Genomic DNA, 72,089 nt, shown 5'->3' with positions numbered 1-72,089 from the left:
GGTACTGTCGTTTATTACATAATGTACAGCAGTAAGGCCCTGGCAATACCATATGACTACCATAACAAGTTCTCAACATGGTTAAATTCTCTAAGTATTACAGCAATGTAACTGCTCAAATAAAGAAATAATAATACAAATTCAATGTATCCTCCGTGTCTAACTTTGGAACATTTTGTTAAAAAAATTGTTTGCACAGAAATTGTTTTGTATTGCATTTACATAATGCAACCATGCCATTTAAACGACGTAATCTCGTCTGTTTTCAAAAGCTAAGCAGGTTTCATTTGGTGTATACTTGGATGTGAGACCTCCACAGAAAATTCAACGTGTTGCCAGAATTAGTTTTTCTTTTTGAATGAGTACTGAACCAGAGCCCAGTGGTATTAAGGAAGCCTTTGACATAGGAAGACAAGACTTAAACTGAAGTCCTAGCTATTTGTAATAATCAAAAAAAAAAAAAAAACCCATGGAGCATTTTGCAAAGGTAGGGGGAGTCAACTCTTATGTCTTTGTCAAATTTCACCATGCGCTATTATTACACTCCTCATCTAAATTCCCCCTGAAATTCCAAGTATATATAGTATTCTTTTTTACATCTAAACTGTTGTGCCGTGTTGCTGTGTATTCTTAAGCAGCTGCAGTGTTTCACTCCACAGATGGTTGCATTTCAGTGATAAGAGAATTTACCACTATTACAGTATAATCTTTGTATATGTTTATAAAGTACTTTGGGATGAAAAAGTCCTACATAAGTGCAATTTACTGTACAAAGAACAAATAATAGTATCTTGAGTTAGACTCTTGAATTAACAATATTTTGTGATCTGTTTGTTCAGTTGCTGGTGCCTTTGGTCTTGCCATTGGGACGATGTCATACATACGAGTATGCCAGAGAAAGTTCCAGAGTATAGGAGTTCAGCCATTTGGTCCAGAATATAAAAGGTTTGTCTTGAATATAGATCACTTAATCTTAGATCAAAACATAGTTATTGAAAATAGAATGAAAGAGAGAGGCAGCTACAGCATACATTCAAACCTTTTGCTTCAGCTCATAGGACACTCTTGAATGCTATACCTAAGGATATATATTGCAGTTATGTAGTTCCAGATTATGTGGTAATTATTAGAAAGATACAAATTAAATTCAATGTAATCTGCATTGTTTGGAAGACATAAATAATCCTGTAATTTAAAGGATTAAATCCTCAGCCTCTCTATATACTAATTAATTATAAAAGATCAACAGTTAGCAATTTACCTTCTGTCTGGTGCCATTAAATATCACACCATCTATCCCATCCGTCTGGCCTGTAACTCACCTTTGAATTCTCCTTTGTTCCATACGTCCAAGATGTATGTATCCAAATCCTGCAGCTTTTTCCTGCACCACATCTTCATATCCCTACAGTTCATCGTTCTCTGCCATAATCAATGCAGCCTCCTCTTCTCTAGCTTCCTGAACACCCATCCTGTCTCCAGTCCATACAAAATGCAGCTGCTAAGATCATTTTCCTTACCTCAGACCATGTCATCCCCTCTTTTGAATCTCTCTACTTGCTCCCCCGTCCAACACATCAAGTTCAAGTTTGTTGTCACTGCCTTCAAAACCAAATGCTGCTCCCACCCACATCTCATTTTGTATTAACTCCCACCTCCTCCCCCGAGCCAGTGATATCTCCCTCAATTTGTCCATGTGTACTACACTGCTCCCCGCATAGGAAATGCATTTCCAAAAGCTCATCCACAAGGCCACCTCTCTGTATTAAAATCCCTTCTGAAAGCTCATTTGTGCTGTGATGCCTATGTAAATTAGCTGACTGATAATGGGAAATTGGAAGGGTATTTTGAAATAATTTAAAAATCCTAAACCAATATTTTTTTAATAAAATCTTCCCTCCCCCACTTAAACCCCCGCTTCCCCCCCAAAAAAAACCTGTTGTGTTAATACAACACTGTATTACAAAGATGTGGCCAATTGGCCATCTATAGTTTGGTAACCCTTGCCTTTACCCACTGGTCTTGTCTAGATTGTGAGTTCCTTTTTTCAGGGATCATGCTTCCTTTTCCTGCTTGGAAAGCTCTACTATATTTTGGGCACTACTGAAAACAAACAATACATAAGAATAATAAGGTTGTTTTGCTGGGGCATTCAGACATCATCCCATAGCATAAGACATCTGGAAGGACCGAAGAACGTAAATCGGATGAATGGAAAACAACAAGAGATTCCTTCTATAAAGCCTGTTCAACAAATTCCTTCTAAAAGAATACTTACCAATATACGACACAAAGATGACAGCTGTGTTAGAGAAATATGAGCAAAAATCTTGAATGCTCTATTTTCCTCCTGATTTTAGGCACTGTCATCATACCTGCAAGGAATGCGAAGCAAATTTTGGATCTAATGGACAGGAAAACTCAAAGCCTTCAGCTTCATAATCCCAGGTACACACATTTGAATCTTAAGGAAGCTTTTGATTTTATTCTTTATTTTGAACAGTATTCTAGTTTAAAACACTTGCCACAATACAATATAAACATAAACTTCATGAGATGAAAGACTGATAATTAGGAATTCTATTTATGGTTCTGAAGTTAACCTTGATTCTACATTTTCTCTTTACATACATTTAACATTAATTTTAAATTCCCACTTCTGAGGAACTCCTAATTTAGCTCCAAAATTCTCATACAAACAGCACTGTTTTTTTTTATCCAGCTAGAATTCAGTGGGATTCTCTGGCTAGTTGTAAGTTAGAAGAAAATAAATAAATATTTCTCTTCTAGTTTGAATGCTGTTTTCTGTTCCTAATATCTTTTTTAACTTGAACATGTATGGTCTGATCATTTTTGGTATGTCAAAAATACAGCTGAAATATTGATGTTTTAAGAACATGAACAGTAAATAATGTCCTTACTATTTGCATGTAATACTATACTCTAGCTCAAACAGAAAGTATGGGTTTGATGCAGAAATTATTGGGTGAGGCTCTTTGGCCTGTGTTATACAGGAAGTCAGGCTAGATGATCATAAAGGGTTCCCTCTCTCTTTAAAATCTCTGTGAATGACATTGAGAGGGATATCTTAGCAGATCCTGTTCATTGACCCAAAACTGTGTGATTTTGATGGATTTTGTCAGTGCATGGTAATCACAATGAAACATGTTGATGTAATGTATTATCATTGAAGAAGACATTAGCCTGAAGTGTGGCATCATTAGAGCGTCCCATCTGGACTTTAATAGTCTGGAGGAATTTTGTTACACCTATGGCCTTTTTTAGTGGCTACAGTAGTTAGCCAGTGGAGTAAGTAAACAGTGAGGCCTCATTTGAACCTAGCCTACATGATTATTCCACTCCAAATCTGCAGTAATATAGGGACAAGGTAAGATTCTCAAAAGCACCAAACTGACTTGAAAAACAATGGGACTTAGGTGCCTAAGTCATTAAGTGTTTTTGAGAATTTTGCCCCAAATCTTGCTTGCCTCATTCACATATGATTATTTCCATTGACTTAAAATAAAGAGTCCATAGTATGTTTAATTAAAGATAGCCATTTATTCACTGACAAGTTGTTTGAGTCAAGTTGAGAGCAGGAGTTGGTGCATATTTTAGTTTGCTTACTCTACTGGTCTGGCAAAGACTGAGTTTGTTAACCCCCAGATCCAAACGCAAAGGCCATCTCCTTTCTCAAGCTTTTGACAATGGAATTATTGTGAGCTGTGTTGTTTAATATACATGTACTGGCTAGCTTTGAAAACTATGTTTTACACGTACCCAGAGTCAGTTCTGATGGAAGAACTTTGAAATTTAGGAAAAACGTTAAGTGGGTTTTTTTATACAATTAAACATAAAAAAAAAATTGAGATTAGAGACTCACTGAACATTTCAATTAGAATACACAAAGTATTGTGTTGTTTGATGATCACTTCTTTCCTTTTTAAAATATGTACAGTCAATGAGCTACAAGTGTGATAGATGGTGGATATTGCATTTCCATCTCTTCTCATGCTAAAAATGTGTATCATGCACAAACTTTCCCCTCAGATTACATCTAATTAAAATTATTGTACTGCACACAAATTCAGGGCCAAATTCTTACCTCAGAGACTTGTGCAGAACTCCCTCTGAAGTCACCAGATGCACATGTACGTCTCAGGAGAACTTAGCTCTCAGAGCTCAGTATTTTTTATAAAAATTTTGTTTGTTTGTTTCAGATCACGTTTCTTCTTTTTAAGAAGTTACTTCATATCTTGGTATCTGAATTGTAGAACTGACAAAGATGACAAAATCCTGCAGAAAAAGTCTCTTCCTTCAATAGCTTATTCTGGACAGAAGAAATTAAGCCTACAGTCAAGTGTAAACCAGTACACTGTGAGGATTGGGTTGATTTTAAAAAAGTTTGCCTATATAATAAATGCTAATTTCTAGTAATGCAGTTTCTATTTTTTTCTGTTGATATCACACCCCAGTATGTTTCTTTTTTCCTTAGATGCATTTTAGCTCTTGGCACTGAAAACTTAGATATTGCAATTCTTGTAATTGGCAATGACCTGATCTCAGTGCAACCTGCAAAAGGCCATAATTGGAAGCATTTGTCTCCTGCATGAAAGAAAAAGAATGCAAGAGTATTTAAATGACGTTGCACTGCTAAGCAGCCCATCAAGCCCCCTATACTGTGATCAGTTTTGCATAACTCTTTGTACTGGGCAAGGACTGCATGTATCACCATACTTGACAATAGGTATCCTCTGGGTACTATTAGAAAGAATCCCATTGACTTCAGTGGGCTTTGAATCTGGACTTAAGAGAGGAAAGTGACATTTTATTTATGCCTGTCTATTCAAATCTCTTTGGAAGACGTTCTGAACATTATTCCTAAATAGACAACTTAATAAAAAGAAGTTTTCTTTCTCAAAACATGAACATTGGGGAAAGAAGTGAAAGCAAGCTCAGAAACCTATGTTATTTAGGTTTGCTCTAATCTGACATTAGAAAAGAAAAAAAATAATGAATTACAGGAAAAACCCAGTTAATTACTGTTTGCATATTAATAAAAATGCTTTAATAATACTTTGTTCTTTTAGAATTTTTAAGTTCAAAAGTGTTGTGCTTCTGGCTAATATCCCCTTCTCCATGAGCACTCTCACTCAGAGGACCCTCTGTGTGTACAGATCCCCACAGGACAATCCAGGCTTTAATCAGGAACAAAGGGAAGTCAGGATTTAGTTTCTTTAATAAGAAAAAAATATATCTAGAAAGCAGCCTAAGATAAAACTTCCTTGGCATTGACTCTCTGTTACCTTTTCACAGAAATGGGACCTCATGGTCCAGCTGCCTTATACCCCCAGTCCAGTGCTGACCCCCCATAGACACCCCAGTTGCATATGCACACCTTTCCCAGCATTCCACCTTGTGAGTACTCTGGCTTTACAGTTCATCTCTTCAGGGGCATGCAGTAGTGAAAGTAAGCAGATACACAGGCTCTGCAGAATATTCTAAAGCCAGATCTAGACAAACAATAAATCACCTGGACACATTTTCCTCCCTCAGGTTCCTCTTCACACTTGAACATTCTTCAGGTTTAGGTCAGAGCCACAAAGGAGTCCAGATCCCCACATGCACATAGCTTCTCCTCCAAATCATGGAGCCTCTCTCTTCTGCAGGCCACCACTTTCTTCCTCGGTTTCATAGTTAAAAATTGCCCTGTTGCTACAAAACAGGCCCCTCTATTCCTCTCTCCTGCCCAAACTTCCTTTGTGTCTGAGTCCCCCATGTGGCCTCAAGAGATCAAAACTCATGAATTGGATCCCAAAAAACACCATGAGATTTAAAAAAAAAACCCACTGTATTGTGCTTTTTGGTCTCTCTTGATTTTTTTTGAGAGAGAAAGAGTGTGTGTGTGAGTGAGAGAGAGCGCTACTCACTCCTACATTTATTGGATAAAGTGATTTTGGCCCCTGCGGAAGAAGCACTCTCTCATGTCTCTCATATCTGCCCATCCTCTGCCCCCACCAGTTCTCTCCACAAAGCCCCCACAGCCATCAGTTCAGCCCCTCCCCCCTCTGCCCCTCCTGGAGTTCTTCACACCCCCTCCCAGGCCCGGGGAAGCTGCATTTTGCGGATTTTCCATCCTCCCTTTCCGTCAGACCACCTGGGTAGAACTGTTCTCCCAGCTCAGGCATCCTCCTTAGCACTGTTCAGATGGAGCCCTTAAGGTCAACATCTTTTTTTGTTCTATAGCTTCTTCCAAACATGCAGGGATAATACACATCAGGGATGCTGTCAGCTCCTGGTTGACTCACTGCACATTGATGATTGAGTGATACAACAATTTCATAAAACTAACCGGAATTCATAAGTTGTACACAGATTCCCCAGATCATCACACGCTACTATTATGAACTCTAATTTGAACTCTAACACCTACATTTGAAGAGTTTTTGTTGACCAACTCCCACTAAAATAGTCAGATGTTATGCTACAGCTTGGAAAACGTAAGGTTAAAAGTCTTGCAAAATGAAATATAACAAATTTAATTAATGAACTTAGTGAAAGTAGTGAAAAATTCTCATATGCAAACGGCAGATGATTCAGAATTACTTAGTAAATAGATCTAACATCTTTTTCAGACTAAAATACAGTATCACCATTACTGTATCCATTAAATGTGAAAGGGGGGAAAAAACCCAAGATGGAGCAGGGAAATGTTTTCAGTTCCCTTCAACATCAGAAAGATTTTCTGAAAGATTAATGTATTTGCAGATCAGATACTGGAACCTCTGATAGTTTTCTAATTAAGGAAAGAGGATTGTCTATTTTATTCTATACACAATCTTATACTGTGCTCATTACTGTAGCATTTGAGCACCTTCCCATAGTGCATTAAGAGACATTACTAACATCTGTCATGTTTGTTGTTCTCAATTTCTCTCCAGCAAGCATGTGCAATGGAGTGTCTTGTTTTGGTAGGATTTTTTTTGTTTTTTTGGTTTTTTTTAAATAAACATGTTGTTATGTGCTTCTGTTAGAGAAGACATGATCAAAGAAATGCGCTTTACACTTGGAGCAGGAAGTGGTGAAGTTTGTGATGGTCCTTAGTTCTGGGGGAAGTTCATTCCACAGTCTCAGACTATCCCTGAAAAAGCTTGTCTTCCACTCCTGGCAATTAACTTTATTCTGCTTGTAGAGAGTTTGATATTACTATTCATCAGATGTGTCCACTGAGGTACCAGTAGGCAGCTATGCAGGTTAGCACATGGGCAACTTCAGGTATCTCATAGTAAGTAACAAATGGTTTTTCTACCTTTTTCTATATGCACATTTCAGTAATAATACTTCATTTACCACAGCTGGATGTTTGGTCTCAGCATAGTCTGCTATGACTAAATTGATACAAGCCCTAACTTGTTGAATGTTAAATGCTGGATTATCATACATGCATGTGCATTATAAACCTTATCCTGAGGCAAATGCTTGTAAAATCAAGTCAACTGTAATATCTTCTGTAATTGCCTTATGCCTATACTATGCACAAAGCTGCACACGGCCCTGTCCAGCAAGAGTCTTCATACAACCCCTGCTAAACAGTTGCCAGCTCTAGAAAGACACCTGTCAATTGACAGCTTGCTCTCTCAGCAATCTATTTTTCCTTGCTTAGCATCTATTCCTTCCCTATCCATAGCCTGGGCTTGCATAGCATGATTGCTGCCTAAGGCATCCTTTGAGGTGTTCCTTCTGCTTCACTTGCTGCACTCCTGGCATGGCAATGGCTTTGTCTATACAACAACAGTTAGCAGCCAGCTGAGTGTCTGGTATGCAGAGGTGCAAGGGACCTATGAAGAGGAATGAACCCAAGGTTCCATAAAGTATAGGACAAGCCCTAAATACCATCTGTGGTACACAACAGCAGGCCCACTGCTATATAAACTGAATCAAAGCATGACCTGTATTGTACCAAAAGGATTGTCTTGTACTTCTTCTAGCCTAGTTAGAAAATAGGAATGTCTCTTGCTGTCAGTGAAGTATTAATAACTGGAGTGCATTGATTTCAATCTAATATGAACAGTAGGGACACCAAGTTCACCACTTGTGTAAGTTTTAGTGTAAATTACATTTTTTTAATTAAAAAAGACTTGTAATCCAATGAGATTGAGATTAGTGTGAGCATTCTATTTCAAATGCAGAAAATAATTAAACAATACACCACACTATATTTCCAAGTTTGGGTCATTATTGCATTATATTTTTGCAGAGCTGATTTTTTTAGCTCCATCTACAGGTTTTTTTTTTAAAAATGCACTGCAAGTACACAAATCCACTGAAAAAAGCATGAGTGAGGATATGTACACTGTACAATGCAGGGAATATATTTAAAAATATCTTTCATTTACTGCAGTGCAGGATTAGAGAAATCACCCAAGCAAGGGCTTTGTTGTTTTTATGTTTTAGAAAACTGTCTATCATTCAACAGGAGGTAACGATTTGTGTGTGGATTTTAACATACTTTCTAGAGTATGGTGCGCATGTAAAAATGGTACAAATTTAGAAATTTTGTTTCATTTTGAAAATGTGTTAGAACAAATTTATAGAAACAGGAAAAGCAAGTAGTGGACATCAAAAACAAGATAGATATTTGTAAGTAATGGATAAACTGAGAATGGATTTATGAGCATTAGTATCCAATAATAATTTAAATGTCCACATTAACTATTTCATTCATGGCTGATCAAATCACACAAGAAAGGAAATGGACACTCATAATATGAAAGTCTGTCTAATCTGTTGAGCATGAAATCTTACCTTGGTGCCAAGAGTGGGTGAAGCCTGGGTACTAAGCAAAGCTTGAGTACACCAGCAGTCCCCACATTGGATTCCTGGAGCCAAACAAGCCATGGGGCCATCTGAGCCTCACAGAGGGGAAGCCAAGCTTGCAAAGCCCAGGAGGCAGGTGAACTCTAAGAAGAGAGTGCCAACTGTGAGAAATCCAGCATCCAGAAGGGTATCTGAGCCCCACGAAGGGGAAGCTAAGGGCTTGTCTATATTACCCGCTGTATCAATGGGCAGCGATCAATCCAGCAGGGGTTGATTGATCGCGTCTAGTGAAGATGTGATAAATCGACCGCCGAGCGCTCTCCCGTCGACTCCGGTACTCCACCGGAGCGAGAGGCACAGACGGAGTCGACGGGGGAGCATCAGCCGTTGACTTACCCCAGTGAAGACACCGCGGTGAGTAGATCTAAGTACGTCGACTTAGAGAAATCGATCCCCCATCCCCCAGTGTAGACCAGGCCTAAGACAATGATCACACTTTGATTACACAGGATCGTACTTTGAACATCTGCACAATATACTGTGACATCTTATTTTTGCATCTCAAATGGGCAGTGTGATTTATGGGTGCAACTTGGAATAGTACCCATGGCTCTCCAGTCCCGCACAATTCAGCCCCCACCTGGGCTTTCTTTGAATGAGCAGCAGGAGTTATTTTCTTTTGGGATGATCTGTTGTTTAACTGGGTACCAAACAGATCCATGTAATATGAATGAACATTTGCTGAAAGCAGTTACTGAAAAATTAGACTGTTTGCTTATTTTGGATTATGAATCTTGCTGTAGATTTTGGAAGACAGCATTGTAAACTCAATTCTCCAAATATCTGCAATACAGAAGCAACTGACATTGTAACTTTTAATGAGGCTGTAACAAATGTGAAGGAGCTAAGCCAAATGCTCACAATGCATGTCAACAGCCCCCAGTTTCAGGCCACTACCTTTATTTTTTAATAATTTGGCCTTGCAGCTTAAACATTGTAAAGATTTTAAGAATTAGGAAAATCAATTATTTTAAACATTTCCAAGAAGGTTAATCTATAATTAATAATAGGGCTGTCAAGCAATTAAAATATTAATTGTGATTAATTGCACGATTAAAAAGATTAATCACAATTAATTGCGCTGTTAAACAATAATAAAATACCATTTATTTAAATATTTTGGCTGTTTTCTACATTTTCAAATATATTTATTTTGATTACAACACAGAATACAAAGTGTACAGTGCTCACTTTATATTTATTTTTGATTACAAGTATTTGCACTGTAAAAAACAAGAAATAGTATTTTTCGATTCACTTAATACAAGTACTGTAGTGCAATCTCTTTATCATGAAAGATGAACTTACAAATGTAGAATTATGTAAAAAAACTGCATTCAAAAATAAAACAATGTAAAATTTTAGACTCTGCGAGTCCACTCAGTCCTACTTCTTGTTCAGCCAATCGCTCAGACAAACAAGTTTGTTTACATTTGCAGGAGATAATGCTGCCCGCTTCTTGTTTACAATGTCACCTGAAAGCGAGAACAGGCATTCTCATGGTACTGTTGTAGCCAGTGTTGTTAGATATTTACATGCCAGATGTGCTAAAGATTCATATGTCCCTTCATGCTTCAACCACCATTCCGGGGGACATGCGTCCATGCTGACGATGGGTTCTGCTCAATAACAATCCAAAGCAGTGTGGACCAACACATGTTCATTTTCATTATAAGAGTCAGATGCCACCAGCAGAAGGTTGATTTTCTTCTTTGGTGGTTCAAGTTCTGTAGTTTCCACATCGGAGTGTTGCTATTTTAAGACTTCTGAAAGTATGCTCCACACCTCATCCCTCTCAGATTTTGGAAGGCACTTCAGATTCTTAAACCTTGGATCGAGTGCTGTAGCTATCCTTAGAAATCTCACATTGGTAACTTCTTTGCGTTTTGTCAAAGCTGCAGCGAAAGTCTTCTTAAAATGAACATGTGTTGGATCATCATCCGAAACTGCTATAAGAGGAAATATATGGCAGAATGTGGGTAAAACAGAGCACTGGACATACAAAGCTCCCCCAAGGAGTTCAGTCACAAATTTAATTAATGCTTTTTTTTTTAACGAGCATCATCAGCATGGAAGTATGTCCTCTGGAATGGTGGCTGAAGCATGAAGGGGCATACGAATGTTTAGCATATCTGGCACGTAAATACCTTGCAATGCCGGCTACAAAAGTGCCATGAAAATGCCTGTTCTCACTTTCAGGTGACATTGTAAATAAGAAGAGGACAGCATTATCTCCTGTAAATGTAAACAAACTTGTTTGTCTTAGCAATTGGCTGAACAAGAAGTAGGACTTGTAGGCTCTGAAGTTTTACATTGTTTTGTTTTTGAGTGCAGTTATGTAACAAAAATAAATCTACATTTGTAAATTGCACTTACACAATAAAGCGATTGCACTACAGCACTTGTATGCGGTGAATTGAAAAATACTATCTCTTTTGTTTATCATTTTAACAGTGCAAGTATTTGTAATAAAAATATACACTCTGATTTCAACTACAACACAGAATACAATATATATGAAAATGTAGAAAAACATGCAACATATCTAATAAATTTCAATTGGCATTCTATTGTTTAACAGTGCGATTAAAACTGTGATTAATCACGATTAATTTTTTTAAATTGTGAGTTAACTGCAATTAATCAACAGTCCTAATTAATACATAATCCTTTTGTGTTCATTCCTTTTGGTGCTCACACAGAATACAGCAGTGAACACTTTCTGACCTAAAGAGTAAAACTGAAGAGATGCATTTTTAGGATGATTAGTTCTATGCTACGTGAGAAAAGGACTTCCAAGTTGTATAAAATGCTGGATTCTTTGTTAACAGACATACAGGTAAGATTACTTAAAAGAAAAGCTGTCTTCTATTTCAATTGAGTCTATTTTAAACCAACTATCCTTTTGGTTGAACCAGATTAGAAACTTGTCTAACCGAAAATGATAGTGGTTACCTGTGAAAGTTAATCTAAGCAAAATTTTAATATTCACACACAGGGTTGTTTTGGCATTCTCTCACCCCTACTGGTTCTTGATATCTAATACATTCTCAAAGTTTTACGTTTGGGCACCTTTTTCACAGTAGAAAAATCAAGCCATTACCTCTCCATCTTTTCTGGGGGATGCTGACAAGATATTTGAAGAATGTGAAAAGTTCTTATCAACCTAAGGCTCAAACCCAAAGTGCAGCTCTTCCTATTCCAAGCTAAGAGAAATGAAGGGATGCTGGGTCTCAGTATGTAGCTATTTTAAAATATAGCCCAATTCACACCTGTAATGTAGCCAGTTCATGCCTCCTGCAATGCCAGTGACAACATCCTTCCAGTTGCCTGCATGACAATCTCACACTCACTATGCAGAATCATACTGCCTAAAAGGTAAAAGACCCTGCTTTGATAGAATATTAGGGTTTTGTTTTTCAAACCACCATTGAGGTTAAAAGTTATGACCATACAAACCCCGGGTATTTATATACATTTCGGACATGATACAGACCAACAAAAAACCACCTCAACCCACCATGCTGTGTTAAAGTGAGGAAGAGTATTTACATATCCAACTTACAGCAATAACTAGGTACAAAAAGGCAAGGTTGAGAGACCAAGCTCCACACTTAATTTTGAATTTTCTCTGATATTTGTTTATGCTACATATATTAACATAGCTAGTTCTTCTTAATAAAAACAGCATTTAAAATAGTGTCTCCCACATATGAGATATGCCCTTTATTTTCATAGTTACAAAAAATGAAAATACTTCTAACAGTATTATATAAAATGATTTTTGCATACATAAAATAATTATATTGGGGTGAGATGTCAATCTCATTTTCAAAACCTTTGGCTTCAGATCAGTACACAAACTGCTTACAGCTTTTAGAAAGCACTCACTTTAGTATGCAAGATTAAGGTATAATATTAATGGAGTAGATGACTTTTCCTTTTTCAATATTTAAACGGAAAAAGGGTAAAATAATCTCCCATCAACTGCTGTTCTGCCCCAGATGGTCCACAATCATCATACTACCTAAGATAAGCACACAATTACAAATAAATAGTGAGGCAGATTAAAATATTTCTAACGATAGTCCAAATGGATTCTCACATGCAGTGCAACATCTGTCCACTGATTTATGGAGAGAAGGGATGAAAGGAAGAAGGATCAGACTGCAGCCCCATGTTTTCATTGTGCTAACTCATTATGAAGGACTTGTCTACACAGGGAAATTTAATGGTACAGTTATACCAGTATAACTCCCTGCGTAAACACTCATCTTCTGGAATAAGAGCGCCTTCTTCAGGTTTAGCTTAGACTGCTTCCAAAGTGACAAACTAAACTGGAAAAATCGCACTCATTCTTGAATCTGAGCGTCCCCATGGGGAGTTATACTGGTTATACCAGCAAATTTCCCCATGTAGACAAGCCTTAAGGGTAGAAAACATTCATCTACATAAAACACACACACACACGAAGAGAAATTTTAAGAACCTTCAGTACAAGCAAATATTAATTCGGATTACTGAGACAAAGAGAGAGTCACCAGACTCTTACAAACACGTTCCAAAAAAGTCTAATGTAGTCCACATTTCACAAAAATAAAAAACAAGACATTTTTCTTGGCAAGATGATTGTCCAAAATACTACCTCCTTTAGGCATTGTGAGGGAGTGAAAAATATCAGTGTTTTCCCTCATACTTATTACTTGAGGTTTGTCCGTGGGTCCTTCCTTCACTTAGAGATTGTCTGCTTCAACATAGTGCCAGAAAAATGTACCTTCTCTCTTTAAAGATCAGATACGCAAAGATAAGTGTTACAACTTCCTGTTACTATTTTGCAGCTTAGTGAGTTATTGTCTCCTTTTTTGTATGGTGGGTACAACAAGGAGAAATCAAGAAAATGTTATATGAATTTCTCCCATGATAACAGTACTTTTCTGACCACTTTCAGTATTCTGGACTGTCCCCATCATTCAACAACACTACAAATCCTGCTGACTTCTAGTACTTTCATGGACCTCTCATTTCAGACCTGAAAACCTTCTCTCATCAAGGTAAATTGGGGTCTTTTTTACAGTTAGCTTCAAGATAACCTGATGACAGTCATCCATTTATGGTCAGAAGTAGTTTGGCATTTCCTTTCTCTGTTATTCAGATGTTCTTAAACATTGTTTGGTTCTTTAAGAACTCATCTTCTCTACATTTATTTGACATCCTCATTTCAGCTTACTCTGCACCACCCTGGTGAATCTTTCTGTCCATGTTGCTCTGTTGTTGGTCCATTGAATCAATGAGGTCCTCAAGAGCATTTTTCTTGTCTGGTAATATAATTCCTTCTCTTCTCTCATTAAGTTAGGGTTGATATTGATCAGTTTCAGCACACCTTTAACCAAAGACCCCAAACCAGAAAGGGACAGTGCTGACAGGCTAAGAATATAAGTAGAGCAGCTGAAGGTCACAGCTTGAAGATGAGATTCTAGTGCTCATGAAAGAAAAATTGGTGGCACTGTTTTGATCCAGATATGTGGGAGGTAAAGCAGATACTAGGAAAATGTGTCAGCACAGCTCTGCCAATGTATCTCAGTACTGAACAGAAATACTAATGCTATATTCTACTCAAGAGGATCTCTTCTCGAGAGACAGAAAGTGGTGACAAACTGTGTGGTGGTTTTGTGACATGTGTAAACATGGGAATAAGAATAAGACCACAAAATTATTTTTCAATCCAGGCCAGAATTTGAACCCAAGTCACCAAAATTAAAGTAACTAATACACTTACCCCACTATGCCTAAATACAGATGCTTTTTTAATGTTTCCTTTTTCTTTCATTTAATCATTTTCTGTGCTTCTGGTAACTTGGGACTTGTCAGGACAATCACTCAGTTGTAGATGAATCAGGATAACTTACTAAAATGTGCATGTTATTCTGAAACGTTTTTGAAGAGTGTGAAAGGTGTACATTTACTCTGGTACCTGGCTAGTTCCTCATCACTGTCTATTTTTACTGTTTAGTCCTAAAGATTTATCGCAGGTTAATAAGATCTGACTTTGAAGTCCCCAAAAATATGGGGGTGCTGGGGCAAAAAGAGAGTCCCCGAGATAGGACAGACTCTTCTGCTGGGTTGAGTATGTAGCTGGATAAATTGACGATATTGCTGGGTGAGTTAGGGGTACCCCTGTTGTGGCCCCATGTGCCAGGTAGGATTTTAGACAGTTTACGGTCCTTTTTCCTTTGTAGAGAGGTGAAGTGTGTAATGTAGATCTCCTGTCTTATTTTAGTAAAGTCCATTTGCGTGGAGGGTTGGTTATTTATGAAAGTCTCCAGGTTGGAGAGCTCTCACCAGCAACCATGCACCGCACCATAACAACTCTAACTCAGGAACCAACCCATGCAACAAACCTCGATGCCAACTCTGCCCACATATCTACACCAGCAGCACTATCACAGGACCTAACCAGATCAGCTACAACATCACCGGCTGATTCACCTGCACGTCCACCAATGTTATATATGCCATCATGTGCCAGCAATGCCCCTCTGCTATGTACATTGGCCAAACTGGACAGTCACTACGCAAGAGGATAAATGGACACAAGTCAGATATCAGGAATGGCAATATACAAAAACCTGTAGGAGAACACTTCAACCTCCCTGGCCACACAATAGCAGATGTTAAGGTAGCCATTTTACAGCAAAAAAACTTCAGGACCAGACTCCAAAGAGAAACTGCTGAGCTCCAGTTCATTTGCAAATTTGACACCATCAGATCAGGATTAAACAAAGACTGTGAATGGCTATCCACTACAGAAGCAGTTTCTCCTCCCTTGGTGTTCACACCTCTACTGCTAGCAGAGCACCTCACCCTCCCTGATTGAACTAACCTCGTTATCTCCATACTGATTTATACCTGCCTCTGGAGATTTCCATTACTTGCATCTGAAGAAGTGAGGTTCTTACCCACGAAAGCTTATGCTCCCAATACTTCTGTTAGTCTTAAAGGTGCCACCAGACCCTCTGTTGCTTTTTACAGATTCAGACTAACACGGCTACCCCTCTGGTGCTTTAATTAATTATTTCCAATCTTAATATCCAATTGTGTTATTTTTCCAGATATGCTGCTCAAAAATCAGTGTTTGCAAATTTGCCTTCTCAGTCACCTTTTGGATCTTCTCCAACAGCTGAAGCTCCACTTTCTTCCAGCTATTCACATGAATATAGTTCAGCAGATCAGTCTGTCTCTAATTATGCACCAATTCCATTCAGTTCTTCTCTGAATGAATCCTCTCCTACTGGAATTACTGAACGTAATGCCCCAGGTATGGCTTGTCTTAATAAAGTTTATAACTTTATAGTACATTAATTCTTGTCTCTGTCCTGGATGTCTTTTGTCTTCAGAGGTGGGAAGAACGTGAAAGTAAAACTTCTTTTGTCATGATGATAAATACGGTATATCCCCTTAATTTGCTTGGATGTATACATTCTGTATATTCAAATTGCCTTATTTCAGCACCTGTCCAAATATACAGTATTTTGTAGATCTCAGTGGTTTTTGATACAGGAATGTGTTGAAGTTCCAAAAAGAAAAGTATGTTGACACAAAGCACATCTATCTACAGTATATTTCTGTTTTAACATTTGTCTCTTTAAAACCAATTTAACTTCTATCTTTTTTTAAAAGATAATTGCAAGTAAAAATTGTAATTTACAAAGACCACTCTGTTTGGAAAATTAAACAAACATACATATATCTCCCACATGAAGTTTGGTCCCTACAGATTTTCTTTTAACCTTGGCAACTGAACAAAATGGCCAGGGGCAACAGGAACATAGGTGGGGGAGTTTTTCCTTTTTATATATAGCAAATTTTTTATTATTTTATTTATATATGCAGCTATCTCTGATTTAGCTCTAGTCAGCTTTTGTTTAAATTTTGACACTTCTATGTGGTGGAAGGATAATTATCCCCTTCCATTTCTCTAATCATTTAATGGTCATGGATTTAATCATTGCATATGTGTTAGTCATTTAAATTTGAAACCTATATATAAAATGAAGCTTTTTAAGTTAACATATTACTACCATCTGTAATGGGAATCAGTGATAGTTTTCACTTCTTTGTTTCAGGATTACAGATTAACCATTCAAATTTTTTAAGGAAGGTCTTTCCCATTGCAGACCTACAGGACTACTTTTGCTTGTAAAGTATAATTAAAATTGTCACCCGTGTTTGGTACATACATTTATTTTGAGCCTTGAGCGTGTTGGTGTCACTAGCTATGTACCAGGTAACTCGGGAGAGTGGAAGGCCAAAAGTGCCGATGAAACTCTTTTGCTCTGGGCCTACCTGAACCACAGAACTCCATCTTGTGAACTCTCACCTACTTCCATGGTAATTGCCTTGATGCTGAAGCAGAATATGTAATGGTCAGCTTTTCTAGCAGACAGCTGCTGTTTTGCTCATTCACAAACGCTGTAGTGATAAGACGGGGGAAGACTGCTGTAAACAGGCCTTGCAAGGCCAAAAGATAAGCAGGCGAAGGGAAAGTTTCTAACATGCACACTGTGTACCTGCTGTAACTGCTTGGGCAGGGAGGGGTAAGAGGGAGTAACAGACAAAGGCTTGCAGAGAAACTGCTTGGAATATAAAAGGGAAAATGTGTTTGTATTTGTTGCACTTGATTTGAGACATGCTGGTCTCCTAGTGCCTTTTCAGAGCTCTGAAATAAATTTGGCTTGCTTTCTCCCCTCGGTGTCTTTATTGGTGCCAAGCACACCGGGCAACGAACCACTGTTGTCCCCTCGAGCCCTTTTGGGCTGGCAACAAGCGTATGGGGAGGAGGGAAAGAGGGTGACATATAAATCTGCCATTGCTAGGAAAATAAATTGAAGTTAAGGTCTCAGAAACCAAACAAAGATGCTAATGGAAGAACTGCTGAAATGTCCATCATCAGTGGTCTACAGGGAGGGTTCAGGTTCTACATTACTAGTTTTTGTTGGGGGAGGGGGGATTGTTATTTGAAATTGAGAGGAATGATTCAGCCATTTAAATCCATCTAAAATCTTGACTAAGACGTAGCTTCTTTTGTTTCCTACTAGCCTTTCTGGCTTATTGCCTTGCTGTTAGTGATATCATTTTAACTGTATAATGCCTTAATCCCATGCCAATGGAACAGAGTTTTTAAAATGTGATAGGTTTGTGTTTTTAGCTTTTCAAAATCTGAATATAGGGTTCTATTTTCTCCTGCAACAACTGAGGACATCACTGAGCCTAAAATTTCCTGCAGCCTTCATGCTGCTTTAGGTGTTGTTGATGTTACAGGGGAAACACAAGATCGTGAACTCAGGTCTCGGATGATACCTAAAAAAATGATGATTTTCCATATATATATTTATTCATAATCTTTATGACTCCTTACACTGAAGCACTTGAAAACTGCAATTTTAACAGAATCCAGGAGTTGCTCTCTCCATGTGTGCTGAATTTATACAATAATTGATAATATGTGAAGGGAAAAAAATCCCCAAATAAAGTATAGAAGTGATATTCAGAGGAGGAAATGTGTGCAGAAATGCATAAATGAATGCTTGCAAAAGTGAAATTGGAGCTGGCAATTTACACATATTAACATCATGCATAGGTTGATTTTGATTTTTAACTGTTTTTAATGAACTGGGTTTATAAAACTGGACAGTAAGGAATAGCATGAAAGAATAATAAAATAAATATGTAATCCAATATGGAGTTTTTCCAAGTCCAGTTATCCAAATAAGTCTTAAGCAACAACGCACCTATTGATAACAGCAGCATTTTAATGTATAAAACATCACATTCTATCACAAATCCTGATAACCTTTACCATTTAATGCAGACTGAGGTAGGGTGACCAGACAGCAAGTGTGAAAAATTGGGATGGGGTTTGGGGGGTAATAGGATCCTATATAAGAAAAATACCCCAAAATCGGGACATCTGGTCACCCTAGACTGAGGGTTTCTCCAGAAACGATTGCCTTTAATATACAGATAGACTGATATCTTGCTCTGTTGGAGGACCTGCTGTACATGGTTTTGCTGTTTCTGGAAGGACTGCAAGCCTGTATGCAAATCATAAACTTAGCTGGATTTCTGAAAAGTAATTTATAAACTTTAAATAATTTTGGAATAAATTTGCCTTGTTATGCTTTTGTCAAGTGACCAAAACGTTCTCATCCACCAAATGTTAAACAGCCTAAATCTCTTTCTGGTAATTTAGCAATATCAGAATCAGAAAACATAAATTAGTTAGTGCCTTACAGTTCTCACGTGTGGATAGAGACTGATAGTTTGTCTACCTCAAGCATAAATAAGAAAAAATCAATGAAGTAAGCTCAAAAATCAATCTTGATCTTAAAAAAAAGTAAAACCCTTGTTTATCTCCATTTCTGATTGTGATCTGATTTATAAATTTAGCTACTTTCTTGGGATTTACAAAGCTGAGCATGTGTCATTCAAAATTAATAATAGTTCAGCCAAAAAAACTTGAAGAACAAAAAGAAAATGTAATCAGGCCCTAGAAGAGCCATCACACCCGGAAATAACGTTATCCCCTTTGCCTTATTAATTGTAACTCATAGTCCCAGATATGATCATTCACATAGTTGCAGCCACCCATGATAGTGTTTACTGCTCAGTTTCTTGGATGGGAGAAATCTTGCAGATTGTAACATCATTAATGGTGTATAAATCAAGATCAACAGTTTGTCACTTTGTCTAGACATCTTCCTCCTCCTCTGAGGTCATGAATTGAAATCCTGGCCCTATTGAAGTCAATAGGAGTTTGCCATTGAAGTCAATAGAGCCAGAATTTGACCCAAGGAATAAGTGAGCCCAAGCATTTGCATTAACTCATGAAATTTGAGTCTTATTTCAGAGAGTTCAACCTATTTATCGTTTCTTTTATTTGTTTGATAATCTCCATAATAATTAAACTGAGGTTCTTCACTAGCCAACCTAGCAAAGTGACTCTAATAGTTGTAGAACAACTCAAGATGTAAAACAGCTCAAATTTGTGGTTCTTCAAAAAAAAAAAAGAAAGAAAAAAGTGATGCATCTGATTTTCCGTTCACCAAAGGTTTCCTTTATTAATCACCACTATATATTATTTGAAATGCTCTGTCAGTAGTAGTAGCAGCACCAAATCATGGTGCTTTAATACATGAATATGTTCTTATTTCCTAAACATTAATGGACTAGACATTCTTACTTTTACTCAGGATCCCTCAAAGATATGACATTTTTAATATTATTGGGGGATGGCTAGGCTTTTTCTTGGATAAAATAAGAAAAAGAAAACCTTTCTCCATCCTAAGAGCAATACATTTTTGACCGATTTAAAATGGGGGGGATGAATGAAAGCAAACCCACAAGCCTAATAGTGCTTAAATGCCATGGAGTTTGGGCACTTTATAAATATGTAGGTGGCTGATCCATAACATCCTTTTCTCTTCAGACCAGTTTGATTTCCCCTTCTCCAAAGTCTTCATTTTTAAAAAGTTTGGCTGTGCTTGGAGTGCACAGAATTCTCTTCTCTATTCTCTAGAGTCTGAAAATATGGAAAACTCTTGCTCTGGGTTGCGCTATCTGCTCAGACTAGACTGCTGTACCATACTGATGTACTCCCAACAGAGCAAAACATGGCTGTCAGTCATGATCTAGGTGAACTGCTATCTGCTTGAAAAGCTGTTTGTGGTAGTGCTGTGCATAGAAATTCTGCTTTATGTTCTTATTTGTGTGTCACTACTCAGTTTTTCCAGCATACAACTACTTCATAACATTGGTGGCATCTGAGAATAAAATGAAAGGTTTCAGGAGGGATCCTTATGAGAGTTTAGAGTGCTTTTACAATACTTTTAAAAAACTGAATTGCAATTTAGGATTGTGGCTGTAATGTGTCCTATTTCAATCTAAATTGAGCTACAATTGATCGGCATGCTAAAAAAAATGTTTGGTTAATTGCAGCTGTAATCAAGTGTAGTTGGGTGTTGCTAATTCTCACTGTTTTTTTTTTTTTTTAAAGAACCTGTTCCATTACTAGAAGAAAGTCCTAAAAGAAAAAGTGTCTCATATGAGGAGTTAAGGAATAGAAACAGAGAGACATATGAAGTAGCATTAACGCAAAAGGCAGAGACTCCAGTCAAGTCTTCACAGGAGGACGACACGTATAGCAACCCTCCCGTTTTGCAACTGGGTGTGGTTTCCGCCACGCAACGTGACCATCTGGGCTACTTGCTACCACCTGGTCCACGGGGTTGAGAATCAGGAGGGATGGGGTTTGTGGTCAAAAACACTCACGATCTGCTTCCTCCTGGCTAATGTGCCAAATTAACTTATTGGATGATTGAGGCGCGCTGTTTCACTTTTTTGTGTGTGAATCTGTGAAAAGAGAGGTAAGGTTTGGGGGTACGGAGCATACCCCTGAGCCCAAGGTGATACCCGAGTGGCCACTTTGATCCATCTGCTTCCTCCTGGCTAATGTGCCAAATTGATCTATTGGATGATTGAGGTGCGCTGTTTCACTTTTTTGTGTGTGAATACGTGAAAAGGGAGGTAAGGTTTGGGGGTACGGAGCATGCCCCTAAGCCCAAGGTGATACCAGAGTGGCCCCTTTAATTTTTTTCCCTTGGCTTCTTCCTTGCTTATTTCCAATGACTTGGCTGCCCATGCACCTGTCACTGGTCCAGGGATATGGTTGTGAATCAGGAGGGATGGGGTTTGTGGTTGAAAACACTCATGATCTGCTTCCTCCTGGCTAATGTGCCAAATTGACCTATTGGATGATTGAGGCACGCTGTTTCACTTTTTTGTGTGTGAATCCGTGAAAAGGGCGGTAAGGTTTGGGGGTACGGAGCATGCCCCTGAGCCCAAGGTGATACCAGAGTGGCCCCTTTGATCGATCTGCTTCCTCCTGGCTAATGTGCCAAATTGATCTGTCACATCTTTAATGCAAATGAGGATAGAGGAGTTGCCTGAAACTTGTCACCAGGGATCTAGGTGTGTCTCACACCGCCATTCACTGCTCTATGCAAGTTTTTTCTCTGATCAGTTTTGGTTCAAGTTGGGGGGGAGGGGGGAGGTGTCCTCTCATGAGTCAGACAGACTGGATACTGTGTCCTGGTTCCTCAAGAAGACAGCTATTATCTGTGACTGCAGAGGTCTTAACAGGGCATTGAGCATGAAATGAGCTTTAACAATATGTTGTGACTACTTACATTAAAGAAATCCATTCCACCTTGGTGTAGGAGAGAGACCACTGATTAACCAATAAGAATCTGGTGTTGCAGGTCCCCATAGTGCAATTATTTTTTCTTCTCCATTGTCAGTGCAGCTTTTATTTTGGTGAGTTTTGCACACAGATGCAGAAATGTGGACTTGCGCATCCAAAAGTTCTGCAGCCACTGGTCATGAACCCAAGACTTACCTCCCTTGGGATTTTTGCCCTTGGGAAGGATGTAAGATGACACCATATACACTTACTGAATATTTGTGAATCAGCTTCTACACACAAGCAATGACATATGAACATGGGACTGTAAGGGCTGGATTCACAGGCAAGATAAATGCAGCAAAAGGCAATCCTAAAATTTGTGAACTGTTATGAGACTTCACATAGACAAATAGTTATGAGAGACTCTTTTAAATACTCAAAATGTGTGACGCAGAGTTTGATGGAATGTAGGGAAATTATTTCACTGCATCAAGTCTCCTGTAGCAGTAAAGTAGCACCGGGGCAGCAGGTTTTTATATTTTTTGGTGGCATCCAGAAAAGGTCCAAGGGAGTTTTTCTGTGGGAGGGAGCTTGGGGTCAGTACCAGGTTTACAATGGTGCCAATGGTGCCGTGGAACCAGGCCCACCCTGGGAAGGGGCCCATTACAGACCCCTTTAACCCATCCACATAGCCGGGTCTGGCCCCTCGCCTGGGGCAGTCCAGCACACAGGCCTTGCTGTCTTTTCACTGCCGTCCTTGATCTTGGTGACAAATCTGTAGAGAATTATGGAACTGGTCTAGGCGAGAGAATGTCTCACTATAAAACACTGGAAAGCTGTAAAAAAGTTGGAGGCTACTATATACTGCCATTGATCTACGTGCAGAACTCTCATGGACATCACTGGTTTTGTGCAAATATTTAGGATAGAATGTTAAAGATTTTTTGTTTTTTAAGAGAGAAATACTTTAGTGCACTCTTTTATACACAAAGTGTACTCATTTCCATGAGACCCAGAAGTGTGACAGATACTGTGGATCAGATACAGGGCTGTATCTAAACTGTGCTTAGTGCAGTTTGTGAAGGAAAGAGGGGTAAAGGTGCTTTAAAGTGCCAGCTATGTCTCCTGCGTCTCACTGCTGACTAGCTGCAGACCCAGTGCTCAGAATTAAGCAATGTTCTCAGGGCTACTGTACTCTATACTAGTTTTCAATTGCCTGCTAAATGCTTCAGCCACGCCACCTTTTCACTTAGCTATATCCTGAATAGTGGTGACTGGGAATGGGGGTGGGGGAGTGTAGCAGATGCCAATTTGAGGTGAATATTCTCTTGTTATAACATTGTAAACCCTACTACCTGATTTTTATATTAAACACTTACTATACATAATACAGTAAATCCAACAGAAACAAAACCTAGGAAAGTTTATGTTTGCTCTACCAAACCCAGCGTCATCCCGTGATTGGGAGACGATCGCATAGTGCGATGAGAAAGTGTGGACAGAGGACCACGTAGCAGCCCTACAGATGTTCTGGATAGGGACATGAGCCACATAGGCCACAGACGAGGCCTGGGCTCTCGTCGAATGAGCCTTCACTATAAGAGGCGGGGGAACCCCTGCCAGGTCATAGCAGGTGCGAATGCACAAAGTGATCCAGCGGGAGATCCGCTGGGTGGAGACCGGGCGTCCCCTCATGCGCTCGGCCGAAGCAATAAAATGCTGGGGGGACCTCCTAAAGGGCTTGGTTCTGTCTAAGTAAAAGGCCAGCGCTCTGCGCACATCTAACATGTGCAGGTGGCGTTCCTCATTAGAGGAATGAGGCTTAGGACAGAGGATGGGGAGGAAAATGACCTGATCCATGTGTAAAGCCGAGACTACCTTCGGCAAAAAGGCAGGGTGAGGGCGGAGCTGAACCTTGTCCTTATGAAAAACCATATACGGCGGTTCAGAAGTCAGGGCCCTGAGCTCGGAGACCCGGTGGGTTGAGGTGATAGCTACTAAGAACGCCACCTTCCACGACAGGTGGGACCACAAACATGTGGTTAATGGCTCAAAAGGAGGCCCTGTGAGGCGGGAGAGTATCAGGTTTAGATCCCATAGTGGGACTGGGGGTCTGGCGTAAGGGAATGCCCGATCTAACCCTTTCAGAAACCAGGCCGTCATGTGATGTGAAAACACAGAGAGGCCCTGCACCGGAGGATGGAAGGCCAAGATGGCCACCAGGTGCACCCTGACAGAGGAGGGCGCAAGACCTTGAGTCCTAAGGGACAGGAGGTAATCGAGGACCTGTTGGATAGGTGCAGAGGAGGGAGAGGAACCTATATCTCTTGCCCACCTAGAGAACCTAGACCACTTAGCCAGGTAGGTTCACCGCATGGAGGGTTTCCTACTTTCCAGCAGGACCCTCCTGACGTCCTCAGAACACCTGCCCTCCTCCGCATTCAACCATGAAGCAGCCACGCTGTCAGATGAAGCGTGGCTAGGTTGGGATGGAGGAGACGTCCTGTCTCCTGGGAGAGGAGGTCCGGGCATAGTGGCAGCCTGCAAGGGGGGGGGGGGGCGCTAAGAGTTGCAGGAGGGACCCGTACCAATGCTGATGGGCCCAATCCGGGGCTATGAGGATCATCCTCGCTCCATCTGACTTCACCTTCTGCAACACCTTGTCTATTAAGGGGAAGGCCTGAAGGCGTACAACAGGGGCCCCGACCATGGGAGCAGGAACACATCCGATATCGCCCCGTCGCCCTGCCCCGCCCTGGAGCAGAATCGATGACACTGTCGATTCTGGGCGGTGGCGAACAGGTCTACGTGGGGAGTGCCCCACTGTAGGAAGATCCAGCTGGCCACGTCCCTGTGAAGGGACCACTCGTGCTGCTGGGAGAATACCATTGAAGGCCTGCCACCACCCTGGGCGGCACTGTTACCACCATGTCCAGGCTGTCCCTGGCCTGGGAATACCTGGAGGCCAACCACAGCTGGAGGGACCTCATTCGAAGCCTGGCATGTTGCACTACATAGGTGCATGCTGCCATGTGGCCTAGGACCTGAAGGCACACCCGTGCCATGGTTACTGGAAAGGCTGTGATCCGGGCGATGAGAGCTTTGAGCGTCTCAAACCTGTCCCTTGGGAGGGAGGCTGAGGCTACCCGGGAATCTAGCAGCGTGCCTATAAAGGTTATGCGCTGAACTGGGATTAACGTGGATTTCTCCTCGTTTACCAGCATGCCTAGGGTGCCACAGGCGCCTAGCAAGTAGCTCATCCGCTGCTGCACCAGGGATTGAGACCGGCCCTTGAGCAGCCAGTCGTCTAAGTAGGGGAAGATCTGCAGCCCTTTCCTCCTGAGGTGGGCTGCAACCACCGCCATACACTTCGTAAACACCCTGGGGGCCGTAGAGAGGCCAAAAGGGAGGACCGTAAACTGGAAGTGGTCCTGTCCCACCAGGAAACGGAAGTAGTGCCTGTGACCCTCGAAAATGTGGATGTGAAAATATGCATCCTGGAGGTCCAGTGACGTAAACCAATCCCCCTGGTCTAGGGATGGAATAATGGAGGCCAGGGACACCATGCGAAATTTGTAACGCACCAGGAACTGGTTGAGATTCTGCAGGTCGAGGATGGGCCGAAGCCCGCCCTTCGCCTTGGGGACGAGGAAATACCTGGAGTAAAACCCCTTGCCCTGGTACTCTCGAGGCACCCTTTCCACCGCTCCCAAGGAAAGAAGGCATTGTACCTCCTGACGAAGGAGGAGGGCATGCTCCGGAACCGTGGTCTGGCACCCTGACAGGGGGCAATTGGGAGCGGTTGCCACAAACTGGAGCCTGTACCCTTGGGAGATGGTGCTGAGGACCCATTGATCTGTTGTTATACTGGACCATTGGATTCGGAAAGCCGATAAATGGTTGAAAAAAGGCAACTTTATTAACTGGGTGGGGGGAGCACTGGCAACAGGCCCGGTGACCCCCCTCAACAAGTCAAAAACGCCATTTCCCGGGGCGCTTGCCCTTTGAGGCACCAGGTTGCTGGGCCGAATGGGATTGGTGCTGTGACCGACGCCTCTGATCCCTCTGCCGCTTAGGTGCGGGTTCATATCTACCCCTAGCTTGTGGAGCGGGGGGTTGAGGCCTGGGTTTGTCCTTTGCAGGTGAGACGTACAGGCCCAGCGTCTTCAGGGTGGATGAAGGATTCCCGTACAGACAGGTATCAGTCTGATCAGCAAACAGGGCCTTGCCATCAAACGGCAGGTCCTGCATTATCGACTGCGATTCAGAGGAGAGCCCTGAGAGGGAAAGCCACGATGCTCGCAGCATGGAGACGGCTGTAGCCAAGGAGCGAGCGGCCGTGTCCGCTGCGTCTGAAGCAGCCTGGAAAGCCACCTTGGCCGCAGTCGCCCCTTCTTGGACGAGCGCCCGAAACTCCTTCACCTCGGTATCAGGGAAGAAGCGGTCAAACTTGGGGAGAGATCCCCAAAGGTTAAACTCGTAGCGGCCTAGAAGCGCCTGATGGTTGGCCATGTGGAGTTGGAAACTCGTCGACGAGTAAGACTTTCATCTGAAAGAGTCAAGTCTACGAGCGTCCCTGTCATTGGGTGTGGGCGCAGGCTGACCATTCCTCTCGCGGTGGCGGACCGACTCTACCACCAGGGAGTTAGGGGCTGGGTGAGTGTAGAGGTACTCAAGACCTTTGGCAGGGACGAAGTACTTCCTATCAGCCTTTTTGGAAATAGGGGCAAGGGAGGCCGGCGTTTGCCAAAGGCCAGCGGTGATATTGGCAACTCCTTGATGAAAGGGGAGCGCTACCCCCGCCGGGACCGAGGAGGCGAGGACATTAAAATGTGTGTCAGAGGGCTTCTCCATCTCCTCGGCCCGGAGCTCGAGGTTGGCTGCCACCCTCCGAAGCAGCTCTTGATGGGCCTTAAAGTTCTCTTGCGAAGAGGGAGGCGGTACTGCAACCGAATCACCATGCGCTGTCGAGGTGGAAGGTACAGCACCTTAAACGGCAAGCGGCACCGTTGGCTCTACTTCGGGGTCTGGTGCCGGAGCTGGCATCGGGGGATCGGCACCCACAGCTTGAGCCCGATACCGCAGCGACGCGGGGCGGCCCTGGAAGGCTCCCACCACGGAGCATGGACCGCGGTGCTCCAGAGCCTGAGGCCACGGCACTAGCTGGCACCACTGACCCTGCCATGGCACAACCTGGAGTAGAGGCACGTCAGGTGCCGGAGGTTCAGGTAGTCATTGGTAGACGATTGCGTGTCGACACTGAGGTTCGGGAAGAGCGAACGGTGCCGTAAGAACGGCTGGAACGGTCCCGATCGTGACGGCTCCTGCCCCGGGACTTCGACCTGGAGGAGGACGAGATGTAAACATCCGAGAAGCTGCATCTGGACTGTCCGCAGCACCTGTGGGCCCGGTGCCTCGGTGTGGGGAATGCAGGGACGCGCTGCGAGCCTGACCTATACGGTGCCGGGTCCTGGAGTGGGAGCGTCGGTGCCAACGGCATCGCGACCTATTCCTCTCGGAGTCACTGGAAGAAGAGGGATGGTGTCACCTCTTTCTCCCTGCACGACGGCGCTCAGGACCAGAAGAGTGGGAAACACTCATGGTGGAGTCATGACGCGGCTCGATGTGCGTCGTGAAGCCCTGCTAGGTGCCTCAACCTGGGAAGGTGATTCAATCTCCGACTCCTCCGGGGAAGGCTGATGGGCAATGAAGGACGTCTTCCCGTGGGACTGGGGGCCCGAGTGCTGTGGCGCTGCCGGCACCGGAAGCATCAGTATATCACGCGCGGCCTGAGCTGCCTCTGGCGTCAAAGGCATGCACACCTCCGGACAGGCTCACGCGGACGGGGACTGGACTACTCCGCTCAGCGCAAGTCGGAGGTCTCTGTCCCGATGGGGATCGCGGGCTGCCCAACTTGAATCTGGCTTCACCCCTGCTCTTTTCCCGGTGCCTCTGCGATTTCCCTGTCTTTTTCGCTGGGGAACGGTGCTGGGACGTCGAAGGTGCCTCGCTGCGCACCGAGGATGCGGTGCCGGGTGCCGATTCGGAGCGGCACACTGGAGGCACTTCACCGTGTGTCGACAACGCGGAGCCCGGCGCGGTGCCGGCTCGACATGCCGGTTCTGGGGCCAATGCCGACTCCATTAAGAGCGCTTGGAGTCGGATCTCACGCTCTTTCTTCGTTCGTGGCTTGAAGGAGCGGCAGATCTTACACTTCTCACTAATGTGAGACTCGCCCAGACAGCGAAGACACTGAGAGTGTGGATCGCTTCTGGGCATAGAATTGGGACAAGAGTCGCATGACTTGAAGCCTGGGCCATGGGGCATGCCCCGAGCCAGGCACTAACAGAAGAAAAGTTCAGCAAAGAAACGGTTCAGTGAAGGCTATAATGCTGCAGCCAAGGCTGGAGCAAGTTCCAACTACCTTTACTGGCGGCAAGAAGGAACTGAGGGTGGGGGGAGTACGCAGTCCCCTTTATGGCGCGATATGTCGGCGCCACTCCAGGGGTTGCAGCGGTGCTCCCCCACTACGGATATTGCTAAGGGAAAAACTTCCGGTACCGATGCACATGGCGAGCACGCACACCTATAGTGGAATACACATGAGCAATCACTAGAAGAAGAAGAATAGCTAGTTCCACATTGTTCTTCAAACCTCAGATCATTGAAATGCAGCTGTGCATTTGAGATACTATATGACTGTAGTATGTTTTGCACTGCCTGCATCTATACAGACATCCGGAGAGGAGAAGAAGACAAGACTGTCCCTAGCATATATGATTAAAAAAAAAGGTGAGACACACCCACCCACTATCAATGCAACAAGGAGGGAGAACAGTAGCTGGGGCCAAGAGAGAAGATGCAATGAAACCCTTGAGGACCCACAACTGATGTCTGAAAAGCATCAGTCACTCTGCAGATCAAAGAAAGAAAGAGCAGCCAGTATTCAGACAGATAGGATCCTTATGACCTATATAGGAGAAGTGCACTTTCTTAGTAAACTGTAGCAGTTTCCCAACAGTTTTCTTATGGACTTAATTATTAAGCAAAAATTAAGATTAGGAGTCTGATTTAAATTATGTAAATTTTCAGTTTTAGTTAACTGTGGAACTATTGCAGCTACTTTTATTTTACTCCTGCTTTCATAAAAAGCTACAGAGTTATAACAGATAATTACAGAGACTAAAGTACAGGCTTTAATATAATTAGGACCGGGCCACCCAAGATGAAAACTACACCATGGAAGAGTCCTACAACCAGGTATTTGAGGCCAATCCCTTTATCAATAAGAAGACCAAGAAGACCAGCACCATTCATATTCTGGTTTTGGATAAAACACCTGATATTGCCTACATCATAGAAACCTTCCTCCCTCCAAGCCTACACCCCACTACCGCCTTTAGCAATAACGTAACCATTAAACAAGCCCTGAATCAGTAGTCTTTCTTCCCAATTTAGTTTTAACAAAAAAAGCTGCAATGTAAGTAGCTATGGGAGATAACAGTGCAACTACTAGGTATCGGTGGGGGGAAAGTGTGCTAGTAATGTCCTGGATACACTGGTCTGTTAAGTGTTATTGCTTTTAATATACTAATGCAAACACTGTAATAGAGTATTAATGTCCCAATGTACTGTAGCTTGTTTTAACTTACCGTAATAGTAAAAGTGGTGCATGTGAAGCTCTCTTAAAAGCTGACACTACAGCAGTGATATTCCCAAGCCAGCATGCGTAGGGCTGGGGGTGGGGAAGGGTAGTGCATCTAGGTATAAGTAACACCTCTCACACCAAACAGGAACTTTTCCACAGTTCATTGCAATTTGGGAAGTGTGATTATTATACCTTGTCTTACAAACACCAAACACCATTACATATGCACAAGGTCAGTAATTCCCCCCATATATACAGAGTTGTGCTTCTGCATATAGTATCTATCTGAGATGAATATTGAGCACCCAGCTCTTCAGGAAGCAGTAAAGAGTCATCAGTCAAGCCACAGGTTGACTCCTATTGCAAACAGTATGGGTGAGACATGAGGCATTCTGAAGCAAGAGGAGAGTACTGGAAAACTTTAAATAAAACAGCAAACATAAACTTTCCTAGGTTTTGTTTCTGTTGGATTTATTGTATTATGTATAGTAAGTGTTTAATATAAAAATCAGGTAGTAGGGTTTACAATGTTATAACAAGAGAATATTCACCTCAAATTGGCATCTGCTACACTCCCCCACCCCCATTCCCAGTCACCACTATTCAGGATATAGCTAAGGGAAAAACTTCTGGCACCGGTGCACGTGGCGAGCACGCACACCTATAGTGGAATACACCTGAGCAACACATCTCGAAGAACGGCAGTTACGGAACAGGTAACTGTCCTTTCTTCGAGTGATTGCTCCTGTGTATTCCACAGTAGGTGTGCGTGCTCGCCACGTGCACCGGTGCCAGAAGTTTTTCCCTTAGCAGTACCCATAGTGGGGGAGCACCACTGTGACCCCTGGAGTGGCGCCTCTATAGCGCGCTATAAGGGGAGCTGCACACTCCCCACACCCTCAGTTCCTTCTTGCCGCCAGTGAAGGTAGTTGGGACTTTGTGCTCCAGCCTTGCTGTAGCCCTTCCAGTAGCCTTAGTAGTATTCATCTTCTCCTTAGTTGGATAACTTCTTTAGTTTGGTGCCTGGTGTGGGGCATGCCCCATGCCCCAGGTTTCAAGTTGTGTGACTCCTGTCGCAGTTCTATGCCAAGAAGTGACCTGCACACTCAGTGTCTTCGCTGCTTGGGCGAGACTTACGTAACCGATCGCTGTAAGATCTGTCGGTCGTTCAAGTCTCGAACGAAATGTGTGAGAGAGATCCGGCTCTGGGCCCTGCTGATGGAATCTGCGTTGGCCCCGGCACCGGCACACTGATCGGACTCGGCACCAGGTGCCTCATCCTCGGTGCGGAGCGAGGCACCCTCCACCAGTCGGCACCGCTCACCTGCTAAGAAGCAAGGGAAGACTCAGTGGCACCGACAAAAGGACAGGAGTGAGGCCGGACCCGAGTTGGGCAGCCCACGATCCCCGCCGGGACCCAGACCTCCGACTCGCACCGAGTGGAGTAGTCCGGTCCCGTCCACGCGTGCCTCTCCCGCGCTGAGAATGCCGTCGATGCCGGAGGCTGCACAGGCCACGCATGACATCCTTTCCCTCCTGGTGCCTGGTGCGCCACCCAAGAGGGGCCCCCAGTCTTGAGGGAAGCCGCCGTTGGGAGCACAACAGCCCTCCCCGGCAAGAGACAGCCCGCGCTCCAAGGACCGTGCGCCCCATTCGCCGAGGTCCTCACATAGCTCGCATCCGATCAGACTGGCTGAGTCACCTGCGCGGGAGCCTCGAAGGTCCTCCACTCCCCCACCGGGAGCGCAGGCACCTAGACAAGCGGTGTTGATGCTCCTCTTTGGATAGGAGCTATAGGAGCAGATCCCGACGCCATCGTTATGGACGCTCGGGCTCGAGTGCCCGCTCCGCTAGACACCATAGACGGAGCTCTCCTCGGGCGATACCGGCACCTAAGCGTTGAAGCTATGATCGCCGGGACGACTATGAGAGCAGCACTTCAGTCGAGTACCGCTCCTCATCATCATCGAGGTCCAGATCTCGAGGTCGGCACTGGCATGACCGTAGACGCTCCCATCACTCCTACGGCACCGTGCAGTCAACAGCGACCTCGGCCTCGGCACCCAGCCACCCGTCCCTGAGCCGCTCCAGGCCCCAAGAGCAGCCCGCACCACTCGGCATCCAAGCCAGTCTTGCAAGGGGCGCCATGGCAGGGCCAATGGTGTCAATGGGCACCATGGCCGCAATTGCCTGCCCAGGCGAGACCCCGCTCGGTAGCCGGGGCATCCCCGACCTATTCGGTGTGTCCCCCTTGACAGAGTCAGAAGTTGACGGGCACCGAACAGGCAGCACCGGGCCCCGACTTGGTCTTGGGAGTTGAACCAGCGGCACCTCCCGATGCCCTGGTAGCCGGACCGGCCCCCTCGCCGGCACTGGAGGAGACCATAGTGGCACCTCTGTCCGTTGTACAAGAGGACTTTAAAGCTCACCAGGAGCTCCTCAAAAGGGTAGCCTCGAATCTCCAACTCCAGGCTGAGGAGATGGAGGAGCCATCGGACACCCTTTTCAATGTTCTGTCCTCCTCGGCACCGGGCCGTGTGGCCTTACCCCTTCACCAAGGTGGGGCAAACATATCGACTGCCCTGTGGCAGACCCCAGCTTCCTTGGTGCTCATCTCCAAGAAAGCAGAAAAAAAGTACTTTGTTCTGGCTAAGGGACACGAGTACCTGTACTCCCACCCGGCACTTAACTCCCTGGTGCTGGAGTCAGTCAACCATCGGGAACGCCACGGCCAGCCTGCACCCCCAAGGACAAAGACACCAAGAGACTTGATTCTTTTGGCAGGAAAGTTTATTCTTCTGCAAGCTTTCAACTTCAGGTGGCCAAGAAAGATGTGGAGAAATTGGAGAGGGTCCAGAGAAGAGCAACAAGAATGATTAAAGGTCTTGAGAATATGACCTATGAAGGAAGGCTGAAAGAATTGGATTTGTTTAGTTTGGAAAAGAGAAGACTGAGCGGGGACATGATAGAAGTTTTCAGGTATCTAAAAGGGTGTCATAAGGAGGAGGGAGAAAACTTGTTCACCTTAGTCTCTAAGGATAGTACAAGAAGCAATGGGCTTAAACTGCAGCAAGGGAGGTTTAGGTTGGACATTAGGAAAAAGTTCCTAACTGTCAGGGTGGTTAAACACTGGAATAAATTGCCTAGGGAGGTTGTGGAATCTCCATCTCTGGAGATATTTAAGAGTAGGTTAGATAAATGTCTATCAGGGATGGTCTAGACAGTATTTGGTCCTGCCATGCGGGCAGGGGACTGGACTCGATGACCTCTCGAGGTCCCTTCCAGTCCTAGAATCTATGAATCTATGAATCACCAAGCCCTGTTGAGCCACTATGATTTTAACTTGTGGGGGTCTCTACCGAAGTTCAAGCCTCTTCTCCCGGAGCGGGACAAAAAAGAGTTCAAGGCTCTGGTGGAGGAAGGGGCAGCAGCGGCGAAAGCAGCCCTCCAAGCCGCCTCGGACGCGATGGACACGGCAGCCCGTTCTATGGTGTCTGCCGTATTCATGCGAAGGGCGTCGTGGCTTCTCCTGTCTGGTCTGTCTGCAGAATCTCAGGCTAGGTCTACACTACCCGCCTGAATCGGCGGGTAGAAATCGATCTCTCGGGGATCGAATTATCGTGTCTCGTCGGGACGCGACAATCGATCCCCGAATCGACGCTCTTACTCCACCAGCGGAGGTGGGAGTAAGCGCCGTCGACGGGGAGCCGCGGAGGTCGATTTTGCCGCCGTCCTCACAGCGGAGTAAGTCGGCTCTGATACGTCAAATTCAGCTACGCTATTCGCGTAGCTGAATTTGCGTATCTTAAATCGACCTCCCCTGTAGTGAAGACCTGCCCTAAGTCTCTGAAGCAGGACCTTCCCTTCAATGGGAAAGCACTGTTTGCGGACCAAACCGATGTTCACCTGCATGGGATGAAAGACTCCCATACCACCTTGCAAACTCTGGGCCTATATGTCAGTCCAGCGAAGGACAAACCTGAGCCGCAGACCTCTGCTAGGGGTAGATATGAACCCCCTCCTAAGTGACCAAGGGAGCAGAGACGCAGGTCTCAGCATCAGTCCCGCTCAGCCCCACGACCAGGCCCCTCGAAGGGCAAGAGGCAGGGGAAGAGGCTGTTTTGACTCTTTGTGGGGTGCCACCGGGCCTGTTGTCACAGACGCCCCCCAGTTAATAACGTTTGTGTTCTGCAACCGTTTATCTGCCTTCCCAGTGCAGCGGTGCCGTATAATGTCAGACCAGTGGGTCCTCAGCACGATTTCCAGGGGCTACACATTGCAGTTCACCTCACCCCCCCTCCTCTACCCCCCGTCCCGGGAGGACCTCGGGGACCGGGAACATGCCACCCTCCTAAACCAAGTGGTGGTGCGCCTTCTCAACCTGGGTGCAGTGGGGAGGGTACCAGCGGAATTTCAGGGCAAGGGATTTTACTCCTGGTTCTTCCTGATCCCAAAGGTAAAAGGCGGGCTCAGGCCCATCCTCGACCTGCGGAACCTCAACAGGTTTATGGTCCGCTACAAGTTCCACATGGTATCCCTGACCTCCATCATTCCCTCCTTAGACCCGGGGGATTGGTTTGCGTCCCTGGACCTCCAGGATGCGTATTTCCACATCCATATTTTCGAGGGTCACAGGTGCTTCCTCCACTTCCTGGTAGGGTGGGACCATTACCAGTTTGCGGTCCTCCCCTTCGGCCTTTCCACGGCCCCCAGGGTTTTTACAAAATGCATGGCAGTGGTGGCAGCCCACCTCCGGAGGAACGGGCTGCAAATTTTCCCTTACCTGGATGATTGGCTCCTCAAAGGCAGCTCTCAGTCCCAGGTGCAGGCCCAGATGCAATTCCTGCTGTCCATGTGCGAGGGTCTGGGCCTTGTGGTGAAAGAGGCCAAGTCCACGTTGGTACCGGCCCAACGCATACACTTCATAGGGGCTCTGCTAGACTCCGTAGAGGCCACAGCCTCTCTTCCCCGGGACAGATTCGAGACACTCAAAAGTCTCGTAGCCTCAGTCACGACCTTCCCCGTGACGACAGCAAGGGTGTGCCTTCAACTCCTGGGTCACATGGCAGCATGCACGTCCGTGGTGCGACATGCCAGACTCAGAATGAGGCCCCTCCAACTCTGGTTGGCCTCCCAGTATTCCCAGTCCAGGGACAGCCTGGACAAGGTAGTCATGATGCCACCCAACGTGGTGGCCGCGCTGCAATGGTGGTCCCTCCCGAGCAATATGCTAAATGGGATCCCCTTCCAGGACACCCCTCCCTCACTAGACTTGGTGTTGGATGCCTCGGACCTGGGCTGGGGAGCCCATATAGGGGACATTCAAACCCAAGGCAGATGGTAGACCTTGGAATTGTCTCTGCACATAAACGTCAGGGAGCTCAGGGCAGTATCCCTGGTGTGCATAGTGTTCAGTTTGCACCTTCGCGGGAAGGCGGTCAGAATCCTCACGGACAACACGTCCGCGATGTATTACATCAACAGGCAGGGGGACACGTGCTCCTCGGCCCTGTGCCAGGAAGCCCTGGACCTCTGTGAGTTTTGTGTAACCCACGATATCTTCCTACGGGCCTTCCACCTACCCGGTGCACACAATGTGCGAGCCGATCACCTCAGCAGGGTGTTTTCCCAGTACAAGTGGTCACTCCATTGGAAGGTCGCCCATCAGCTCTTCCAAGAGTGGGGAGCTCCCTGGGTCGACCTCTTCGCTACCACCCAGAACAGGCGCTGCCCCCAGTTCTGCTCCAGGGCAGGGGCAGAAAGGGAGGCGATCTTGGAAGCATTCCTCCTCTGGTGGTCAGGAAAACTGTTCTATGCCTTTCCACCCTTCCCCCGGATAGGAAAGGTTCTGCAGAAAGTAAGGGCAGACAGGTCTAGGGTTATCCTCATAGCTCCGGATTGGGCCCATCAACATTGGTACGGGACGCTTCTGCAGCTTTTAGTGGCCCCCCCACGAAGGCTGCCGCTTCGTCCGGACCTCCTCTCCCAGGACAGGGGATGCCTTCTCCATGCCAACCTGGCCGCGCTCCACCTGACAGCGTGGCTGCTCCATGGTTAAACCAGGAGGAGGGAAGGTGTTTGGAGGATGTGCGACAAATCCTGCTGGAGAGCAGAAAGCTGTCCACACGGCGGACGTACCTTGCCAAATGGTCTAGGTTCTCCAGGTGGGCGGGGGAGCGGGGCACCTCCCCGTCATCCGCATCCCTCCAGCTTATTCTCGATTACCTCCTGTCCCTTAGGACCCAAGGGCTAGCTCCTGCCTCCGTCAGGGTTCATTTAGCGGCCATTTCGGCCTTCCACCCTCCGGTGCAAGGTCAATTGGTGTTCTCCCACCAGATGACCTCCCATTTTTTAAAGGGCCTAGATCGTGCATTCCCGTATGCCAGGGCCCCAGTCCCACAATGGGATCTGAACCTAGTGTTATCCCACCTCACGGGTCCTCCCTTTGAACCCTTGGCCACATGTTCCTGGTCCCACCTATCCTGGAAAGTTGCTTTCCTGGTGGCTATCACCTCAGCCCGTCGGGTCTCGGAGCTTAGGGCCTTGACCTCGGAACCCCCGTATACTGTTTCCCTCAAAGATAAGGTCCAGCTTTGCCCACACCCCGCTTTTCTCCCGAAGGTGGTCTCCACCTTCCATATGAATCAGGACATTTTCCTACCGGTACTCTGTCCTAAGCCCCATTCCTCCACACATGCTAGACATACGTAGAGCGCTGGCCTTCTACCTGGACCAAACCAGGCCGTTCAGGAAGTCCTCGCAACTATTCCTTGCGTCGGCCGAGCGGATGAGGGGGCAACCAGTTTCCACCCAGCGCATTTCCCGCTGGATCACCTTGTGCATACGCAGGTGTTACGACTTGGCAGGGGTTCCCCCACCGCCTATAGTGAAGGCGCATTCTACGAGAGTGCAAGCTTCGTCGGCTGCCTATGTAGCCCACGTCCCTATCCAGGACATATGTAGGGCTGCCACGTGGTCCTCTGTCCACACCTTTTCCTCGCACTATGTGATCATCTCCCAAGCACGGGATGACGCCGGGTTTGGTAGGGTGGTACTCTGTCCCGATAACCCTTAAACTCCTACCCACCTCCATCAGATATAGCTTGGAGTCATCTACTGTGGAATACACAGGAGCAATCACTCGAAGAAGAAAGGACAGTTACCTCTCCGTAACTGGCGTTCTTCAAGATGTGTTGCTCCTGTCTATTCCACATCCCACCCTCCTTCCCCTCTGTCAGAGTTGTCTGGCAAGAAGGAACTGAGGGTGGGGGAAGTGCGCAGCTCCCCTTATACCGCGCTATAGAGGCGCCACTCCAGGGGTCGCAGCGGTGCTCCCTCACTATGGGTACTGCTAAGGGAAAAACTTCCTGCACCGGTGCACGTGGCGAGCACGCACACCTACTGTGGAATACACAGGAGCAACACATCTTGAAGAATGCCAGTTACGGAACAGGTAACTGTCCTTTTTAAAGGATGTCTAGATTTCATTCCTGTAGTAACAGAACTGGTGATAGGAAAGCAGGAAGACAGAGAGAGAGAGAGAGAGAGAGTGCATGTCTTAAATTGGTTAAATAGCCTAGCTGTCAGTACTCAGTGTTTCAAAAATGTTATACTGCCAACCTGTGTCATAGAGATGTCTTCTGTTTTTAAAAAAAACCATGAATAAAGCTACTTTAAGGGAAATTACTGCTTTGTCCAACCCTGAAGAGCTGTGAGATCTTTGCTCACCAATTCTCATAAAACTTGTATTTGTTATGCCTTTTTTTGTGACTTTAGTATTACGATCTATTATAAATAAAATGCATTTCATTGATTGATTTTAAAATGAAATTAGTAACTGGAAAAAATGGCCAGTATTTTTTTAAACCTGTGACAATTATAAATTACTGTATTCTGTCATTTACTTTCTAGAATCAAAAGTATATCTAAGTATAATCTAAAGTTCTCCTGCAAAATGCCGGCTGTGCAAACCCTTCTGTGGCTGGATCATTCTTGTGTTTTTATTTTAAGTACAAAATAAATATGTATAACAAATTTTAAAGTATGTAATTAGTAATTTGATATGTCGGGTGGTGCCTTGTTTTATGTGTTTGCTCCCCTGATGTTAGAACCTGGCTACGCCACTGCTGTAGGGGGCTCATCGCCCAGCAGCTGGGGGCCACCATGCGGGCTCAGCAGGGCTGCTGGCCACGGGGCCAATGGGTGTGGGTGGGCTGGGTGGGATCTCGGGAGTCATGTCTCAGGGATCTGCCCCGCTCCCCAGCACTGCTGCAGCTCTGAGCTATCTCCACTGCCTGGGACCTATGGGGCCCCACCTGCCTCCCCGGGGGAAGAGCCACCTGGGACTGGTGCAGAGGCTGGGCCAGTCTCAGCCAGTCACAGGGGACAGTGGGGGAGGGGGAGCCTCAGCTGGGTCCTGAGGGAGCCTGGCCCGGGTAGACTTTGCTCCTGCTCCAGGCTGGCTGACTGCACCACTCCCGAGGGGCTGGAATTATCCTGCCCCAGGACCAGCTCTGGCTGCGCTGCTGGCTCAGCCTGGCAGACACAGTCACCTCCCATCAGGGCCGGCTATTGTGGCTGGGGGTTAGGGTGTGGGAGAGTAGGTCTCTAGTGGGTCTGGGAGGGTGCTGGGCAGTGGGGGGTGGGAAGACCTGCGTGTGTTGGGGGGCTGTGCAGTGGGGGAGATCTGTGTGTGTCAGGGAGCTGGGAAGTGGGGGGGGGGTCTGAGCGGGGCACTGTGCAGTTGTGGCGGTGGGGCAGTGGGGGGCACTGGGCAGTGAGGGAATCTGTGGGGGGGGGCTCTGGGCGGGGAGGTGCAGGGCACTGTGCAGTTGTGGGAGGGCTGTGGGGGGTCTTCAGCTAGGGGGACACTAGGCAGTGAGAGGATCTGTGTGGGGGGGGTTCTGAGTGGGTGGGCGAGTGGTCTGGGAGGGCACTAGGCATGGGGATTTGTGGGGGTCTGTGGGTGGTGTGGCACTGGGCGTAGGGAGTCAGAGGGGTGCTGGGCAGGGGGGTAGCATGGTGCAGCATGGGCCCACCCCGAAGGGGAAGATGCACGATGGTAGCGCAGGGGCGGGCTGGACAGTGTCGGTCTGGCAGGTCTGTAAACAGTGCCCTTGTACTGGGCTGAGTGGAACGGGGCTGTCCCTGCCATGCAATGACCCATCTCCTATTGCCCCCGGCCAGCCCCTCGCTCTGAGGACTCTGCCCCCCTGCCCCATGTCCCCATTTCCCCCATGAGGGCACACAAATATGTTTAGCACCGGGCCCACAAAAAGTTAATCGGGCTCTTTTTGGGGTGCAGGAGGGTTCCAGGCTATGGGGAGTTTGAGTGAGGGTGCAGGATCTGCCCTGGGGCAGGGGATTGGGGTATAGGAGGGGGTGCGGACATGTGGGTTCTGGGAGGGAGTTAGGAACTCAGCACGTTGTATAAGAGAGAGGAGCTGCAGTGATTTCATACAGACATAGAAACTGATAGAAGAGACTTTTACATATTCAAAATGTGTGATGTAGAGTTTGAGGGAGGGAGTGTCTGTACAATATTTCACAGCATTCAGTCTCCTGGCTGGAGCAGTAAAGTAGCCCCGCAGCACTTGTATAGGATAGAGAGGAGCTGCGGTGTCTAAAGCTTTGGCAGTCTAGGAATTGGGAGGCCTGTGCCTTTAAGACCCCAGCCCCAGGAACCCGCCCTCTGCTCCGGGGCTGACATGCAGTGTCCTGTGAGCAGAATGAAAACAGCCTCTGCACCCCCACCCCCACCCCTAGATTAGCGAGCACAGCGGGTGCCTCATTCCACGGGGTCACTGTTCCCCCCTTTCCCCCTCCCTAAATGGGGGTTTTGTCCCTGCACGGGGTCTGGCAGCCTCTCCCCCGCAGGCTTAACCCCGGCTCCTACCCTAGGGTTACCATATTTAAAAAATAAAAAAAGAGGACACTCCATGGGGCCCTGGCCCCGCCCCTTTCCCACCCCGTCCCCGCCCCAACCCCGCCCATTCCCCCACCAACTCCGCCCATTCCCCGCCCCTTCCCCAAAGTCCCCGCCCTAACTCCCCCTCCTCCCTCCCAGCCACGCGAAAAGGGCTGCCCAAGCGCTACCGGCTTCACGGTTTGCCGGGCAGCCCCCAGACCCTGTGCCCCTGGCCGGCGCTTCCCCAGTCTGGAGGCTGCCTGGCAAACCGTGAAGCCGGTAGCGCTCGGGCTTTGGGCAGCCCCCATGTCTCTGGACCCTGCGCCCCCAGCCGGGCACTTCCCCTCCCGGGCTCCAGCTGCTCTGCTCCTCCCCTGACTCTTCAGCTCTGTTTAAGAGCCGAGCTACCTGAGCGCTCCGGCTTTGGGCAGCCCCCTTGCCTCCGGACCCTGCGCCGCTGGAGCAGAGCAGCTGGAGCCCGGGAGGGGAAGTGCCCGGCCGGTATTTTCCCGGACATGTTCGGCTCTTTGGCAATTCCCCCCGGACGGGGGTTTGATTACCAAAAGGCCGGACATGTCCGGGAAAAACCGGACGTATGGTAACCCTATCCTACCCCCCACCTCCGATTTTTCCCCTCCAGCCCCTCTTCTGCCCCTACCTACAGTAGCTTGATCGCCCCTGGCCAGTAAATTTCTGCCCCCTGCGCAGACCCTGACAGCCCCCCCCGCTGTGATTTGCCCCCCCCAGCAAATCATAAGTAGAAGTAAGGGCAGAGAGAGGGCAGTGGCTACAGCAAAGGTTACTGGGCATGCTCAGTACACCCAAAGTAAGGAATTGGGAGTGAGAGCTGTTTGCATTGTGTGTGACGACACGGTGTGACTACACGTATAGCAACCCTCCCATTTTGCAACTGGGTGCGGTTTCCGCCATGCAATGTGACCATCTGGGCTACTTGCTACTGCCTGGTCCATGGGGTTGCGAATCAGGAGGGATGGGGTTTGTGGTCGAAAACACTCACGATCTGCTTCCTCCTGGCTACTGTGCCAAATTGACCTATTGGATGATTGAGGCACGCTGTTTCACTTTTTTGTGTGTGAATCTGTGAAAAGGGAGGTAAGGTTTGGGGGTACGGAGCATACCCCTGAGCCTAAGGTGATACCCGTGTGGCCCCTTTGATCGATCTGCTTCCTCCTGGCTAGCATGCCCCTGAGCCCAAGGTTATACCAGAGTGGCCCCTTTGATTTTTTTCACTGTTTATTTCCTTGTTTATTTCCAATGACTTGGCTGCTCATGCACCTGTCACTGGTCCAGGGATATGGTTGCGAATCAGGAGGGATGGGGTTTGTGGTCAAAAACACTCACCATCTGCTTCCTCCTGGCTAATGTGCCAAATTGACCTATTGGATGTTTGAGGCGTGCTGTTTCACTTTTTTGTGTGTGAATCCGTGAAAAGGGAGGTAAGGTTTGGGGTTACGGAGCATACCCCTGAGCCCAAGGCGATACCAGAGTGGCCCCTTTGATCAATCTGCTTCCACCTGGCTAATGTGCCAAAACGCCGGCCCCGCTCTCCCGTCCAGAGTGCCAGACCCCGCTCCCCCGGTTGCAGCGCTGGCCGGAGCACGAGCAGACCCCCGGACCCGTTCTCCCGGCCCGAGCCCCGGGCAGAGCGCAGAGAAACCCCCGGACCCGCTCTCCCGGCCAGAGCACCGGACGGAGCGCAGCGAAACCCCCGGCCCCGCTATCCTGGTCGGCGCGCCGGACCCCGCTCCCGCCTCCAGTTGCAGCACCCCCCAGAGCACCGCGAGACCTCTGGACCCGCTCTCCAGGCCGGAGCGCCGGGCAGAGCGAGGCCAGCCCCGCGGCCCCGCTCTCCCGGCCAGAGTGCCGGGCAGAGTGCCGCAAGCCCCAGTCCTAGCTCTCCCGGCTGGAGCACCAGACCCCACTCCCTCGGTTGCAGCGACGGTTGGAGCGCGGCCAGACCCCGGCCCTGCTCCCCCGCCAGAGCCCCAGGCGGAGGGCAGCGAAACGCACAGACCTGCTTCCGCGGCCGAAGCGCCGGGACCCGCTACTCCGGTTGCAGCGCCGGCCGGAGTGCGCCAGACCCCCGGACCCGCTCTCCCATCCGGAGTCCCGGGCGGAACGCATCCAAAACCCCAGCCGCGCTCCCCCGGCCGGAGAGCCGGGAGATGCGTGGCCAGACCGTCGGCTCCGCACCCCCGGCCGGAGAGCAGGGCGGAGCGCGGCCAGACCCCCAGCCCAGCTCCCCTGGCGGAGCGCGGCCAGACCCCCACCCCCCTTCGCCGACCAGATAAAAACGGGAGGTGTGGGGGGGCCTTGTTTGCCCACCCCTGATCAAGATAGTTGCTGCATTGGAGATTTGGGGATTCTTTCACAAGAGGAGTCATTAAAAACTTCATAGAGTGCTTCAGTCTCTTTATGTGTTTATTCTAGCCATGCAAATATTAGAGGCTTTGAAAATTCCTTCCTGTGCTGAGATGGCACAAGGAGGCTATTTGAGACAGAGAGGAAGAACTGGACATTTGACTCATCTCCAAAGCAGATGAAATCCCATGACCGCTGGATTTTGGTTCTGGCACTGAGATGGAAGAGCTAAGCCAGGAGTTAGAGCAGGAGAAAAATATTCAGGGCTTCTTGGTTCCATGTCAATTCTAGGTGGGGAGCAAACACAATGATTAAAGCAGGGGAGAATTGTATTTGTGGATCCCTCATGCGCCCCTTTGACATATATTGTCCAAGAACTCTACTCAAGGACTTATAACTTTTCGGTGAGATATGATTAAAAGATCAACGTTCGTTTGCTTTAGGAGTCAGCAGCCAATATACAATCAGAGACCTGAAAGTTCAACACTGACACTCAGCAGGCACCTGGGGACATAATGTGTCAACGAGGTATAAACATCTCATTTAGAACATCCTTCTTTCTCATTTTATCAGGCACTTCAGCAACAACAGGGATGGGATCTTTTTTAGTGCTTAGAATAGAATAGAATAGAATAGAGATCTAATCTGTTGGGTTCTGACTGGCCAAGTCATTATGGGTAGAGTTGGGTGAATAATGGACTTTTTTGGTTCACTGGCTATTTAAAAAAAATTGAAACTAATGTTTAGTTTCAGGTCAAATTGAAAATAACATTTTTAAAAACAATTTTTGGTGATTGAAAAGTCAAAGAAGTTTTGACCTCGAAATGAGCCAATACATTGGTAATGTCAAGGCAAAGTGTTTCATTCTGTATCATCCTGAAAAATTGTGTTTAGACTTTCAGGCAGTTTGCAAAAAGCCAAGTAAAGATTCCCAAAGCCACAGAAGGCGAACTCCATGATGGTAGTGGTAGGGTGCTCCCTCATGAGCCTTACCCAGTGGTCAGGGCATTCACCAAAGATGCTTAAGAAACCTGGATTCATTCCCCGCAGCTGCCATCTGATGAGGATAAAGAAATTGAATGTTGGTCTCCCCCGTTACAGGAAAACATCCCTGACATTGGACTATGGGTTAGTCTGGGTTGAGTTCTTCTCAGTCTATCCTCTTGAAGATGTTCAACTTTTAAATAAATAATTAAACAGTCAATGGAGAAGGACCTTGAGCTTGAGTCTCCAACATCTCAGGTAGCCCCCTGGCCGACATGCAGTAGAGCAATACTCAGTATCACCCACGCCGAAGACTATACATTGCAATTCATAATGGCAATTCACAGTCTTTCATGGTGACACTGGATAGTCATTGGACAAGGGAAAGAGAGTGAGGCAACTTTATAGCTCTCTGCCCATCTTAAACACTGGGCATCCTCTGACCTTTCAACCTCTGCCCTCAGTGACCCCTTTACAACCACGTGCCTTTCAGACTCTTCCTTCAGTGACCCCTGTGCAGTCATGTACCCTTCATATCCTGCCCTCGCTGACCCCAGTGCAGCCCCTCCCCTTCACTCTCTGTCCCCACTCACCTCTGTTGAATACCATTCCTTTTATTTTTATATTCCTGTTGACTTCATTCATTATATATAGGTGTAACTGATCTGAACTTCATTGAGAATATTATCTTTTTTTAAAAATATTACTGTCAGAACTAGCTTTTCACTCTTCTGTCAAAGTAGTGTTGGTTCAGGAGATCTTACAGGACTATAGACAGTTGTAGTTTATTTTTGGATGTGAAAATCCAATTCTGATACACAGGGAGTATAGATCTGTTCAGGAAGACGTACCCATTTTTATCGAAATATTTGTCAGTGTAGAAGAGCCTCATTAGTACTTAAATTTTGGAAATATAGAACTCATTGGGAAAGAAAAAAGAATCACAATATTTTTGAATATTTACAAAAATATTTCTATTTTCAAATTTTTGAAAGGAACTTTTTTTTCTCTTGTAGTAAAATTTCATAAACGTTTTTTTCTTTTCATCTATTTTTTTTCTTAGGGAGAAAAAAGGAGTAAGTCTGAAAAAAATACTAAATCTATTTAGGAAAGTTTCTTGTTCTTTTATTTTTCTTGAAATGTAAGATCTGGAAACTGTGCTAAGGGATTTTTTAGAAGATGTTATTTATCTATTATCAATAAAAAAGCCAGTTTAGAAAAAAATCTTTGCAACCTCTATTTATAATTGTATATTATATCCTCATTAGTTGAAATTATTCTTAGAATAATTTTGACTAGTGATACTTGGTGCCAAAGCCCCAACTGATAGAAGCCATGTAGTAAGAGGCAACCACTTCTGCCAGCTAGGGAACTGGCCCATTTACCCTCAGGGAGACTGATTGGGTTTTTTTCACTTATATGGAGGTGTCACCCTGGCTCTTAACCATAAGTGCCTGCCTCAGTCAAAAACATAGCGGACACCCCACACTGGTGGTATGCTCTATTATTAGATTTCACCAAGCCAGTAACAAATGTGAACTCCTGACTATGAAGTTTAAGACATAAATCCAAATGAAATGAGCCAGACAAGGTGGGTGAGTAATATCTGTTATTGGACCACTTTCTGTTGGTAAAAGAGACAAGCTTTTGAGCCCCATAGAGTTTCTTTCTTTCATCAACAGAAGTTGGTCCAATAAAAGATATTACCTCACCCACCTTGTCTCTCTCATATCCTGGGACCAACATAGCTACAACACTGCAAACACCCAAAACAAAGAAAAAGTTTCATTTTAGTTTGAAATTTTCTCATGCAACATCCCAAATTTTCATCAAAAAAAACATTTTCCCATCAAACGTTTTGATTCCAGCAAAACCTCTTTTTTGACAATGACATTTCTTTTGACAGAAGAAAAAGTTGAGGGGAGATGGATTTCATTTCTGCCCTCCTGTGGACGTCCTCTGTGACCATGGGTAACTCATCCCCCACACCCCGCATTCTGGGATTTTCAAGAGAGAGGAAGATAGGTGCCCAATTCCCATAGAACTTCACTGGGAGTTTGAAGTCTGAGCCCCCCCGGATCCTTTGAATAGCCCAGCCTCCCTGATTCGGTTCCGTGTCTCTGAAATAGGGTAACATAGTTTCCCTACTTTGCAGGAGTGTGGTGAGATTAAATGCTTTAAGGATCGTGAGGTGCTCAGGTACAATAGTGACAGGTGTGGTATCAGCACTTATGCAGAGAGCTTGGAGGAAAGGCAATGCAGATGCCCCCCATGGCCTCATTGAGACCACCTCAGAGATTCCCTAGACTTGTGGAGTGCTTAAGTTGCAGAAGTTCTAGCAGGATGTCTGTGAGCATTGAACTCGTCATCTAAAAGGTAGTTGCACTAATGGAACAGAGGCCTTAGCTTAAAGGCCTGGAGCAGCCCCATAAATAGCTATCTGAGGTACAGCCAATAGAAGGGAACAAAGAGACACATTAGGTTTTGCTACACGTCGATCTGTGTGACGGAAGCTGATTTTAAAGAGTTACGGATCTTAGGGCTAGATTCACAATGGACTTTGGCTTTTAGACACTTAAAAATCACTCAGCATAGATGAAGATGCTGGGTATGAAGTGTAAACATACCATGGAAATCTGGGCTCCTCATTTGGACAGAGCCTTGCATGTGTGAATGTGTGTGTGTCCTCCTGTGATGTGTGTCCTGATCTTCACTAAGATGATGGTGTAGGAAATAAGCAGAACAATTAATACTATTATGAGCAGCACTCCACCATTGAAGACCATCTGCAGTTCTACCATGTGGGTGTCAGTGCAGGCCAGTTTGATGACCTGTGGGACATCACAGTAGAAATTGTCCAGGACATTTGGACCACAGAACGGTAGCTGGAGGAGCAGTCCAAGCTGAACAGTAGAGTGAGCCAATCCACCCAGCCATGCCAGCGAAACTAGCCCCATGCACACATCCTGGTTCATGATACTCAAGTACCGCAGTGGTTTGTAGATGGCCACATACCAAGCGATCGCCATTCCCACAAAACAAATTAAGTGGTAGAAGAACATCTGGAGGATGCACTCACTGAACAAGATGCTTTTACACTGGGAAAGGAGACCTGCATATTTGGAGCATTTCCTGATGATTCAGTGACATCCAGGAAAGCCAAGTTCAGGATGTACATGGGGGTATGGAGCCTGTGGTTGGTGATCACGGTGGTGATGATGATGAAGTTTCCCAGCCAGGTGTTCACGTAAACTATGAGGAAAACCACAAAGAGGAAGTGCTGCAACTCAGGATTCTGGTTGAGACCCAAGAGGACAAATTCTGTCACTGGGGTGGTGAGGTTCTGCTCTTCCATTTTGTGTTCTTAAAATCTACCAAGAAAAAAAACAGAAATGTACTGATATTAAATCAGTGTTAACTCCATCTTCACAAAGACATTGGATTTGGACATTTCTTTAGTTTTCTAAATTCAGCACTGTGTTCTCAGTTCTGCCACAGGAAACCCTGCTTCAGCTGACCCTTGGAACTCCACCAGTGGGGTGCTTGTGAGAGAAGAGGAGTGGTCTGCTCACCAAAAGAGGCACTTGTTAGTCACAGTCTGCATTCATCTACATGCAGCCCGGATGGTGCAGTCTTCAAAAGGTCCATAGAGTCCTCTTGGGGCCTAGAGATTCTGGGATGGGAAGGATGTGGGTTGCAGGGGTACATATATCCAGAGATTCTCTGAGTCCAGGGGTTCTCAACAAGGGGCTGCTAGGAAGTCACGATGAGTAAACCTACCTACCAACATTGCTGAATGGGAGGGAGGTCCCTGTTAGATCCTTGCTAGAAGGGAGGGGAATTGGAATGGAAAAGCTTGAGAACCATTGATTTCATGGATTTGAATTCTTGGACTCGCTATCAGAGATGTGTAGCACCTGTAACCCCCATGAACACAGTGAGGAACATTGTCCCTCTGTAGTGGTTTATCCATGATTTCAATGGGTGTTAAGCCCCTAGGTTCTTTAGAAAATCCCATTAAGGGCTGGTCTACACTGGGTGGGGGGATAGATCCAAGATACGCAACTTCAGCTACGCGAATAGCGTAGCTGAAGTTGAAGTATCTTGGATCGAATTACCTGGGGTCCACACGGAGCGGGATCGACGGCCGCAGCTCCCCCATCGACTGCGCTACCGCCGCTCGCTCTGGTGGAATTCCGGAGTCGACGGTGAGCGCGTTCGGGGATTGATATATCGCATCTTAATGAGACGTGATATATCGATCCCGGATAAATCGATTACTACCCGCCGATACGGCGGGTAGTGAAGACATACCCTAAGTGTCTAAATACCCTTTAAAATGATGCTATTAGACTCATAAGGGCTTAGGTCACTTTTGAAAATGAGACTTAAGCTCCTAAATCACTTAGAAAGTTTGAGAAGTTTTCCCAATGGCAGTAAATGGAGGAGACTGGCTGTGTGTGTGTGTGTGCATGTGTGCGCATGCGTGTATGCTTACACTTGTTTACATGAGAGAGAGAGACAATGTACAGCCAAACAATCTATAGCCAGGTCTACACTCGAAAAAGCTTTGCTAATATAGCTATAGCAGCAAACTCTCCTAGTGTGAATGTCCTAGTGCTTTTGCTGGTATAACTTACACCAGCCCATTCGAGTTCACATAACATCCCAACATAAGCTACTGCAATTGTGCATATGGCAATATGATAGTAGGAAAACATTTGGGGCTGGATTAAGGTTTGAGCACTATAGGCCAGTGTGCAGGGCCCTAGCTGCAGGAGTCATGACATTACAGCAGAATCTCAGCTTTCATTTTTTAAATAAAACTAATTTTCCAGTCCTTGTGGTTGGGAAGCATTTTGTGAATCATTTCAGGTTCTATCAATCAGTATTTCTGGACAAAATTGTTTCGTCAGAAACTTTGCATCCAGCTCTACTTATGAGCTAGAGTGAGCTAGAGTGAGCTCCTTCCCTGTATCATTTAAAGAATTGAGTGAATACAGCAAAATCATCCCTGTGTGAATAGCAATGTTACTTTTTCTATTAATTTGATTCATCCAAGTCCATGGCCCCTGTGTGAATATTCCATCAACAAAGATAGAAAAGATAATGGGATGAAATGAATAAGCAATTGGGATGAAATTTTCAATGGAGCCTAAGGGAATTAGGTGCTGAACTCCCATTGCCAGTCAATAGTAGTTGGGTGCCCAAATACTTTAGGCCCATTTGAAGTTCCCCGTTCCTCAGGGTGTGCTGGCCCTTTAAGGGGAGATGGGCTCATCCACACCTGTGCCTTGTCATCTCTTCCCAGGTGATGGGCTTGGGCTTGGGGCTGAGCTAGGTCAGTGACCAGGCATGGGAGGGAGCCTGATCTATCACAGTGAGGGGGACCAATGGGTTGGAAAGACCTAGGGGAGGTCTCTGTGGAGAGGCCCAGGGACTGGGGTGGGCCTGGGAGAGTGCCATTGCTCAGAGATCTAAGAGCACAGAGAACTGGGCCTGACGCCCTGATCCAAGAGTAAAGGCTAGAAGAATTTCAGGGATCAGGAGACTCCCGCAGGGGATCCAAAAGGGACCCAGGGTCAGGGATGACTTGGGAAGAAGCTCATCACAGTAGCCAGAGGGGATTAGGATCCCCGGAGGGGCATAATGGCCTGGTGAGCCTGGGGAATGGAGCCCAGAGATTCCGGCTTTTAACTGTTATTCTCTGTTAATAAACCAAACCCCAGAGGGGAGTGTAATTCCAACGCACCAATTGCAGTGGGACGTTTAACTGGGGAAGGAGAGGAATTGAGGAAGTGTCTGGGTGTGACAGCAGTTCAAGTAAGACCCTGTTATGTGCAGCCTTTGGCTCTAACCCTGACTTTGCCCCTAATCCAACAAAGAACTTAAGCATGAGTTTGACTTTAAGTTTTCAATGGGACTACTCACCTGGTTAAAGTTAAGCACATGCTGAAGTGGTTTCCTGAATCAGGGCCCTGGTACAGAATATTCAAGGGAGGAAGGGAGAGGCTTGAGTCATACTCATGTGTGTTCAGGTTGGATCCCTGGTGGTGTGAATTATCAGAGCAGTATAGACTTTAGTGGAGCTATGACAATCCACACCAGCTGAGGTTTGGCCCCTTCACTTTAAACTTTCTAACACGTCAATGTATCCAATCAGAGAAAAGAAACAGAGTGTGTTACAAAAAATGTATCCAGTCGGAAGAGCTCAAAGTTCAAACACCGAGTGTTTATGATGAGCTGATTGTAAAGGAGTTGTGGAAGAAGAAATATTCATAGACATGCTTTGGTGAATAATGTTTCATAATGAATACTTATAAGAAAATCATGAGCTGGACATAGACAGCCTTGAACAGGAAAAAGGTCACAATAGTTGCATACATTCTTTATCTATCTCTGTATCTCTCACCATTTCTATCTATCTATCTATCTTCAGCATCATCATCTTAACCTTCTATCTAGCTCTCTGTCTATCAACATATTAACAATCAATCAGAAATGTATCATTATGGCAAAATGAGCTTATGTATTCAGAGAAGGATTGGTCCTATCTGTCTGTCTGTTTAATCACATAATCTCCTTTTATCTGTCATATATGTACTGTACACAGCCATGCACAGAGAGGGAATAATAAGAGTAATCAGCCAAATTCTGAGATCCTTTTTCAGCTGGGATGTGACCAGATTTACACTGGATGGTGTATGGAATGCCAGGTCAGTGCCCATAAAGGCACTTTTACACCAAGGTTAGACCAGAATGACCCCAGATCATCAAATCTTAGAACTGTAAGGCTAGAAGGGACACCAAGAAGTCATCAAGTCCAGCCCCCTGTGCCGAGGCAAGCCTAAATAAATCTAGACCAGCCCTGATGGGTGCTTATGCAACAAGTTCTTAAAAGCCTCCCGTGGTGGGGTTTCCACAATCTCCTTTGGCAGCTTATTCCCAATCTTAACTACCCTCGTGAATTTAGTTCAGACTCTTTCAGAAAGAACATCATCAGAGTTAAACCAGAGCTGTCAATGGAGCTAATCCACATTTGCACAGGTCTATCAGAGATGGAAATCTCATCCTTACATCTCTGTTGCACTCACTTTCTCCAGGCTGCCTTTAGCCACATTTGGATCTTTGGATGTATTGACCATTGGCCAAATCCTGACCCCTTTGAAGTGTGTGGCTAAATCCCAGGGATTTAAATGGGATCCAAATTTGGCCTCAGTTATCCAGAATCAGATTTTCTTTAGAAAACAGTGGAAGAAGTTTCTCTTCACAAAAGCATTGTCACCATAGCAAAAACGGCACATATTTTATTTATTTATTGAGATTTTTTCCTTCAAGTAATATAAAAAAAAATAAAAAATAATTAAAGTGACATTTACTCTGATTTCATTTGATGTTTTTGCACTTAAAAAAGTGAGACAAAGTGAAGGGAGCAAAAGAAACTTTCTTGAACTTCTTAATGTTTTCCCAATTCTTTTCAATGGAAAACAAATAAGTGAAAAATATTTTTTCCTCACTTTCGGCAATTATTCCAGTGGGGAAAAGGGGGTAAAGGTAAAAAACTGAAAGTAGGAATTTCTCCACTGTTTTAACATATTTTTGAAAAATTGTCTGAATTTTCCCAATAGTTTATTTTTGTTTTGAAACTTTTTCCGAAAACTAAAAAAAATAATCATCCTAAATGACATTTTTCATCATCTTTTTCATTTTTGATGAACTCCCATATTTCAACAAAAATATATTCCATTAAAAATAAATCAGTTTATAGAAGAGAAAGTTTATTTTTGCTGGATGGGCTTTAAAAAGCCGGCTGAGGTTTTTCAGAGCTGCCAAGTGGCTTTAGACACCCAATTCCCACTGGTTTAATTGAAATGACCCCAATTCCCACCAGCAGAAGATTGGACCGTAAAAATTGTGAACTGCCCTAGAGCTTGGCTAAGGCAGAGCTCAGGGTGCCCAGTGCTGCCTTGTGACCCTCTGCAATGTGGAAAGTGATTAAATGGAAACCTCTGAAATCTCAATTCCCACCAGCTGAGGTGCCAACCGAGTGAGTTAGTTAGGTTCTGATACAAGCTCACTGCTTAGCAGCCAAGTTTTCTAGGTGCTCTAAAATCCACGTACTGAATCACATTGTCTTGAAAATTGCTGTGTCTCTTTGATGTCTGAGGTAGTGTAAGAGGGGCAAATCTGGAGTCACCTGGTCTAGGAGTTCCTGAGACATAACACCCCAAAATAGAGGACTTGAGAGTGAAACACTGCAGTTCTCCATGGCTTGGCTCCTGTTTTGGTTTCAGACGGGCGTTGATCCTGTATCTCTCTCTTCTTCCTCCAAGGATGCCGGTTGTACAAGGGAAATTGGTACCCCCAGGCTGGCCTGAAGTGATGTCTGTAAGACACAAACGATGATTCCCCTGGGAGACGACTCTATAGTATTTGCCCAGCCTGGCACCCCCAGCTGGGCTGTGCCTCTCAGCTAGGCACAGAGCAGGGGCTGGGGTGTTGGTGGGAGAGGGGCAGGGAGATGCTTGCTTTCCATAGCTTTCCTCAGGACAGGACGGCAGAAGTGCTCTGGAGGGAGACAGCGAGGCAGGCACCAGGTGACAAGAAGGCAATTCCTACAGCGAATGGGCTGAGGATTTCAAGCTCATATCTCAGATTGATTTCCTTCAGTAGGAACGTACATACCAGGCTGGCTCATCAGCCCCTCTAGCCACTCCTTGCTGACCCGGTCACACCTCTGGGTCCATCAAGCCTGCTGTCTCCCCCCCTTTCCCTTCCACCCCAGATCAGACCTCTGGGCCCATCCAGCCCACTAAACCTGGCTAATCTGGTAACCCCCAGATATCTGCTGCATCAGAACAGACCCATGGTCTGGATACTGCAGCCACCTATCGGGCCTGTGTTAGACAATGCATCCCTGGAGCACCATTTCACACTGGCTGCCATGGAGGCTCAGGTGGGGCTGCGAGTCAGGACTGAGGCAGAGCTGTTGGTGTGGGGAGCCCAGGGCTCATGGCCTGTGTTATCCCATCCTCAAGCTCCCTCCCGACAGCTTTCCCACTGTCCCAGAATCATTGCAGAGGAGTGAGGAAGTGACTTGTCCTTGTCTTACTTCCCCTCCCAGAGCTGAGAGAGAACCTAGGAGTCCTGGTTACCAGCCCCCTGCTCTAATCACTAGACCCCACTCCCCTCCCAGTGCTGCTGCTCTGGGTACCTCAAACTAAGAGGGAGACTTCAAACCAAGAAAACTTTTGTCATTTTTTTTCAAACTAGGGTTGCCAGCTGAGTAGTGGCTCAGTATTGGAGCCAGAGTCACAGCGACGAGAGGTGAAAGACCCAGGTACTGATGAGATATTTATGGGGAACAAGCAAATGGCAAAACAAAGGGGGGGGGGGAAACACTGACAACATGTAGAGCTGGTGTCTCTGCTGGGCTCTGTTATAATTATCATAACATAGATTGCATTTAAATGGGAGTGGGGTCTAGTGGGGTGCGGTTCTGTCTCTGGCTCTGGGAAAGGAGTGGGGGCTAGTGGGTTAGAGCAGGTGGGACTGGGAGCTTGGACGCCTGGGTTCCCTCCATAGCTCTGGAAGAGGAGTGGGATCTCGGAGGTTAGAGTAATGGGGCTGAGAATCAAGGCTTCCAGGTTCCATCCCTAAACAGAGCAGGGACTTGTAGCTGGGTCTCCTCCACCCCACAAAACTGCCCCAACTCCCTGGTTGTTCTGGCTTCTCCTTGTCAGCTGAAACTCTCCCTGGTGTGGAGAAACCTTCCCAATTATGTTTTTTTGTTGGAACCTTTCCAATGCCTGGAAACAGTTTGGTTTTGACAATATGACATTTATGTTCATGGAAAAAAAGTTTTAATGATTTTTTTTGGACCAGCTTTAAGTGGGCACCTGAGGTCAGATTTGTTACAGTATTTAGGTGCCTACTGAGATTTTCAAAAACATTGAGGTGCCCAACTCCCTTTGCTTTCAAAGGGTGTTGGTGCCTAGATGATATTGAAAATCCCACTAGATGCCTAAATACCTTTGAAATCTGCCCCTTAAACATCTCGGAAAATCTGGTGCTAAGTCACCGTGTGGTAGAGCAGAGAATGCAGCCTGGGTCTGCTCAGCACCCCGCTAGCTCCCTCCCTGTTGGACCAGGTTGTACTAATGTAGATGGAATAAATGGGCCAAAGGTGCTAACAGACCCCAGTCACTGTCGAGCATTAGCCATGTTAAGCGACGTACAGGTTTGGTATCCAGGGACCTCAGCCTGCTCAGTGCCATGGCAAACACACCATGAAACATGCCTTTAACCTGTTATCAAAGACAAGGAAAAGGAGGAAAAGCAGCTAAAGCATTTGAAATGTAAAGCATTCAATAAGGCTTCATTTGAACAACATCCCTCATTCCCCTGGCCTTGAGCTGGGAGAGTTTTATAAGGAAAATCCCCCTCATCAGACAGTCTTTTAGACGGTATCAGAGATGGTAATAACTGTCCTTGCGGGGGAAAGAGAAGTTAGCTGAGATGGGCTGGAGCTGCTGTCGTCGTAGATGCTGCTATTGAAGTTCGATCCCATTTCATCTCGGGTGGGGTTTGGGATTCATCTGGAGTAGGTGGGGGGTGACGATGTCCTCTGGGTCCCTCTCTCTGGCCCCGTCTGGCCAGGACATCTCTCAGGATCAGGAGGACGAAGAGCTGGAATCGCAGGGATGGGGTGTGTGGCAGATCTGATGGTGAATCTGGCTCCAGTAGCCTATGTTGTTCTTTCCTCATTTTCCCCCCAAAGTCTTTTTCTCCCCTCGCTATTTTGTCCACCAATTAGGCCTAGTTTCCAACACACAATTTTGGTTCACTGATTTCCGGCCCCACACTTCTCTTGTTTACCAGGCATGATCTTAACATAGACCTTGAGTGATATCAGGAGGATATTAGTCCTGTTGGACGAATTCAGTCTTTCTGTCTCTCTTTCCCACCTTTTCCCATCAACCTTTGTTATTGTAGGTTGTTGTGACAACTTAGGAACTTTCATATGCTTTTTACAGTTGAGCTCACAAAGAGATTGAATTTGTCGATCCACTTATCACACCACTGCCCTTCCTCTGCTTGTAGGTGATGGACCTCCTGGAGCCGATGAGGGGGGAGAACAGCACCTCGGTGACCAAATTCATCGTCCTAGGTCTCTCCAGCACCTGCAGGAGCAGCTCATCCTCTTTGGGGTCTTCACAGCCATCTACCTGGTGGCCCTGATGGGCAGAGTGCTCATCTTACCGCTGAACAGTCTGGACTCCAGGCTCCACACACTCATGTATTTCCTCCTGGGCAACCTTTCAGTGGTGGACATTGGCTACATCAGCTCCACCATCCCCAAGATGTTGGGCAATTACCTGTCACAGGACAAGTCCATCTCATGGGCTTTCTGCCTCTCTCAGATGTTCTTCTTCATCTCCTTCGGGGGGATCGAGTGCCTGCTGCTGGGGGTCATGGCCTATGACCGCTACATTGTCATCTGTCATCCTCTGCACTACAGAACGTTCATGCTGGGGGTCTGGTGCCACTGGGCTCTTAGCTATTGTAGGTCACATGTCTCTGCCACAAACACATATTTATTTCAACAAAGCCCTGGGGACGCCCATTGGGCATCAGCTGTAGATAGCAGTGGATATGGATGACGAGAGAAGCAAAAGGATCTTTTCAGAACCACCATGTTTTTTTCTGGACAGGAGCTGTATTCTGTGCCTGTCTGGTTCCCCTCACATTCACCCCCAGAACCTCTCCATAAGTGCAGCACAAAGATGGACGCATCCATTTGCCACATAGAAGGCTCAGTGAAATGGCCTGTTCATCTTAATGAGCTATTCTGAGCTGAGTGAGAATCCCTCCAGGAGACGGTACAGCCTGAAACAAGTGCTCAGAGAGGTGTGAACTGTTTCACTCGTACCAGCCACGCCAGTGCCAGCAGGGTTTCATGGTGTTCTCGGTGCACGCTCCACATGTGCCTCTTCTCAGCTTCACACCTCAAGGGGTGGCGCTTCCCTAGACCCAGCACACATGGGGAAGGGTTTAAGGAGACGGGTTCAGCCCCCCAGGAGGGAAAGGACAAAGCCTCTGAGATCACGTGAAGGGAGCAGGGAGGGTTGGACCCCCATAGATGGGTTGGGAACCCCCAGATATTGGTACAGACATGGGAGGGGAATGTGGGATTGTCAGGTGCCCCTGTCCCCATTTTCCCCCAGGCTGCTGTCACTCACCCTCATGTTCCCCTTCCCAGTGCCCCACCCCTCCCCATCTCCTCACACCCAACCCGTCTCCTATACACCCTCCTCATTTTTCCTCCTCCCCATAATCACCCCTCCTCTCACGGCCTCCAAAACACCTCTCTCCCTTTCCCACCAACTCTTCCACCCCCAATAATCCCACCTCCCAGTGAGCGTGTGCATGGGTTATTTATTTTCATTTCAAAAATAGTTTCAGCACCTTCTCAATATTTGGCTGTGCTCAAGGGACAGTTCCCCAAGATTAGAAACCCTTCAACAGAGGCAGATGTCACCTGCTTTTAGTCACAGATTTCTGCCCAGGGTTAGATTTTAACTCACAGGGCCTAGGTTTGTTGGCCAGAACATTCTCCTTTCAGCAGCAATGGGGCTGCGAGTCAGAAACAGCTTGCAACCAGCTCCTCCTTTCGCCAGGCACATGCACAGTGCAATTTGTTTGGCGCAACTCTGTTACCGCCCAAGTGCTCGAGGCGGACTTCAAATGGTCCGTTGCCCGGTGTGCTTGGCACCAATAAAGACACCGAGGGGAGAAAGCAAGCCAAGTTTATTTCAGAGCTCTGAAATGGCACTAGGAGACCAGCATGTCTCAAATCCAGTGCAACAAATACAAATAACTTTTACCTTTTATACTTCAAGCAGTCTCTGTGTAAGCCTTTGTCCTGTTACTCCCTCTTACACCTCCCACCCCTCCCTTCTCTAGCAGTTACAATTAGAAAAGTTCCCATACGCCTGCTTATCTTGTGGCCTTGCAAGGCCTGTTTACAGCAGTCTGCCTGCTAGAAAAGCTGACCCTTACATTTCTGCTTCAGCTTGCTACAAAGCCTGTAAGCAGCGAGCACAGAAGTAGGTGAGAGTTCACAAGATGGGGTTTGGGGGTACAGATAGGCCCAGAGCAAAAGAGCTTCATCGACACTTTGGTCTTCCACTCTCCCGAGTTACCTGGTAGCTATGCCTAGTGGTCCCCCAACAATCCCTCCTTTGAGAACACTCAACAAACCTTTGTCAGAGTTTTCTCATACTCTAAAGACAAAATGCGATTAAGCTCCATACAATCAGGATTATCAATAAGAGGGTATAAAGGAACCTCTGGGGAGGGAGAGGTACAAATCTTACATATGAGCACTTTACAGCAAATGAGCAAAAGAACAAGAATAAAACATATCACCACACCTGTGAGCAAGATGCGAACAATGTTTCCCCCTATATCCCCTAGTTCCCCTAAACCAGGTATCCAACCCCAAAGGGAATCCAAAATAGTGGGTTCCCCTTCCTGGGCCTTCCACTGGTTAAAGGCCCGTTCTGCTGACAAGATGTGCTGTGAGAGACCCTAAACCTAAACCCATATTGTGTTTACAACAGCCTAAATACCCAGAGGACAATAAGAATTATTGACACTAAACAAGTCAAAAAATAACAAGACCAAATACAGAGGCCAGGTCCGCCTTCTGTGAGAAAATAAAACCAATGCTCAGGGTTTTCGCGGGGAGTATGCCGTGACTGTTCAGAAAGATCACAACGCATTCCCAGCGATCCTTACTGTCTTTTGAATAACAGCTTAAGTCCCAAATCGTCGTTAGCAGTCTTTTCCGCAGGCTGGACAGTCCACTGTTTAGGAGCGGGCACTGCTTTCAGTCGAGAGTGATGAATCCAGTTCTTGTGTCCTTCGACCTTTGACGCTGTATGGGTGACAAGCAGGACGGTGTGGGGTCCCTTCCACTTCTCTTGGAGAGGCTCGTCCTTCCAGGTCCGCACGAGAATGGAGTCACCAGGATGCAGGGAGTGGACCGGAGTATCCAGCAGAAGAGGCTGTGAATCTTTGGTGTACCTGTGAAGAAAAGAAAGAACAGCAGACAGAGGGCACATATACTGAGACAAGAAACCACACCCCACTTCCCATTCCCCTGCCAGAACTGGGGTACCATTCATAGGCCATGCTCTTCCAAACATAATCTCGAAGGGACTAAGCCCTATCCTACCCTTAGGGAGAGCATGAATGCGAAGTAACACAAGGGGCAAGGCATCAGGCCACTTAAGAGAGGCCTCCTGACAGACCTTTGAAAGGTGTCTCTTGAGCGTTTGATTTGTGCGTTCCACTGCTCCACTGGCTTGTGGTCGCCAGGGTGTGTGGAGTTTCCAGGGGATTTGCAGAGCACTTGATATCTTTTGAACCACTTGAGATGTGAAGTGTGTTCCATTATCAGATTCCATCCATTGGGGGAGGCCGAAGCGAGGAATAATTTCCTTGACAAACTTAAGAGCCACTGTTTTGGCAGTGTTGTTGCGACATGGGAAGGCTTCAGGCCATCCGCTGAATCGATTTACTAAAACAAGAAGGTACCTGTACCCTTGAGTCCTGGGAAACTCAGTAAAGTATATTTGCCACACCAATCCTGGGCCTGGGGTAGGTTCCAGGGTGGCTGGTGGCACTGCTACTCCTGGTCGTGGGTTATTCTTTTGGCAAATTAAACATTCAGCTTGTACCTGTGATGCTAGGGGTTTAAGTCCAGAGGTTAGAAAATATTTAGTCATGAGCTGGGTGAGAGCCTCTCTGCCTGCGTGTGTGGTTTGATGCAGTTTCTGCAACACCGGTCGAATCAGGCCCTTGGGCAGGAGGATTTTTCCCTCTGTGGAATAAAACCATCCCTCTTTTTCCTGGAGACCGAGACTGTTAGCCAGGTTTCTGTCCTCTTGGGAGTACTGAGGGGCTGCAAGTTCACCCACTGATGGGATGAGGGCATGCATTTGGGCATTCTCCTCTGTTGGTGATTTCAGGGTAGCAGCTCGCTTAGCTTCCCTGTCTGCTCTGGCATTGCCCCTGGTTACATCTTGATCTTCCCTTTGATGGGCTTTGCAATGCACCACTGCTACTGCTGAGGGGAGTTGTACTGCTTCTAAGAGCCGGAGAATTTGAGACCCATGCTTAACCGGAGAGCCTTGAGCTGTTAACATTCCCCTTTGCTTCCACAAACCAGCATGGGCATGCAATACCCCAAAAGCATACTTTGAATCAGTAAAGATATTAACCCGTTTGTCTTTTGCCAGCTCGAGGGCACGGGTCAGGGCCACTAGTTCAGCAAGCTGGGCAGACGTTCCTGCCGGTAAACTCTCAGCTTCCACGGTATCATGAAGAGACACAATAGCATAACCAGCCCTCCTTTGCCCATCCACAACAGTACTACTTCCATCTGTATACCATTCCAAGTCAGCATTTGGGAGTGGCTGATCTTTTAGATCTGGGCGGCTAGAATACTGAACATCTATGATTTCTAAACAGTCATGTTCCTGCTTTTCTGTCTCTGGTAGCAGTGTAGCTGGATTAAGGGAGGGACAGATCTGTAGGGTGACTTCAGGATTCTCTAACAGCTTCGCCTGGTACCGAGCAACCTGAGCCTGTGTGAGCCAAAGACCCCCCTTAGTGTCCAGCAAGGCTCGGACCATATGAGGAACATACACTTGCACAGCTCCTCCCAGTGCCAGCTTCTCCGCTTCCCCAAGCACTAGAGCAGTAGCTGCGACCGCCCTCAAACAGGCTGGCCATCCCTTTGAAACTTGATCCAGTTGTTTAGAAAAGTATGCTACAGGACGCTTCCAGGCACCTAATAGCTGGGTAAGCATTCCCAAAGCTACCCCTTTTCGTTCATGCACATACAGTTGGAACGGCTTAGATATATCGGGCAAGCGGAGGGCTGGAGCTTCCATTAGCTTCCTTTTCAAGATCTTAAATGCCCTGTCCGCTTCTGGGGACCAGTAAAAGGGGTCTTGATCCGCTCCCTTAACACATTCATACAGAGGTTTAGCCCACAGTCCAAACTCTGGAATCCATATTCTGCAAAAGCCTGCCATGCCCAGAAATGCTCTAAGCCGTTTACGGTTGCTGGGGATGGGAACTTGGCAGATAGCCTCCTTTCTTTTGTTTGAGACCTGTCTCTCTCCCTGCCTGATGTGAAATCCCAGATATTGAACCTCTGTAAGAGCAACTTGGGCTTTGTTTTGAGATACCCTGTATCCTCGCAATCCAATAAAGTTTAGGAGACTCACAGTAGCTCTGAGACAAGGGATTAGACCCACAGCAGCAATTAGCAAGTCATCTACATATTGCAGCAAGAGGGCTCTGTCTGAATTATCCCACTCCTCCAAGTCTCTGGCCATAGCCTGTCGGAACAGAGTGGGGGAATTTTTAAATCCTTGAGCCAATACAGTCCAACAAAGCTGCTTTTTAACCCTTCGTTTGTCCTCATTATGCCTTGCAGTATTTTGCAGATCTCAGTTGCTTGGGCACATTCAGGCCCCCCTTTCTCTTGGTTGTCAGCAAAGTCTTGGCTGTGAACACTGACCTTGGACTGAGGCCAGCTGTATTTTCCTCTCAGTTAACTCATTCTGTGCTTTTTCCTCTTCTCCCTTTCTCAGCTTCTTCTAACTTCCAAAGGAACCTTCCACTCTTCACTCATACACCTTTCTTCCAACCATTAACACATACACATTGCCATTATACATCCTTTCCAGTAACATAACTTCTGTGCAAAGCTTTGAAGCAACAAACCAGGATGAGCACACTCACTTCTGAGGATTCCACTCTGTACAACTTCTGGTGTCCAATAGCTTTCCCTTTAAACCTTAAATGCCTTCTCTGTCTTCCTCCGCTTAGCCTTGGCTATAACCTGATTCCGCTCCACTTCAGACAACAGGGTTCCCATAAGTACATTACAGTCATCCCAGTCAGACTTATAACTAGCCAGACAACCTTCAAAGATAGAAATGAACTTGCTTGGATTCGTTGAGAATTCTCCAGCCTGTGCCTTAAAAGCAGCCAAATGTACAGGATTAAAAGGTACGTGCGAGTATACAGATACTATCTGTGCTGCCCGCTCTTGTGTTCCTGGCCGAGCTACCACACTCTCAGTAATCAACGGATACAATCCCACGGGGGGGGGGGGTACTCTCTAAAGCCTGTGGGGGTGGAGGAGCCGAAGGGGACACCTATTCTGGCATTACAACAGTGGGAGGGTTCTGGGGTTTAGCAGCCAATACTACCGAGCCTGTCGGAGTCAAATGGCACTTGAGCAAAATATCAGTCCTATTTCTTAACACCATAAACGTATACGCATAGAGATGTTCATTCCATTTACCTGTTTTCTGACAAAACAAAAGCAACTGAAGGATCGTGTTGTAATTAAGTGATCCTTCCGGTGGCCACCTTTCTTGGCACTCCAGCTGGTACTGAGGCCAATCAACTGTACAGAACCTTTTCAATTTACTTTTAATCAACTGATCAGATCCAAACACCTTCCAGTTCACCAGAATGCATTCTAAAGGTGTACACTGTACCCTGCTGGCTGTACTCTGTCCCTGCCCCATACTGAGGGAGACTCTGGGCATCCCCAAGTCACAACAGGTAGACCTGTGGGCGTCCCCAGGTCAAGACAGATAAAGTCCCCACTGGACTGTTCCTACCTTATGCAAGGGTCCGGTTCTGCACCGTCGCCCTATCCACGGGACCGGTTCCTCACCGTCGCCCGCAGCTGCTTCTCCACTGTCTGTGTGCGTTGCACCATTGTGCCCTCCGGGGTCGAGCAAACCACGTCTCTGCCGAGGCCCCCGATGAAGTCACCGGTGAGCTCTGGGCGTCGGTCGTCGTCGTAATCCGTCGGCCACCAGGAGGGATCCGGGCAAGGCTAAATTTCAGCCTCGAGCCCACCCAGGGACGCCAAAACTGTTACCGCCCAAGTGCTCGAGGCGGACTTCAAATGGTCCGTTGCCCGGTGTGCTTGGCACCAATAAAGACATCGAGGGGAGAAAGCAAGCCAAGTTTATTTCAGAGCTCTGAAATGGCACTAGGAGACCAGCATGCCTCAAATCCAGTGCAACAAATACAAATAACTTTTACCTTTTATACTTCAAGCAGTCTCTGTGTAAGCCTTTGTCCTGTTACTCCCTCTTACACCTCCCACCCCTCCCTTCTCTAGCATTTACAATTAGAAAAGTTCCCATACGCCTGCTTATCTTGTGGCCTTGCAAGGCCTGTTTACAGCAGTCTGCCTGCTAGAAAAGCTGACCCTTACATTTCTGCTTCAGCTTGCTACAAAGCCTGTAAGCAGCGAGCACAGAAGTAGGTGAGAGTTCACAAGATGGGGTTTGGGGGTGCAGATAGGCCCAGAGCAAAAGAGCTTCATCGACACTTTGGTCTTCCACTCTCCCGAGTTACCTGGTAGCTATGCCTAGTGGTCCCCCAACAACTCCAACCACTTCAAAGGCTGACACGCCTAACTGAGAACTAAACACTGTGGCTGATAATGCTGTCACTTTATTTCCCCACGAGGGCCAGTGGGTGGACTGCACTCTGCTGAGCTTTGGGGTCCCTGGTGTGAGGATCTGAGCCCCGGTTTGATCTCTAGCTATGCACAATAAAATCAGCACCAAAATGCACCAACTGTAAGAAAAGTTAGAAATACTCCACTGCAGTCAACTGATTTCCCTCTCACTCATCCTGGTGTAAAACAGGAGTAACCCCACTGGAATCAATAGGGCTGATTTCCCAGTCACTCATCTCAGGGTAAGTCCATGGTGTTACGGTGGAGTGTGCCTGGTTTCAGGGAGAGGAGATTCAGGCCCTTTGACTCCAGCCTCTGCCACATCCTCCACCCCCTGAATGCTGTTACACTAGTCCCCAGGTGTCTCCTTCCCTCTGCCTTACACAGCCCAGACCCCCAAACACCCCCCTCCCCTCTCACAACCCTCCACCTCACAAATGCTGCCGGGCCCCGTTCTCTGAGATTCCCCCTCCCATGGCCCAGAGACAATTCCCAACCCAGAGTTCCTGACTCAGCTTCCTCAGAAATCCCTGCTGAACCCCTCTGCTCACCAGTCCCCTCCTCTGCTCAGCCCTACTCCTCTGATATGACCCCAGCCCCAGGGAACCCCCCCCGCTTCCTTTAGTCCCACCTCCAAACACCAGACATTCTCTCCTGCTTCTCTCCTTTGGCCAGCCCTGGCCATCACTTCCTTCCCACCCCACTCTCCTCCTTCCTCTGCCTGGCCCTCTCTAGAGCTGGGAGGGTCAGGGGGGGCTTTCAGTCCCTCATCCCATTTAGTCCATCACCTCTCAGCCAAGCCTGCCCAAGGAGGGGAGCAGGGAGCTCCCCTCTGTGGAGTAGATCCCTGTCTGCTAGGAACTGCAAAGAGACCCAGTAACTCAGGACATCCAGCAAAGGGACACGACAACGGCTGTTGGATAATACAGTGATGGGGGCATGAGAGAGAGGGATAACCAAACAATCCTGGCAGTGGATGCATAGATAGATAGATAGATAGATAGATAGATAGATAGATAGATAGATAGATAGATAGATAGATAGATAGATAGATTTCACCAATGATTGCTGATACTAGAGGCTCGAATGCATTGCAAGCTGGGAAAAATTTCTCAAAGACCAGCACAGTAAGTTTGCCATTTCAATTAAATAGATTAGGGTATTAATATACAGGGCTAATTTAAGAACATATATTTGAATTATGTTTGGAACTCTTTAAGACCTTTGCTATCAAGTCAATCAAACATCTAGAGCCTATCAGCATTTTTTTTTATCAAAAAAAATTGGGCTTTCATAGAATTCCCAAAAATCTCTGATTGTTCATGTTTTGCCAAGTGAGAAAACAAACATTTTTAGCTAAAAATTGCAGAAAACTGATTTTTTTCTGCCTATATCCACCCAAAAAAACCATGGGTTTTCAGTTTTCCTATGTATATATATGAAGTATCAGTGAAATATATTTAAGGATACCTGAGACGTTCTGTGAAAATTTGATTAATTGAAAACACAATTTTCCTTTGAAAACAATTTAAGCAGAAAATTTCTGACCACCCTTAATTGGAAACTGAGCTTTAAGAAAGACTGGGGAATGCAAATATTGTCCAATAATACGATCATTTCAAACCCATACACTCTATTGCATCCCTTCTTATTTCTGTTTCAGAGGGGTTGCTGCCAGATAGTAAAACTGAGTAAGTAGGAAAGCTGATAGCCCACAGAATTTGTCTTGTAGACTAGTGCCTTTAAATTCAGGGTGAGAGTTGAACCAAGCAGCCAAAACCTATCCTGACATGGAGGACAGGTGGACTTCAAGAACAGGAGACCTTGTGTCCAAATGGCAGCCAGTACCTGGATCAGTGCGGTTTTCAATTCTGCACTGCACACTGGAAACACGTTTGCAATAATCTTCTGTGGAGACAATGAGATGGATAAGTTATTCTGTGAAATCCCCCAGCTCCACAAACTTACTTGCTATGACTCATATCTCAGTGAAACTGGGGCTATTGCCTTTAGCGTGTACTTTGCCTTAAGCTGCTTTGTTTTTATAATTGTGTCCAAATCCCTAAGTCCTTCCTTTCACCTATAAAGCAAGCGCACTTGTCCAAGGCAATGTGTCTGACATGTAACCTGGAGGTGCCATGTCTAGGAAAAAGACAGGAGGTTGGTCTAATACCAGAGAGGCGATTTTCTAAGAGTCCTGAGGTGTTAAACGCAAGTTCCCAAGGACTCCTGTAATTCCATTAGGCCCTACTCCAGAAGGGAGCCACAATGTTCCCTGTTGGACAATATACCCGCCACTAGTGCCTCTGGGTCAGAATGCAAGAGACTCAGTTGGTTGGAACATATTTCTGGTAGAGGAGGTATCTAGGAAGCCGTGCAGAAGCTGTTCGGGAGGGGTGAGCATGGTGGGTTGAGGTAGCTGGCCATTCATTTGGTTTTAAGATGGATAATCCCCTTTTGGTGTGGCTTGTCCCTTGTCTGGTACTGAGAGAAAACCAGACATGGTTTTGTCCAGTATCACGAACTAGGGAGGCATGCAAGGTCACAATGGTGGGTGGGGCCACAGCTTTCTCAGAAGTACCAGAATGTCCAGTATTCTGGGAATGCGTCAGTGGCCAACCAAGTTGAGGGAAGAGCGGGGCAAGATTTTTCCAAGGCATTCGCAGATTGTATAACTCAGCTAAAAAGATAGAAGCATTTGTCACAAATAGGCTGAGGAAACCATTTCCAAATGACAAGTTACTTTGATCAACTCTACCAACCTGAGCTGAGAGCAACACACACACCCCTGCCCATGCCATGCACCTTCGGTCTCCAGGGTGCAGAGGGACTAGGAATGGGGATGTCTGAGATGATCCGGGAATAAACCTGCCACTGCTCTCACTAAGGAGACACTCCCCTCTTAGGTCTGACTCCCACTGCTATTCTCCAGTAGCTTGGTAGGCAACGTCGGCCTCTGATGAGTGCAGGAATAAGGTCCCCTGAAGTTCTCAGGCCACTTGCGCATATGCGAGGATCACCATTTAATCTATGCTGGCACCAGGGGGACTCAACCAGAGACATCTAGGGCCCAAAGTACGAGATTCAACAACTTGAGCTGAACAGCCAGGCTGCCTGACAGCCACTGGAATAGCCCCCTATCCTCTAGGTGTGGCACAGAGGGGCCTTATAACACGCACTGCCCATGGGTGGTGTTTATACAGTGACACTGCACAGCTGCAGAGGTCAAAGGCTTCATCTGCGCTTGAGTCACCTCCCTCAGCCAGGAGGACAGGGCGTCACAGACAGTTGGACTAATGCAACACCATGGACTCTACTGGAGTTTATTCTCTGTGTGGCCCCTTCTCCTCTTCCCCTCCATGAACATCCATGAACATCCATAAAGTCACAGAGTCATAGAGTTCAAGGCCAGAAGGAACTACCTTTTCATACAGTCTGACTTGCTCTATGCCAACACCACCTGGCACCCGCAGACCAAACCCAACAACTGAAATTAGACTAAAGTGTCACAGCCCTCAGGAGACTAGACAGTTCTGTGCCTCTGGCAAACAATAGGAGAGACCGAAGGGCACCAGTGCCCAAGACCCCTGCAATGGCAGGGAAATGATTGTGATACACCCAGAAAATCCTGGCAAGTGACCCACACCACACGCTGCAGAAGAATGCGAACCCTTTACGCCCACACCCCCAAGGTCCCTGCCAATCTGACCCGGGGGAAAATTCCTTCCTGACCCCCACATCAGTTAGAGCATGTGAGCAAGACCAAGCCAGCCAAGCTCCTGAGTGAGAGAGAATGGCTCAGTTCCAAGTCAGAGCCCTGGCACATCCCACCCAATGGCCAATCTGCAGCTAGGGCCGCCCCGATGTTTCAGAGATTAAAAATAAACCCTCCCAGAATACACTGGGGTGGGGGGGGGGAGGAAACCCTGAAGCATGAGCTTTTAGGACCATAAGACATATGCAGCAAATGAGCCCCAGGGCTGTTCAGCCCAGCCCCCCACCATCACAAGCAGCCCCATCATACAATCTCACTCAGCTATGTGTCCATCTCGCTCTTCAAACTAATTCGGTCGTTTGCCTCCCACAACTCCTATTGGGAGGCTGCTCCAGAACATCGCCCCGCTGGCGGTTAGAAACCTCCTGTAATTTCTAGCCAGTCTCTCCATCTCTCACAAGCCCAAATGTACACCTGAGCCAGGCTAACACAGTCTGGCTCCTTGTCCCCCTCTAGTGGTTAGGCCACAAATGGTGGTTTATAAGACAATGGGCCCAGTCCCCAGCTTCTGGCAATGGATATACAGCTCCATTGGAGGCAGTAGGTCAGATCCACAGATGCTGAAAATTGCTTTAGCGCCACCAGAGTCAATGGAACTACACTGATGTGTTGCAGATCTACCCGAAATCTCTTCTCACCTACCCCAGTCTTACACCAGCCTGACTCCTTTGGTTCCAACAAAGCCACTCCTGATTTCTGCACACAAGCAAGACAACTCCCATCATTGTTTTCAGTGGCCATGGAATGGGTGCATGTGGCCAAGCAGTGTAACGGATATTGCTTTAGCATAGAATGAAAGTCTGAGTCCTCTTGTGCACACAATTTACACCCATTTAACTCCACAACTGGACCAGATTTTCTCCTGGTGTAAATCACTGCAGCGGCAGTGACATCAACGGAGTTAATCTGGATTTGCATTGGTCCAACTGAGATCAGAATCAGACCTGTTTGTGTTCAAACTGTGGTCATGGAAATAACTGACATTAATGAACAGATACTATGTGAGCAAACTTTAATTAGATAAAGACATAAAAATTAATTCTTGGTGAATTACCTATACCCAGTCAGTCTTCTCAGGGCAGCTTTCATCTCCTTGTTCCTCAGGCTGTAGACAATTGGATTCATGATTTGTGGCAATACGGAATAGAGAACTGCCACCACAAGATCCAGAGCAGATGGGGAGCTGGAGGTGGGTTTCAGGTAGGCAAAGGCCCCAGTGAAAACAACCAAGGAGACCACAGTGAGGTGAGGAAGGCAGGTGGAGAAGGCTTTATGCTGGCCCTGCTCAGAGGGGATTCTGAGCACTGATTTGAAGATCTGAACATATGACACAATGATAAAAACAAAGCAGCCTAAGAGTAAACACACACTAAATGCAAGAACCCCAACTTCACTCAGATATGAGTCAGAGCAGGAGAGCTTGAGTAGCTGGGGGATCTCACAGAAGAACTGATCCACCATGTTGCCTCCACAGAAGGTCAATGCAAACGTGTTCCCAGTGTGTAGTACAGAGTAGAGAATCCCACTGATCCAGGCACCAGCTGCCATTTGGACACACGCTTTGCTGTTCATCATTCTCTCATAGTGCAGTGGTTGGCAGATGGCGACATATCGGTCGTACGCCATGATGGTGAGAAGGGAAAAATCTGCTGTCACAAAGAAGAAGAGGAAAAAGACTTGGGCAACACATCCAGCATAGGAAATAGACTTGGTGTTCATGAGGGAGTTTGCCATGGATTTGGGGACGGTGACAGAGATGGAGCCAAGGTCTAGGACGGACAGATTCATCAGGAAGAAGTACATGGGGGTGTGAAGGTGGTGGTCAAATGCTATGGCCATGAAGATAAGAAGATTCCCCACCAGGGCTACTAGGTAAATCACAAGAAACACCACAAAGTGCAACATCTGCAGCTCCTGAACATCAGAGAATCCGAGGAGAAGGAACTCGGTCACGGTGGTTAGGTTGGACATTTTCTTTCTCAGGAGATCGTGTGATGGTTGCAGAGAGAGGGACAAGAGCAAGGGACAGGATTAGATCATTAAAATAACTCTCCTTTTGTGAAAACCACCTGAATTTCCTTGAGTCAGACCCTTAGCTTGTGAAGATTGGTGAAATATGGGAATGAGGATGGAGAAAACAGCCCCACTGACTCCAATGGAGTTACTCCTGTTTTATACTGGGATGAGAGAAAATAGAATCAGCTCAATGGACTCCACAGTGGTTACTCATAATTTACACCCGGGTAATGAAGTGGAGAAATTGGAAGAATTGCTTTTGAGAAATTTGTATACCTCTGTTACCCAGAGGTGGGTGAACTCTGGATAACGGTGTATAAATGTTACTATCCTCAGTTTTCCGAGGGGAATTGGGGGTCTGTCTGGCCAGATTCTGCTGTCAGGGACATGCTGCGAATGTGGGGTAATTTCACTGCATGCCATGGAATTACTCCCCATTTATACTGCTCTAAACGGGAGCAGCTTTTCGCCTGGAGGTGACCAAACCCGGCCATAAATACACAGTAAACTCGAGTCCTGAATACGGCTCCTTTCCTGCTTCTCTAACCACTCAACTAAACACCCTCCCAGAGCTTGGAAGAGAACCCAGGAGTCCTGACTCCCAGTTCGCCCCCTGCTCTAACCCACTAAATCCAACACCCCTCCCAGAGCTGGAAATACAGGCCAGGAGTTCTGGCTCTGCACACTGGACTCAACTCCCTCCCAGAGCTGAGAACACAAATGAGGTGTCATGACTGCCAGTCCCCTCCTCTAACGACTACATCAGACTGCATCTCAGCTTCTGTCCCAGTGACTCTCCATTGCCATCAGGAACAACTGTTGCGAGTGACAATGGAGAGTCATTGGGCCAGGGTAGGTGCGTGAGAGTGATTCTCCAGGGGCCAGCGGCCAGATCTGGGGTTTCAGCCACTCGCTCCTGCCAGCCGGCAGTGGGTGCTGAGCTGCCCCGGCTTCGGGACACTGGCTGGCAAGGAGCCAGCAGCCGGAACCCCAGAGCATTGACTGAGCAGCTCAGCACCCCTGCTGCTCTAGGGTTTCCGCCGCTGGCTCCTGCCAGCTGGGGTCTCAACCCTCTGCCAGCCTGGGGTTCCTTCCCCCAGGCCAGCAGCGGGCGGCTGAACCCCGGCTGACAAGGGGCTAGCAACGGGAACCCCAGTGTCGCCGCGGGCTGAGCGGCTCAGCCCACCCCAGATCTGGGGTTTCCGCCGCTGGCTCCTGCCAGCCGGGGTCTCAGCCCGCTGCCAGCCTGGGGTTCCTTCTCCCAGGCTGGCAGCGGGTGCTGAGTTGCACTGGTGGTGGGACCCCGGCTGACAGGAGCTGGCAGCGGGAACCCCAGAGTGGGGGCGCGCTGAGCGGCTCAGCCGGTGCCGCGGGCCACCAAAAATCATCTCGCGTGCCACCTTTGGCACGCATGCCATAGGTTGCCAACCCCTGCTGTACACACTGGACTCAACTCCCTCCCAGAGCTGGGAACACAAATGAGGTGTCATGACTGCCAGTCCCCTCCTCTAACGACTACATCAGACTGCATCTCAGCTTCTATCCCAGTGACTCTCCATTGCCATCAGGAACGAGTGTTGCGAGTGACAATGGAGAGTCTTTGGGCCAGGGTAGGGGCGTGAGAGTGATTCTCCAGCGTGGTACTTGAGGCACTCACCTGGTGTCTGGAAGAGCCAAGTTCAAGTCCCTGCTCCCATGACTATTTAATTCTTGACACAAAGTGGAGCAGCTTCAACAGGAGAGACTGAGACAGTCACATTTCAGAACAGCCCATAGCCTAGCGGCTCAGACACTCTCCTGTATGTTGGAAATCCCTTCTCATCATCAGTCAGAGGGAGAGATTGAACCTGAGTCTGTCACAGGCCAGCCAAGTGCCCTAACCACTCAGCTTCAACTTATGAGGAGTGCCTGTCCCACAAGTACCCTTTCAGCAATTTAATAGACAGAAGAAACAAAAAACTGAGAACTAGACACAAACTGATAGATAGATAGATAGATCTAACAACAAACTAATAGAGAGATACAAGATTCAGAGAGTGAGAAAGAAACACAGAACTAACACAAACTAACAGGTAGATAGAGAAATAAAAACAAACTAATAGAGAAAAGTAAAAACAGACAGACAGCAGTAACAACAAACTAATGTATACAGAGAGAAAAGTAACAACGAGCTGATAGTGTTTGTCACAATTTTTGGACAACTTTAATGTAAACTCTTCAATCCATTCCAAAAAATATGTGTGTCAATTTGATCAATTCCCCCACTCCCAATAGAAGGAAACTGAGGCATGAATATTCTCCCCCCTCTTTCCTAAGATAACTGCTTTGGACTGCCTCAGTTTCCAATGCCCAAATTGAGCTAAGAGTGAAAGTATGAAAAAAAATCTAATGTCACTTACAATTTCATCCTTAAAGAGCCTCTCTGTCATCCCCAAATATATTTCATTGCAAGAGCAAACTTACGATGCTGGTCTCTGAGATGTCTTTTCTCCTCCAGCTACAGACTGCAATTGGTTACCTCTCTCTCTCTAGCCCCATGCACACCCCTCTATCGATTTATCTCTCTATCTAATGTCCCGATCACTGTATTATGAGGCCGTTCCCCCACCACACTGAGGCTGAGCTGCTGGAAATACACTGAGATCTGTGCTGTCTGCAGATGAGCTGTGTGACAAAAACATTGGTGCTGAGGGGAGGTGATTTATCCATGTCTTTTTTCTACGGGCTTGAGGGACTCACTCCCTGGAGCCCTCAACAGTCCAGAGCCAACAATATTTTATCTTGCCTTCTACTTCCCTGAAGAGTTTTCAGGAACTAAAATAATCATAATTACAACGAGGCAGCAGGGTCTAAAGCAAAGATTGTGAGGCGAACACTAAGGGCACACAGAACTGTACTCCAGAGATCTGACATCAATTCCTAGCCCTGCCGCTGACCTGCTCTGTTACCTTGGGAAAATCGTTCCCTAGGGCTGTCTTTCCCCTCCCACCCTTTGCCTGTCTTTTCTACTGTAAGCTCCTTGGGGTGGAGACTGTGTCTTACCTAATAAAATGGATCTCTCATATCAGATAGAACTATCAGATAATTAATTAATTATTATTGAAAACCTAAGGTCCAAGGTGTCCTGAGATCTGATCCCAACTATTCCTCTGGCTTTGTTCAGTCCCTTCACCACTCCATTCCTCAGGTTGTCATCCGTCCAATTGGGATACTAGTTACAACTTGGAGGATAATTCATAATGAGCGGAGATGCTCAAAAATATCTTCCTGGCAAAACAACTTTTTGAAGAAAAATTGCTTGTCATTGAAAATAATTTTAGTGTGGAAAAAACTCATTTTGAACTCATTTTTCTATGGGTTTTTGTTTTTTCAGTGGGGGGAAGTTGTTTTCATTTTTGTTTTTCTTAAAACCTGGAGATGGAAAACGTTTTTGTATATTTTTTCAGGTTTTGGGGTGCAGTTTTCAATATCAGAAATCTTTTTTCCAAAACTAGAAAATATTTACCATAAACTTGCTGTTTTATTAGAGAAGTTTATTGAAAACCAAACGCTTTTCAGTCTTCGGTTTCATTGTTTTGCCCATCCCCCATCCAAAAGCAATATTATGCGATGTTTCTATGAAAAAAAAATTGACATTTCCCACAAAAATATAATTTTCATTTTTGACCAGCTTTAATAATGAGTAATTAAACTCAATTAAATGCATATGAGTTGATGTGGGTGTAATATTCATTGCAATTTTATTTGACAACATCTGCTTGTTATAGATCATAGGAACTGTCTAACTGAGTCAGACCTTTGGATCATCCAGTCCAGTATTCTGTCCCTGACAGTGGCCAGTACCACCTGATTCAGAGGAAAGTCTAAGAGGCCATATAGAGGACAATTCTAGAATAACCTGTCCATGGCGGACTCTCATCAGCAGCAGCTAGTGAATAGTCTATGGCGTGAGGAAGGTGAGTGTCTACCCCCATAGAGTTTTATCTGCTACAAAGTAACTGCATGCTCTCATTATCCAGATAGGCTGCAGTGCTCAAAGGAACCAACTGGATTTGTGTGTCTAAATCCCATTCACTTTCTACAGGAAAGGAGTGCCCAGTTCCATTAATCCTCTTTGAATATCTCACTTAGTTTATTATTAATTACTTATTTTGTAGATTCCATCACTGACAAATTTCATATCAAAATTGGATGTTTTACTAATGGATCTGCTCTAGGTATTATTTTGGGGATGTTCTCTGGGCTGGGTTATACAGGAGGTGAGAATAGACAGTCACTATGGTCCCTTCTGGCCTTGGAATCTATTAATCTAATTTGAACTCCACCAAAAATGAGAACAAATTTTCTCCAAAAACCTCACAAAATGGTAGATTTGAAAAAGAAATTCTAAATGTTTATGAATTTTTTAAAGAAAATTTTATTTTTTTAAAGGGTGTAAGATGATTCTGATCGTCTCCCCTGTTTTTTGACAAGATCTATTAAAATTAATTTCCTGAGATTTTAGCTGAATTTGCCTACATCGCCAAGAGAGAGGTAGAGTTGTATTACTCTGAGGTGTTGCCTATTTGTGTTCATGGAGGGGCCAACATGACCAATGATGGGATTTTCAAGGTCGCCTATAGATATTTGGCCACTAAAATTCCAATTAGTTTTAATGGGAAATGGGCATCCCAGTCCCCTAGGTGA

General features: G+C 46.3%; 2 protein-coding genes and 1 pseudogene across 3 annotated transcripts in view; 1 reads left to right on the top strand and 2 right to left on the bottom strand.

Annotated features, from left to right (window-relative positions):
• The window catches only part of OCIAD2 (OCIA domain containing 2), a 25,676-nt gene extending 20,866 nt beyond the window's left edge, over positions 1–4,810 (top strand). For both annotated transcript variants that reach the window (XM_065416090.1, XM_065416089.1), the window contains exons 6-8: positions 840–945; positions 2,361–2,448; positions 4,221–4,810. In XM_065416090.1, the coding sequence (XP_065272162.1) occupies positions 840–945; positions 2,361–2,442 (188 nt within the window). In that variant the 3' untranslated portion in view covers positions 2,443–2,448; positions 4,221–4,810. The remainder of the gene's footprint in view (positions 1–839; positions 946–2,360; positions 2,449–4,220) is intronic.
• Positions 4,811–45,683: 40,873 nt separating this feature from the next.
• Positions 45,684–46,393, bottom strand: LOC135887470 (olfactory receptor 4D1-like; annotated as a pseudogene).
• A 20,044-nt stretch (positions 46,394–66,437) lies between these two features.
• On the bottom strand, positions 66,438–67,358 carry LOC135887660 (olfactory receptor 14A16-like). Its single transcript, XM_065415383.1, has one exon. It carries the CDS (start codon positions 67,356–67,358, stop codon positions 66,438–66,440), a length of 921 nt encoding a protein of 306 aa, XP_065271455.1.
• Between the last annotated feature and the right edge of the window lie 4,731 nt (positions 67,359–72,089).

Source organism: Emys orbicularis, chromosome 13, assembly GCF_028017835.1.
Source record: "Emys orbicularis isolate rEmyOrb1 chromosome 13, rEmyOrb1.hap1, whole genome shotgun sequence".
In the NCBI taxonomy this organism is placed as follows: Eukaryota; Metazoa; Chordata; order Testudines; family Emydidae; genus Emys; species Emys orbicularis.
Note: the sequence above shows the minus strand (reverse complement) of the source record. Positions and strands in the feature narration are given on the sequence as shown.

What these genes read in the sequence shown, in the direction of transcription:
- LOC135887660 (XM_065415383.1), bottom strand. Translation starts at nt 67,358, where the DNA reads ATGTCCAACCTAACCACCGTGACCGAGTTCCTTCTCCTCGGATTCTCT.